Raw genomic sequence first — 72,089 nt, 5'->3', positions numbered from 1 at the left:
TCAAATTTTGACAATTTGAGTCAAATCGGTGCACTTTAAATTTAATGTGATCGTTCTAAATCTTAACTTTAAATAGAAATGCATTGATAGTTGAAGCAATCTCAATCTTTTCGGTCTTTCTTGCAGTAAAATATTCATCCAATGATGTAGTAATGGCAAGATTAATAAATGAAAGAAATATCAATAAAAGAGAGGCGAAGGATACCAAGGGATATTTAAACTCATACATTGAAAATACTTGTGAACTGATAAGGCATTTGACAAAAACGAAAAAGACAAACAGCTTAACAACAGTACACAAAACAACATAGATAACAAAAACTAAGTAACACGAATCCCATCTTAAACTGGGGTGATATCAGGTGCTCCAAAATGGTAATAGGAAATAGGACGAGAATGTAGTTAAGACAATTGGAACAAATCCATGGTCATCTGTTGAACAGATATTATACATAACAGTCAACCAATTCGTGATGGCGTCGGTAAAATTAACGAAGGGATGATTTCAACATAACAATTAAAAATCTTGGTTGTATAGCTTTCTTGTGATCAAGAACCATTTTTCAAGGAAATCATTAGGAAACACAAGCCCTGGAATATCGTATTAACTGGGACACGTATACTATGTGTACAGGCGTTGATCGATTGTTACTCCATAGAATTGGAAAGATCACAATTGGGAAGCTGCAGTCATTTATATTGTCTTACAGATGTTCAAGCGACATTCGTTTAAAATTACATAACAATCAACCACCTCGTGATGGCGCCCGTACAAGTTTTTAAATTTTATTAAAGTTTAGCTTTCAAACGATCCTCAATGTAAATTTACATAAAAGTCGAGATATAAAGCAATACTTATCTGTATTTGTTGTTTCCTTTATACCAAGTTCGATGGGATGGATAGGTTTAACATTTTCATCTAGTTCTATTTATTTAGTGAGATAACATTGGCTTCATAGCGGAAATTAAAGTTTACGGATACTGCTTCTATACACGTTCCTGTATGAGGTTAACCTCCTATGAATGAAAGAACAAGTTGGCAAAAGTAAAATCACACAAATACTGAACTCAGAGGAAATTCTAATCGGAAAGTCCATAATCACATGGAAAAATCAAATGACAAAAGACATCAAAAATGTAGAAAATGGTGAATTTAACCTGGTTTTATAGCGCTAAACCTTTCCCATTGATGACAGTCTCATCAAATTCCGTTATATTTACAATGACGCGTTAACTACACAGACAACAAAAATAAAATAACCAAAATATGAGTACAGCAGTCACCATCGTGTAACAATTTTAAAAGGTACAATTTAACAGAACACAAAAACATCTATCTACGAACACGTTCATTGAATCGCGTGTCTGACGTCAGAAAATTTTATACATCACATATATTTGTCGTTCAATGTATATACAAATAATTTTAAAATTTCACATGGGCAATGTTAGCAAACAGGGTTAAAAAATCAAAAGTATGTAAGAATTAACTTCAGAAATAGACAGAGATTTAAAATAGTCCAAAAGTCATAGAATTTATAAGAATCCAAAAATAGTTCATTCCACTACGCGATTGAATAATGTTGACGTTTTTCATAAGCAGTTGTTGTGTATAAGTATTAAACATGTCGATTGGTTCTGCCACACAATGCTCATTTGTTTGATCAGAAGCCAAAACTGTTACCAGAAGAGAACGATTTGATTTAAATTAAGGTGAACAGTTTAAGTTTAAAATTATATAACTGTTTTGCTATATCTTTAATCTTAACAATGTTTTAATGCAATACGTTAACGACCAAAAAAAAACAAGATTGGTGGTTATAAGAGCTATTGAAATATTAGATAGTGGCAATAAGAACTAGTGAAATTTAAGCTGAAACACTTCCATGAGATGTCAAAACAAAGGACTGCTGTTAAAAGAACGAACCAGTGTTCCGTTTAGATAAATTGTTTTTGTTTTAAAGCTGACAATTACTCATTAACTTCTCTTTTTAATGCGTTATTGATAGGGAATACATTTGTATGTTATCTGCCTTTTTTTTACTCGATCGCTACAGGACAGTCTTTAAAAAATCAGATTAAATATCTAAAAAAGAATTCATTTGCATGAAATAATTGATATTGTCATCATTTAATCCGCTATTTCCATAAAAAACATGAAAGTAATAGCCTTCGTTTGTGATGTTATGCCTATTTTTTATCATTAAACCTGTTGGTCCTCTAGAAGGAAAAATAATCTCTTTACAGATATCAAATTGAACCTAAATGACTAAATGACCTGGCTTTGGTATCCTTTTTTATACGTTTTTGCATTGATTTTTCAGGGTACTGACCTACTATACTACAACATAATCAATACTCATCCTCGTATGTTACAATAATTGGTAATGACAAATGTAAAATGTGTTTATATTAGTTTTTTTGTATAAATAATTCAGACATGTTTTATGTTTTTTTGTTCTATAGTGCGTAAGTACGTTGTTCGGATTAGCAAGTTAATATTTATCTCATTGGAAATTAGCAAGATCAAATAATGACAGTTCATTATCACTGTAATAAATCTTTATTAAAAAGAAGTGTAATAAAGTGTTTGTATATAGCATGATATTGTTAAAGCTATAAAAAAAAATTAGAACTTTTATTTTTAATAACAAGTCATAATGTGTGGTTTTCTGTCTGTTTAAAGATAAGAATTTCAGTATATAATTGAATTGTATTAACAAAAACAAATTTGAGTTTGAGTAAACAAATTTGAGTTTGAGTAAACAAATACTTGAAACTTTACCAACTATAAAAACAAAGGCTTAGATTTTGTAGGAAGTATGGTGCCGCATTTCATGAAGGATTTTGACAAATTAAACCTTTAGTCTCCTATTATGGTTATGAATTTATTGTCGCATACATTAGAATCTAGGGGTGTATCAACAGGTTTATTACTTTGAGCTTACATTAGAATCTAGGGGTGTATCAACAGGTTTATTACTTTGAGCTTACATTAGAATCTAGGGGTGTATCAACAGGTTTATTACTTTGAGCTTGGTTTCACAAACTGAGAGTATTCTTGGATAATTTACTATTGCTATAATAATTGTGTCTGTTTTGCTATTTTTTTATAGTTGTTTTTGGTGTCTAATTTTTTTTATACGGTTATTTCTATATACTTACATTAGATGAATGTCTCATTACGATACGTTATTCTGCATCTCGTCTTATTCCTTAAGCAATAGCATTACACAATTAAATTTATCGTTCAAGATGACACGAAGTCCCACAATAAAGTGCAAAGGTGAATTAAATAAAAACTTGATAAAAATCGTGTTTCCATGGTCATTGCTTAAAAAATGTAATAATAAGTATTGAATACATCTTTTTGTAACTTCAAATTGTGATAAAAGCGTTGACCGTGCGCACATTTTTATAATGAAGCGCTTCCGAGCCTTATACAAAAAGTACTTCGGCTAACGCTTTACTACCCCAATAAAGTTACAAAAAGAAGCATTCAATTCTTAATAGACATAGGAAGATGTGGTGTGAGTGCCAATGAAACAACTCTCCAATCATATAACAATTTAAATTCAGTATATTTTGGTATCTTACTGAGTGATTGTCTGTAATAATGCTTAATGCTTTTGTACTTAATAAATGTTTTTTTTATTCACGGATTGATTTAGTTCTATACTTTTTATAAAAGCTTTAATAAGGGTTGTTGTATTTTTAATTCGTTACTAGATGTCTTTTGATTTATAGTTTATTTTGTTTTCTGCCGCCATGACGTAATATACATCTTTCCAATCTTTATTTATATTATTTGTTTGAATATATATACATGTGTACATGCACTTCGGGTGTCTGTAATGTCTTTTTAGTTAAACCGATCTAATTTGATCTTGATTTGCACGTTTGTGGTGGGTTTTTTTTTTACGGAGTGTCTATTCGTCAGGCTAGCCGGACGAATAGTATAAAAATCTCTTTTCGTCCGGCCATCCGTCTTCGGATTCGCAAATGTTCAATATCAACAAAAGTGACATGTGACACGGAAAATGTCCCGGATGAGGTGACGGATTTTGATATGAGCGTCACTGATGAGTCTTATGTAGACGAAACGCGCGTCTGGCGTACTAAATTATAATCCTGGTACCTTTGATAACTAATAACACCCGCGAGTATGCAATGGACGTTTTTAGAATTGGAGATCGTTACTTATATTTAAAGATGTCATAGAGAAAACCTGAGAGAATGTGACTGCTTTAAACAAATGTAAGAGTGAATCCAGAACAATAGCGTGTACATGTTAACTGTGAGGAATAAGCCTGAAATCGAAGTGAATTTGATGATTTACCTCAATTTACTTTATGAAGGCAAAACGCATTCGGAAAAAATACTATATCAAACTTGCTTGGATGCATTATTTTAAAGTTCTACTAGAACGGAGATATTTGAACATACTGATATGCCTTGACTGTAAATAAGACACCAGGGTTGGGGTGCCCCCATTTTTTTCTGTTGTATCTAATACACATTTTGTTTCTAAAATAATCTTATCGAAAACTAAATCCTACTTTTGGGGAGAGGTTACACGTGCCTGCCCTTTTCTCTAATTTCCTATGAATTAAAAATCGCCGAACAATTTAAATGAAAAGTCGTGCATAATCATATGGGGACCTTCCCTTAAACCAACTTCACAGAAACAATGAATTCAGGATCTTTTGGAATCATAGATAAAGCCAATATGATTGGCCCGACTATTTTTCTTACATGAAATTCATAGGCAGAACTACAAAAGAGAGAATCATCCCCCCTCCTACCCAAATTCCTTTAGAATATTAGAATAAAAAATCTGAATCAAATGTATAGTTTTTTTTTGTTTTTTTTATTAGAATGAGTTCTTTTTCATAAAACGATGTTAGACAAAAAAAATTAAAACAACTCGTGCTTTATTTAAAACCTTCAAAACACAAAGCTATATCTTCATCATTATGTTTTTGGCCGGACAAATAGCGAAAAACCGTAAAAATGCTATTGTCCGGCTTGCCGGATGAACAGACATTTTTGACTATTTGTCCGGCTAGCTGGACGAATTGCCACTGCCTTTTTTTACCCTTTATTTACCAAATATATGTTGCACAGGGGACACATAATACAGCCTATCCAATAGCTCGGAAAATACTTGAATGTATATTATGCAACCTATGAAATTCGCAGTTTTTCTTCACTCAATATTCAAATTGAATTTACGAATTTTGACCATCGGTTATCTGACATTGCCTCTATTCTAAATGCGTCGATCCAAACCAGACTTTCTGGTACTACAAACAAGAGATGAGGAGACGACAGAAAGTCAATGAATATGTTTTTCTTAGCCGAAAAAAAGAAAAGACAGAGGTCATTTCAGGGAGAAAATTTCATGTTTCTTACCAATTTACTGTAAATGGATCACTGTTGACAGCAAGTATTCGTGTAACCTTCAAATGAACTTTAGTGTTTCGTGATTTATTAATTCCCGTGTCCACTCAAATGATTGTCGACGCTGGTTCCATTTCAGATTGTTTTCATTCATTAGCAGCTTTTATCAGTGCTTTCCGTGTAACAGAAAAAAATATTAAGTCAAATTTCAAGATTATTGCTGAGTAATATGTGTTAAAGTCATGTATAATTAAAGATATTTTTTATCGTTTGACACACGACACGTACATCATTTGAATTTGTCATTTAATCGATATTTGAAAGCAATCAAAGTGTGCTTCGTGTGTCCTCTAATTTAGCATTCTTAACGTTCTCTTCTTAAAATTTTCCTTTTATACGAGACAAAAAGATGCGGGTAATTAGGAGACAACAATGCAAGTCTTGTCTTCAATGCGTTTAACCATAAATGAAAAGGTTTCATTGATAATACACACATGTAAATAAAACTTTGACATTGTATAAGAAATGTTGCTGCGGTTTATAACTTAGTATAATTTTAAGGTTTTTTTTATATCCAAATATCCGAATATATAAGGGAGATGTAGTATGGCCTATACTCCTGGGACTACAAATATATGAATAATATGTAAACAATTGAAGATCGGATACGAACTATGAACACTAGCTGGTATAAATCTCTACGATCTTCTATTTAGATCTATGGTGTCCTTCTACTTAATAATTCAAAGTTTGGTGACTATGTTGACTACATCATTACAAGCTTGAAATAAGGGATAGCACAGATACAATTAAGTCTGCTTCATATCTGGACTTGCATATAGAAACTGAAAATAAGGGTCGATCATAAATTAAGCTTAGGTTCGTCAATTCTTCCGTCTGAACTTCCCCTTTCTATGAATCAGTATTAAAGTAGCGGCTCCATTTGAAGTTGTCTCTCTCATTTTCTACGATATTGCCAATTTGCATCTGTGAACACCAATTTTGAATGGAATTTTCACTCTTCGAACACTTTGATATACTTCCAAATAAAATTGTTTTAATGCTTTCTTTGATTTTTTATATCGTTCCATCATCTGTGTTTTTATTGTTATTCTTCACATTGCGAATATGTTTTTGGTATCAGTTTATGTAACCCTGATGCATTCATTGAGTAAATTCCTTAATTTGGTCGCTTTTATATATTACAGTTGTGTTATTTTCAATTGATTATTTTAATATACATGAAATTGCTGCTTCTTTTTTTAATGTTAATCATTTTCAAGACACTTTTTTTTATTTTTGCAATTCAAAACGTAATTAAAGATTTCTAGTCATCAAAGACATGTGTGATGGACAAATTGAAAAAAATAGAACAATATATACCTATAATAATCAATCATTTTCAGTAGCGTTGTATTAAAATAGGTCATTAACTTTTAAAACTCGATAAATCAAGTTACTGAAAAAAAAATGAGCACATTAGCAAATAATTTTTAGCTCACCTAGCCTAAAAGGCATCAAACATCTTCTCCTCTGAAACTACTGAATGGATTTGAATGAAACTTAGCATGATTGTTTCTTAGATTATCCTGCTCAAAGTGTGTGCTTCGATTTTTGATCCGTCAAAAAACATGGCCGCCGTTACTTAAAATAGAACATAGGGGTCAAATGCAGTTTTTGGCTTATATCTCAAAAACGAAAGCATTTAGAGCAAATCTGAGGTGGGGTAAAAATGTTCATTAGGTCAAGATCTATCAACCCTGAAATTTTCAGATGAATCAAACAACCCATTGTTGGGTTGCTGCTACTTAATTGGTAATTTTAAGGAAATGTTGCAGTTTTTGGTCATTATCTTGAATACTATTATAGATAAAGATAAACTGTAAACATCAAAAATGATCAACAAAGTAAGATCTACAAATAAGTTAATATGACCAAAATTGTCAATTGACCCCTTAAGGGGTTATTGTCCTTTTATGACAATTTTTCACAATTTGTTCATCATATTTGCTAACTTTATAAAATCTTCTCCTCTGAAACTAGTGAATGGATTTGAATGAAACTTAGCATGATTGTTCCTTAGATTATCCTGCACAAAGTGTGTGCTTTGATTTTTGATCCGTCAAAAAACATGGCCGCCGTTAATTAAAATAGAACATAGGGGTCAAATGCAGTTTTTGGCTTATATCTCAAAAATGAAAGCATTTAGAGCAAATCTGAGATGGGGTAAAAATGTTTATTAGGTCAATATCTATCAGCCCTGAAATTTTCAGATGAATCAAACAACCCATTGTTGGGTTGCTGCCACTATTTGGTAATTTTAAGGAAATTTTGCAGTTTTTGGTCATTATCTTGAATATTATTATAGATAAAGATAAACTGTAAACAGCAAAAATGATCAGCAAAGTAAGATCTACAAATAAGTTAAATGACCAAAATTGTCAATTGACCCCTTAAGGGGTTATTGTCCTTTAATGACAATTTTTCACAATTTGTTCATCATATTTGCTAACTTTAAAAAATCTTCTCCTCTAAAACTACTCAACCAAATTCAACCAAACTTCAACTGAATGATCAGTAGGGTGTATAAAATAAAGGTTGTGCTTTATTTTTTATTTCGTCAAAAAACATGGCCGTCATGGCTAAAAATGGAACACAGGGTAAAATGCAGTTTTTGGCATATATCTCAAAAACTCCAGCATTTAGAGCAAATAAGACAGAAGTTAAAGTATTTATTAGGTCAAGGTCTACCTGTCCTGAAATTTTCAGCCGAATTGGGTAACTGGTTTTTTCAGGTATAATGCCCCTGAATTGATGATTTTAAAGAAATTTTGCAGTTTTTGGTTATTATCTTGAATATTATTATAGATACAGATAAACTGTTAATAGCAAAAATGTTCAGCAAAGTAAGATCTACAAATAAGTCAATTTGACCAAAATTGTCATTTGGCCCCATAAGGAGTTATTGTCCTTTAAAAACTTTTTTTTACAATTTGTTCATCATGTTGACTTACTTTTAAAAATCTTCTCCTTTGAAACTGCTGTATCAATTTCAGCCAAACTTAGGCTAAATGAGTTTCAGAGTATCTAATATAAATTTTATATTTCATTTCCTTGTATGTCAGAAACATAGCTCCTATGGCTAAAATAGAACATAGGAGAAAATGATTTTTTTTGCCTATGAAGAAAATAGGACGATTCAAAGAACATTTAAATAAATTGAAAAGCCAAAATAATCATTGATGAGAGATTTAACCAAAAAAATAATGGTGAGCGATTCAGGCTCTTGAGAGCCTCTTGTTTATTGATGTGTACGGCAGATTTTTTCATATTTGAATTTTGTACATCCTCAATTATAAAGCTATTACTGAGCGAAAACAATGTGTGTATGAACAAATGTGTTTAGTATTCTAATCATAGCAGACTTTAAATCTGCAGTAACCATTGCTGCACTATGATCAATTTGTGCATGACTATAGTGATATTTTCCTATTGATTGATTGTTGCTTGTTAAATATTAAAGTTGTAGACAATGACGATGAAACTTAGAGGCGTGAAATTAAAATGTTATCACTAAGTATCTTCAACAATTGTAGGTGACATTACTGGACGAGTTCAAACAGTCAACAATAATTGACTTATCCCATTGGAAAGAACCTTTATTCAAAATATGAATAAAACAATTTTGGTATACTGAACTAACAACTAAGAAATGATAATTTACAGTTTCAGTTCCTTTAAGCGATGCCTTGATACAGTCTGTTATGTTTCCTTCCGAGTGTGCTGCTTTCTTCAAAGCCATTAAACATCACGTTATATATGAAGAAGGTAATTAGTCCGTACTCTTTCCTGTTATTTAGTTTAAAGTCTTCAATGTACATATTGAATTTGCCAAATTAAATCACAGTGAATTAGACTTAAGTAAATCATGTCCAATGGCAGTCTTCTCCATAATACAATATGAATACATACAATAATAATCGAATACACAAACATGTAGAGCAAACACTTTATATATAGGGTTTTTTAAAGATATTTCAGCGACTCAAACAAAATACACAGGAGACTCGTCAACCGGGTCCTCTCATCAACCGCTAATGTTGGGTTTAAAAGAGGGCCGAAAGATTCAAAAGGGACAGTCAAACTCATAAATCAAAAATAAAGTTACAACACCATGGCTAAAAATAAATAAAAGACATAGAAAACAAACAATAATACACACGACACAGCATAGAAAAACTTACGAATAAACAACAAGAACCCCACCAAAAACTATTGGTGGTCTCGGGTGCTTCGGAAGAGTAAACAGATATTGCTCCATATGTGGCATCCGTCGTGTGGCTTATGTGATAACCAATCAAGTAAATAGTCTAATTCGGTAGGTCACATGCATGAAAGGGAAGGGGATTGTAGTTACGACGAAAGGAATATATGCGATACCATTTGTGAAACGGTTATTGCGATAAGACGTGTCACGGTACTTGTCGATCCCAAATTCATGTATTTGGTTTTGATGTTATATTTGTTATTCTCGTGGGATTTTGTCTGATGCTTGGTCCGTTTATTACATAACGGTCAGCCAATACGTGATGGCGTCCGTAAAATTTACGACGTGATGATTTCCACATCACCATTTGGAACTCTTGATTTAATAGCTTTCTTGTGAGCTACAACCCTCTATCAAGAAAATCATGATAGGACATGCAAGCACGGGAATATCGTATCAATTGGGAGATATATAAACCGTATGCAGGTGCTGCTGGAATATTTCTACTTAGAAATGGAAGGTTCACAATTGGAAAGCTGAAATCATCTCTTTTGTCGTAAAGTCTTTTTTTTTCATCCGACCCTGTTGTCAATGTCTAGATAAATGTAGTTTGTATTTGTTTTATCAAACATGTAATTCTATATATACTAGAAATGTAACTAGCCTTTTTAAATTATTTTCATAGATTTACTGTTAATTAAATTTCAAATTTGGATTGCAATATATCTGTGTAAAGGATAATTTTTTTTAATCAATAAAATAAACAATTTATGCATAAAGATTCAAATAACAACATTTCTACATTCACCAAACACGAATCGAAATAGTACCCGCTGTTTCAATTGCTATTCGTGTACCGGTTTCGTTTCTATTTTCAATTAGTGTCACTAATATTGACACGTTGAAAGATTATTTTTGTTGTTTAAGTATGCGATCAATATATTGCACATCTGCTGTAGTTTACAATATATGATCTGTACAGAAATCAGATCTCCGTATTTTCTGATTTATCAATTTGTTTAATTTGCCGCTATCTACATCTATTGTCGAAATCAATTTTGCTAATTCGTTTGTTTATCATCGGACAAGATGGTGTCCTTTAATGCTGATGAATTACTGTTGTTTTGTTTATCTTTTGAAAAAGAGAATATTGATCTTTCTCTGGATTTTACCTTGGCTCTCATCAGCTACGTTTCATTCGGCACTTACAGAATCGCATTAGGATGGAGTATTTGCCAATGGAATCAATCATTCTTTCGGAATTCATTGTAATCATTTTGTGAGAACGTTTAGAAATTAAAACAGGTTTTAAATTTTAATGAGATATAACAAAGCAACCAATAACGGAAATCTGTTTTCTTCCATCTACAACAATGGCAAAATATCCAATGAAAGATTTGAGTTTTAATGACTAATGATTTTATCTTTCTAATTATTGTACATGTATAAATGTAACATTAAATAAAAGAAAACACGAATTATATAATGATGAGATAGCGACCCAGAGGTCTGCCATCAATAATAAACAAAAGTTTATATATTTACAAACATGAAGGTAAACCCGCTAACTAATAAATATAACATGATTGATTGAATGTTGTTTGCTTAACGTCGAGTGGCAAATATGCAATGCATTTACATGACAAATAAATATTAACAATACTGCAGTTGGTAAATTCAGCAAAGTATGAAGATCTGGATAAAAAACGGATAATCCGATTAACACCTGAAAAAGAAGTAATTGTTATGAAACTATTACCTTATAAAAGTTCACGTAAATATATCTCAGAGTTATTGTACATGTTTTTAAAATGACAAAAAAAACAACTGTCTTCTCTGACTGCGATTACTCGCAAATTATATTTTCTTGTTAATGTGACCTGTTGATACTGTTTATAATGCTTTTTTGTTATTTTATATTTATATGGATCTTGTCTATATACCAGCTTTGGTTGTTTGGAATATCTTCTAATTTTCACTTACTACATTTGTATAAACATTTGAAAATTTACCTGTATTATTAAAACCGTTTTTTTTCTTCAAAAGTGATAATTTTCGAAGGGTTAAATATTTCGCAGTGGTGTCTTGCCATGGCTTTGTTTGGACTTGTTTGTTTGCTTTTTAGCCTTGAATGTTTATCCCTAATATTTTATTAATTGTGCATTTGCATTTAGATACCTCAGATCAAATTTATTCGTTCATAGTGTATTAATTTACGTTTTTTGATTGAGTTAAGCCTGCCAATAAACTCATCACAGATACCAGGACCAAATTAAGCATATACGCCAGATACACCAGACGTGCGCCTCGTCCACAAAAGACCCACTAGTGACGCTCGATTCCATAAAAGAAAAAAAAAAAAAAAAAAAAAAAAAAAGCCAAACAAAGTACGAAGTCGAAGAGCACCGAGGACCAAAACTCCCAAAAGTCTTGCCAAACACAGCCAAGGTAATCTATGCCTGAGGTAGAAAAACCCCAGTATCTAAAAAAAAACAAAAATTTGTCAACAGTAAATCTATAAATATAACCACATCAATGACAATTTATGTCAGCACACAAAGTGATCAATAGGTCAACAGTGATGAGTAAATTGGTGTGTGTTTAATTATAGACAATTATTTCCTACTTTCTAATACTATGAATAACAAGAGGGGTATGTTTAGCAGAACCCGTGCATTTTAATGTTTTTGCAATTTCCTTATTCTTAAGTTTCCTTTTTGAATATACGAAATACCAGGTGTCATTACATTGATCCTTCTATTACAGAAGCATTTTTGTACCCTAATTGCTGATAAAAATATTGGATTCTACCTTGCATGTTCCAATTGAGCAATTTAAATTTCTAAAATCAAACCAAAAACTCGAGGCTCATCGCGCGTTTACAATATTAGAAATTTTATCTTCGAAAGTTGAAAAACATCCTATTGCACGATATTTGGCGGTAGAATCTGTTTCGTATCTTTTAAAATCATTATAATTCAAAAATGACATTTGATTTAATAGTTTGTTCTGCTTTATATGTATGTCGCATACAACCATTGGAATGAAATCACGATACATTCTATATATTCCTGTCCCAAGTCAGGAGCCCGTTATTGAGTGGTCAAAGGGGTGTTTGTTTGTTGCTCTTTATCAAATTTGTTTATTACTTATTTAGTGTGTTCTTGTTTTGTTTTGTTTGACCACTTTCACAACTTGGAAGAAGGTTTTAGCCATCTTACCAGTATAAATCCGTCTTATCCGTCTGTCTTAAGCCAGGAGCACTTTTTATACATTTTGACATGGATGAAAGATGTCTCACTGACAACTAAGTTACAGACAACAATAAATGTATAATAAATCGCACAGCTATTAACCCGGAATAAGTAAATAGGTAAATTACTTCAACACTCAAGTTGACAACGAGGATAAATAGTTATTCCCAAGAATAATACAAAATACAATCTATTTATAAGTACCGACAAGAGTTATTATCAAGACAATAATGACTTAATTAGGCAAGAATTAATGTATTTCCGTTTTTCTGTAATGCATGCCAATTTCCTTTCATTTGGCATTTCCTTTAATTCAAATGTCCCATGCATTGTACAAAAGAATATTGCTTTGATGGTTGGGAAAGTCCTCGACTTGAGGATTACAATAAAGATAAATAGAAGTTTCTTAACAAGATTATATATCGAGGGTCAGATATGTAAAGAGGAAACGTCGGTAATATATTTGTCTGAAGAAGTCTGAGGAAATGATAGATTTGTTTAGAAAGGTCAATTATAGGTAGATTAACTGATTGCTGTTGACGAGATTTTTTTAATGACCTGGGCTACCCATGCGAGTCTTGCACGGTAAGTAATAGTTGTTCACCTAGTGTCCGGTGACAATTTTACACTTTTTTCATGCATATTAAAATCAGAAATAATAATTCTGTACGTTGAAACGATCAGAATGGAATTTATAACTTTTTTTAATTGGAGCGTCACTGATCAGTCTTCTGAAGACGAAACGCACTTCTGGGGTACAAAATTGCAATCCTGTTTTTTTTATGTTTGATTCATCATTCATCATTGTGTGTTTCTGTTTAACTTGTGAATTTGTGTTTTTTCGAGGATCTATTTTGCTGTATTGTTATAGATTTGAGGGCTTGTGTGGTATATAAACATGTCTTCTATTGGTATGGTACCTTGTGAACTGGCCCGTTAACAAGATGGTTCTACAAATCACCTGTGTCGGTCTTTCCATGATATTCATGTACCATACTCCACTAGACGTTCAACATTCATACATTTACGTTTTAGTTTTTTGAAATTAGAGCATGTTTCGGTTTTCTATAATTTAATGATTTAAACTGAACGTATTATGTTAACCTTTTAGGTATATAGGTTACTAGTATTGACTAGTCGTTGTAACTAGTTAGTAACTCATAGAATAAATGAATTGTATGATTGTCTGGTTTGTTGCCAAATCCGAAAAAGTGTTCTTTCATATATATTGGATGGAGAGTTGTCTCATTGGCACTCATACCACACCTTTTTATATATTTCTATAGTTAGTGTTGCTATATTAAAAAATACATTCACACAGAAAAAATGTTGGCCAATATGTACGTCTACTGGAAGTAAAATATCTCTTACAACATACTAGTTAATTGATTTTGATTTCTTTTAAGCAGAAATACAATAGAATATACTATGTAAACCCTTCACTTATATATTCTCTTGGTCTTTTTTCTCTCTCTGTATTATTTAAGTATGTGTTACTTAAGTAACTCTTATCCCAATTTCTTTACCATCTAAACTTGAAAATTAATAATTATCCTATTAAATTCTCGCTCCCATTTCAAAATAATATTTACATCAATAAATGATTGCAAAAAACAACATTTAGAACTCAGACTACACATTTAGTCCCTAATCTGACCTATAGATTGATAAACGAGATTGTGAAGACTTTATATTCACCTCTTTATGATTTATGAGCAAAAATACAAAACATAACGTTGAAACGGTGAAGAGATATAGCCAGCACCAGTAATTCAATCTGACCAACTAGTGTCCATACAACGATGATTAATGACCAATGTATCGATTGGAAGAATCTTTTAGTATTGTCTTTAGTCAAATAATACATTTCTCAATTACGATCAGACCTTTCATGACCTACTACTTGATAGCATGATGTTTATATACAGATGTGGACGAGGTACAAAAACACTTAACTCTTTCAACCACAAATTGATTTCTCTATTTGTTGGTATAATTGACCATTAAAATAAGTTAACGTATAGAAAATAATCTATTTCTTTTCATTCAGGACTGTAACAGGCTTAATTGAAAGGTCATTTGCCAGCTGTTTTCGCATTGCTTTGTCCAAGTCATTGATTGTCCCATTTATGATGACAGTGCTAATTAGATTGCTGTAGATATTTTGTACTGCAACAGGTGTTCTTCTATGATAGTCAAACAACATTACATAGTCAAATTGTTTTAATCATATCGGTTTAAATGTGGAACTCGAGTTCAATCGAGAAAGTTTTGTTTACTAAGTTGAATTATTGTAGAGATGTAAATCAACACAATAGATGATGTATATTGCCTGTATGCCATTTATGGTGTCTTACATATGATTAAAATAAGTTGTGAAACATCCATCTATTTAATAGACAGAAGCACTGCAATTAATAACCAAAACAAAGACATTATAGGTTAATATGTGTTAAGGTCGTCAACAATAGAAGAGTATACATGTTTATATCACATGTCAATTTAATTCCACGCACGTGTAGACACTTTTTTAATAAATTAAACAAACATGTGAAGAATGAAAATGATGTAGTTGGTCATGGCACACAATCCAAACACGCAGATTATAAAGCTTTTATCGTTGCTTTTTTTCTAGAAGTTATGTAGGAATTCAATCAGGAAAAAAAACCTCACATCTCTCAGCACCTTCAAGACAGTCTTGAGTTTAAAAACAATGGGACTACAGACTAATCTGAGGATAACCCTGAGATCCAGTATGCATAAGTTATTACTAGTCTTACAGTCCCAAACTTAACAGGAAGAGGTCTTTATAAATGTTTTTATAACTTCTGTCCAATCATCCATTTTGTTACTTTTGCAATACAAATATATGTTTAAACTAAACTAGCAGTGTTAAACCCACTTTAAAGAAAATTGTTTGATTAAGGATCAAGACATATGTTAATTGATATATGATTGCTTATCTTCTGAAGGTTTGGATATGTTTTTATTTTTTTTAATAAATACAGCTTGCAAGTTAAACACCAAATTAACGACAAAAGGTTTTGCCACCTTTCAAAATTAGAAAAATTTATATAGTCCGATTCACTTTTCAAAATATTAAATGATTCTTTCTAATGGACAACTGTGTATTCACTACATTAAAACATTTTACTGACACTATTCGTAATATTTATCAAAGGTTATTAGAGGTTAATATTCTAGAAAATCATGCAAAGGTCTTTGCGTCGGAACTAAACACATTTATTCTAAAAACAGTTGTTGGCATGACACGGGTTATGTTCTTCTCATATATGTTATGATGGTATGATACTAAACCCCTTACGGGAAGGATTGTGCCTAATGTTCATATGATGAAATCATAATCTTTCAGTCAGTTTAATTGAAGTCTGGAGCTGGCATGTCAGTTAACTGCTAGTAGTCTGTTGTTATTTATGTATTATTGTCATTTTGTTTATTTTCTTTGGTTACATCTTCTGACATCAGACTCGGACTTCTCTTGAACTGAATTTTGATGTGCGTATTGTTATGCTTTTACTTTTCTACACTGGTTAGAGGTATAGGGGGAGGGTTGAGATCTCACAAACATGTTTAACCCCGCCGCATTTTTGCGCCTGTCCCAAGTCAGGAGCCTCTGACCTTTGTTAGTCTTGTATTATTTTAATTTTAGTTTCTTGTGTACAATTTGGAAATTAGTATGGCGTTCATTATCACTGAACTAGTATATATTTGTTTAGGGACCAGCTGAAGGACGCCTCCGGGTGCGGGAATTTCTCGCTACATTGAAGACCTGTTGGTGACCTTCTGCTGTTGTGTTTTTTTTATTTTGGTCGGGTTGTTGTCTCTTTGACACATTCCCCATTTCCATTCTCAATTTTAATGCTTATAAAAATGATAAAAATAAAAATCAGTTACATATTTAATTTTCTTACAATGTAATTGCTGCTCCTTGAAAATTCATACAACAATTTACGCTAGACAACTATATTATATTTATAATTACTAGTAAATTTGATGTGTTTCCCTCGGTTGTAGTTTGTAACCCAGATTTGTTTTTTTCACAAATGATTTATGACTTTTGGACACCGGTATACCACTGTTGCCTTTTCCTTTCAATGCATTTGCATGCATTATTCTTGAAAGACAGACAGTACTTTTGCCACAATTTTGTTCCCATATATTTATTACCATAAAATGAAAATTTAGTTATATCATTTATTTTATTAATATCCTGCAAGTTGGATTGTACTTATAGAACGTGATAAGATGATACCTTGAATAAATTTTGATTATTGGGAAAACAGAATTCATTAAGACTTTTGATCCTTTTTCCTATATTATGTATTTGAATTTTCTCTTACTTCCGACAACATCAGAATTAGGAAATGAAAATAACAGTCTGTTAAATGTAAACTTGTTAATTGTTATATCATCGGTTATCATTAACATTCCTAGGACAACAATTTCCCTTTGTAATCAATTACACAGAAGACAACATTACTTTAACAGTCCATTGTTCGAGGCTATGACAAACAGGAAAGTTTTAGGGGTGCAGATACAATAATCATTAGGTATATCAAATATTCCAAATTCAATTAAAACTCCTCATTGTAGTATTATTATAATCATCGCAAAAGGATATATCATTACTGATGATTACAATACTGATGATTATGTATTGTATTGATCGTGAATTGTAAGTGATTTTTATTAAACATGGATAAAAACTCAGTATCAATACAGCTATATGTGACCATAACTAAATACTAACAAACACTTATTTGTTTATTGGTTTAGAACACTAACGAGACATGAAAATGTCCTTATCAGTACATGTCTCATACTGTCATCGACATCCAACAGAAAAAATCCAAAAGGGATTAAGTACTTGTACTTGCTGAACCTGCATCATGACAGCGTAAATGTCGTTTGTGGTTTTATAATATCTAATTCTATATATTATTCCATCTTCGTGGAAAAGTAGATCACATGACAACTGACGTTAGAGTGCAAAAGTGTTTTTGTTCCTCACGGGAATGATACAAAATAAAGGAATTTTTTAAACCCCATTGACTTTAACATTCATTAATGGAACACACTACCTTTTTTTTTAATACACTTGATTGAAAACTAAAACTCAGAAACCTCCAAAGTGTTTACCGTCTGGATAACAAGGTTAATCCAGAAATCGTTTCTGACGCATCAAATTGATTAAGTGTTGTTTTTTTCTTCAAAACATTGGAAATGCACAAATGGAGTATAACAGGAGGTAAATAGCATGTGGAACCTCACTCTATTAATTTGAGATTTCCATTTTTCACTGATATGATCCCAGCTCTACTATAGATGATCTAATAATATGTATTTAGTATAACATTTTGGAATTTCGAGTCATCAATGCTCTTAAACTTCGTGCTTTATTTGACCCTTTAAATTTTTATAGATTCACACTTCACTGATCAGTCTTTTGTAGACGAAACTCGCGACTGCCATACAGAATATTGAGCCTGGTACCACTGATGAGTTTATTATTAGATTGTTTCTGTACTTTTAACATTTGAGCTGACATCCATATACTTTATTCATATCTTAATAATTACATTAGATGTTTGTTTCATTATGATACAGTAATTTTGATTGGCTAACAGCAATAGTGCGTCCCTCTGAAATAAACATTCATTACACAATGAAGATGACACGAGGCCTCACAATAAAGTACACAGGTGAATTACTTGATAAACTTGATCGAAATAGTGTTTTCATGACCTTAGATATAAAAAAAAGGAATTATAAGTGTTGAATGCTTATTTTTTAACTTCATAGGGGTGTTAAAGCGTTGACCGTGTGCACATCTTTAGAATGAATCGCTTCCGCGCTTCATACAAAATCAACATTGGTCATCGCTTTTACATCCCAATGAAGTAACAAAAACAAGCATTCAATTCTTAAATGTATTATCTATTTCTGAATATGCATGAACAATTTGCAAGAGTACAAGCACGCAACCGTTAATGACAAAGCCTTTCGTTTAAATTATCTTTCTGTGACAAATTATGATCTTGAGTATCCTTAAAAAAGTTTGTGTTGGCGGGAAAAAATCAAATTCAGACAAGCTCATTCATCATACGTTTATTGTAGTAATCATGCAAGTCATCCATGATACATATCTCATTACACATGTCTTCTGGAAAGTGTACTTACGAGATAGTGTCCAGTACGGGACTACCTCAAATATCTACAGATCTAATTGTATTTGAGTCCGGACAGATTATTAACAATATATTGTACAGGACTTATCCACAAAAACAACTTTCAGCTCCAAACTTAACAAGGAGAGGACGTCGCAATGTACAATCCCTTCTTCTACCTCTACCAAGACAATTATGTTTAAACGTATACATAAACTAAAAGGTGTTCTATTTAAAATTCAAACACGCTGTTTATTTTGTTTCTAAGTTACATAATTTGTAGTCATGACAGGCGCATTTGCCTAGTTTCAACCTTAAAATAATACATGTAGTCTGAATCAGTTTTTAAAACATTCGAATTGAATCTATTACCAATCTTAATTTTAAAAATATTTCACTCTCACTTTTTTTTTTTAAATGTGTAAAGGGCTCTCAAAGGTTATTTACATGAAAAACATGCATTAAAATTGAGAATGGACATGGGGAATGTGTCAAAGAGACAACAACCCGACCGTAGAAAAAACTACAGCAGAAGTTCAACAACAGGTCTTCAATGTAGCGAGAAGTTCTCGCACCCGGAGGCGATCTTCAGCTGGCCCCTAAACAAATATATACTAGTTCAGTGATAATGAACGCCATACTAATTTCAAAACTGTACACAAGAATGCTTGTTCGTCCCTCTATATTATTTTCATTAATAATTTGTTACTCATCTTTAGTAACCGTTTTAAACAGAGCCAGTCTTTAAAAGCAATATTATTATATTTCATTTTCTAACAATGAAATTGCTGCTTCACCATTTACAGCAATCAAATCCACAACAATGGGAAAGTCCCTTGGCACATTTTATTTAGAGACAGTCTATTAGATATATACTGCATCTAACTAGTACATTGAACCAATAACAATTAAACAGACATTGAAGCATACCTTCAAGTCCTGGATTTTTATTGTTTTAATATATTTCTCACAAAACTTAATGAAAAACTGCACATGAGAATATGCGTAAAACTCTTTTGATAAATCTAAATTCAACTTAAGGAAATCATTAAGAACCAGAAAAACAAAATCGGCATTGATTCCGTTGAAAAAATGTACAAATATGTGTTAATATTGATCAATTAAATTTTGATGTTTAATGCTATTTTAAATGTAGCACCTTTGGTTATAACATGGCAACCAGTCTTTATTGTGGAGGAGAATTGACGGAACCACCAAGCTGTGGTTTAAATAGTAGCGTTATGTTATTTAAGATCGGAATCGAAAGAATCTTGCCACGAAACCCTATGCACGTTAACCTTCTTTTAAACAACAAACTATATTATTTATTTGATACACCTGATTAACAAAAACTCATTTTCTTTGTTCTACCAATGTAATTTTTAATTCTTCAACAGTAACAGCAATCAAATCCACAACCATATGAAAGTCCCCGGGCACCTAGTATTCAGAGCCAGGAAATGAGATGTAAATATCTAACTTGTACACAAAATAATAACAGAATAATCCGACAATGAAACATACCTATAAGTTCTGGATTGTTATTGTTTAAATTCCTATCATTTTCTAAAATATGATTATTTTGATAAATCTTTATTCAACCTCAACAAATTATTTTCAACCAGAATGACCAAAACATTATCGATTCCGTTGCAGAATGTACAAATTTATTAATATGAATTAAGAAAATGATTAAATTTTGGTTTTTACAGCTATTGTTAGAATGTAGTATCCTTGGTCATATCACGGCGACCATTTTTTTTTTATTGTAGAGGAATCGGAAGAGAACAACCGACCCTCGGTTAGATTACTGGCGTAAAGTCATTTAAGATCGGGATCGATCGCATTCTGCCATGAGCAGGGTTTTAACTCACAAGCTCAGTAATGTTCAGAATCAATTAGCATTTACACCATGGGACCGTTGAGGCTAACTCAGTTCAGATAGAGAAAGTCACATTGTATACTTCGTCTGAATATGATAGATATAGGAAGATGTGGTGTGAGTGCCAATGAGACAACTCTCCATCCAAATAACAATTTAAAAAGTAAACCATTATAGGTTAAAGTACGGCCTTCAACACGGAGCCTTGGTTCACACCGAACAACAAACTATAAAGGGCCCCAAAATTACTAGTGTAAAACCATTCAAACTGGAAAACCAACGGTCTTATCTATATAAACAAAACGAGAAACGAGAAACACGTATATATTACATAAACAAACGACAACTACTGTACATCAGATTCCTGACTTAGGACAGGTGCAAACATTTGCAGCGGGATTAAACGTTTTAATGGATCCAAACCTTCTCTCTTTTTCTGAAACAATAGCATAACATCACAACATAGAAAAACATACGATAAAATATCAATTGGTAGACTTAACTCAATCAAAAAACGTATGATTACACAATGAACGAATAAATTTGATCTGCGATATCTGAATACAAATGCACAGTTAATTAAATATTAGAGACAAACATTCATGACCAAAAAGCTAACAAACAAATTCAAACACAGGACATCACTGAGAAAAATTTAACCAATCAATGTTCACTTTAGAAAAAAACCGTTTTTTTATAATCTTGAAGTTTATACAAATGTTGTAAGAATAAGTGAAAAATTGAAGATATTACAAATTATCAAAGCTGGTGTACAGACAAGATCCATATAAATAAAAAATAACAAAAAAGCATTATAAACAGTATCAAAAGGTCGAATTAACAAGAAAATACGATTTGAGAGTACTCGCATTTACTGACAGCTAGTTAAAAGCCAAAACAAATTAATAGTAAAAAATCATGCATCAGAGACTAAAATCGACTAAAACAAATCACAGGGATTTAGTATTTTAACGTCATTAATAGTCAAAGAAGACATGACTTGTGCAATGCCAAAAATAAATGTATCGACAGGTAGTAGTATAGTGAAGAGCGACTTCTATAGAAATAGAAGTTAGCGTGTCTGTGTCTCTATACATCTCGCCTCAAAAGATAATGAAATTTAGTTATGTTTTAATTTGCTAATGACAAAATCAATATTAGTGCCAATGTGAACTAAGTACAATATTACCATAAAATTTAGGATGTGAAATACCATTTTTAATAAGCTTTCTACAGGTATAGCCAAATTTACTAATCAAATCTTTGTATCTATGAAAGAATTTAGTAAAAGTTTAAGTAATTTATGGTATCGAAATCCCTGACACAACAATTTACCAGTGATGCATTGATTACGTTCGTTAAAATTTATGACATCAGAACACACACGGGCAAACCGAACGAGTTGCGATATATAAACACCGTATGATGGAGCCAAAGTCACATCGCCGTCTAAAAAAGGAAAATTAACAATAGGAAATGAAAAATCGTCTCTTTTGTCGTAAATTTTAGTGTGAAGTTTCCCGTTTGAAATTGAAATGTCTAAATCTAGAAAAGGACAACTGCTGCTGTTTATGTTAGATTTAGTTAAAGTAAGTTCGTTTGGGTAAATTTCTGAAGTATATTTAGAGAACTCTGGATTATTCAACGAAAAAATATCATCCAGATAACGGTAGGTATTTTTGAATGTATCAACCAAATGTAACAATGATGGGTCTTTACTGAGTTGGGTCATAAACTGAGATTCATAGCAATATAGAAATAAATCTGCTATTAAAGGGGCACAGTTACATGTTTTAAATAAATTCAGTCTATTAGATATATACTGTATTTAACTAGTACATTGAAACAATAACAGAATAATCAGTCATTGAAGCATACCTTTAAGTCCTGGATTGTTATTGTTTTAATATATTTCTTACAAAACTTAACGGAAAACGGAACATGAGAATATGCGTAAAACTCTTTTGATAAATCTTAATTCAACTTCACGAAATCATTAAGAACCAGAAAAACAAAATTTGCATTGATTCCGTTGACGAATGTACAAATATATGTTAATATTGATAGATTAACTTTTGGTGTTTAATGCTACTTTTTAAATGCAGCACCTTTGGTTATATCGTGGCAACCAGTCTATATAGTGGAGGAGAATTGAGAGAACCACCAAGCGGTGGTTTAAATAGTGGCGTTATGTTATATAAGATCGGAACCGAAAGAATATTGCCACGAATAGGGTTTGAACTCACATGTTCAGTAGTGGCCACAATAGATAAGCACTGAGATCACTAGACCACCGAGTGACAATGAATTCAGATAGAGGAGGAAACATTTGAGTTTCGTCTGAATTGGATACATAAAGTACATTACACGTTAGACAAATTTATTCTTGACTTTTGTCAATGCATCTTTATCTTTATGCATTATGCTAAAAAGAAAGACAAGACTTTTCAACAATTTTTCCTTATTTTATAACCATCAAATGAAAATTTAGTTATATCATTTCTTTTTCATCAATATCCTGCTAGTTAGATTTACTTCTAGAATATGATAGCATAAAAGCTTGTATAAATTTGTATTATTAAGAAACTAAACGCAGTAGATTTTTTATTCATTTTTCCTATATTATGTATATGATTTTGTTTTACTTCCGACATCATAAAAAAAAATTGTAATCAATTACACAGAAGAAAACATTAATTCCACAATCCATTGTTGAGGTTTAAGGAATAGATTACCTTAGCCGTATTTGGCCCAACTTTTTGGAATTTTGGATCCTCAATGCTCTTCAACTTCGTACTTTTGTGGCTTTATAAATATTTTGATATGAGCATCACTGATGAGTCTTATGTAGACGAAACGCTCGTCTGACGTGCTAAATTATAACCCTGGTACCTTGATAACTATAATATGACAGGTAGTAACTCATAGGTGTGCAGATTCAATAATCATTAGATATATCCAATATTCATAATTACAATAAAACCCATCATCATGGTATCATAATAATCAGCGCAATATGATGTATATCAGCAATACTAATAATCACGTATTGCATTGACTGAATACCGTTAGTGATTTTTAATAAACATAAATACAAACACAGCTGTTGCTAAATAAATAAAAACAAACACTTATTCAGAAACGCTAACAAGACATGATAATGTCCCTTATCAATATATGTCTCAAACTGTCATCGACATTCAAAGGACAAATCATCCTTAGGGGATTAGGTACTTATACTTGGTGAACCAGTTTCTTGACAAAATAAATCGTTTCTGTCGTTTGCGGTTTTAATCCTATATAAAATTCCATCTTGGTGGAAAAGTAGAACACATAACAACTGACATTTAAGTACAAAGGTGCTTTATGTTACTCACTGGAATGATTCAAAACTAAGAAAATGTTTTCAAACCCTATGGACGTTAACCTTCTTTAAAGCAACAAACTATATTTTTGTTAATACACCTGATTAACAAAAACTCATTTTCATTGTTCTACCAATGTAATTTTTGCTTCAACAGTAACAACAATCAAATCAACAACAATATGAAAGTCCCCGGGCACCTAGTATTCAGAGCCAGGAAATGAGATGTATATATCTATAACTTGTACAAAAAATAATAACAAAATAATCCGACAATGAAACATACCTATAAGTTCTGGATTGTTATTGTTTAAATTCCTATCAGTTTCTAAAATATGATTATTTTGATAAATCTTTATTCAACCTCAACAAACTATTTTCAACCAGAATGACCAAATCAGTATTGATTCCGTTGCACAATGTACACATTTATTAACATGAATTGAGAAAATGTTTTTTGGTTTTTACAGCTATTGTTAGAATGTAGTATCCTTGGTCATATCACGGCGACCAGTTTTTTTTGTTGTAGAAGAATCAGAAGAGAACCACCGACCCTTGGTTAGATTACTGGAGTAAAGTCATTTAAGATCGAGATCGATCGCATTTTGCCATGAGCAGGGTTTGAACTCACAAGCTCAGTAATGTTCAGTATCAATATGCATTTACACCATGGGACCGTTGAGGCTAAATCAGTTCAGATAGAGAAAGTCACGGTGTATACTTCGTCTGAATATGATACATAAAAGTGTTTAAAATATTCATCTTTTATCAATGTATTCACATGCATTAGTTATAAAAGATAGAAAAGACATTTGCCAAAAAATATGTTTCTTTATTTATATTACCGTAAAAAGAAAATGCTGAAATGTCATTTCATTTTTGTCAAGGTTCAATTGTACATATAGAATGTGATAACAAAAAAGCTTGTTTAATGTTTCAATTATTGAGAAACAGAACTCAACAGGAGTCTTATTCCTTTTACTTATATTACGTATTTGGATATCTTTTTTCACTTCCGATATCATTATAATTAGGAGATGAAAATAACAGTTCATAAAAGTAAACTTGTTTATTGTTTTTATTCGTATATACCTAGGACAACACTTTTATTTTGTAATCAATTACTCAGAAGAAAACATAACTGAAACAGACCATTGACAGGTAGAAAAATCTTAGGGGTGCAGATTCAATAATCATTAGATATATCCAATATTCCAAATTCTAATAAAACGCCTAACTATGTTATTAAAATTATCAGCGCTAAATGATATATCAGCGATAATCATTAAAATATTAATAATCATATATGTGTTAATTGTAAATCTTTAGTGATCTTTAATAATCATGAATAAAAACAGATTGTTGTATGCGACCATAAATAAATACAAACAAACACACATTCAGTTTAGAATCATTAACGAGACATGATAATGTTCCTTATCAATCTGCCATTGACATCCAATGAAGGGAACTGAGTACTTGTACTTGCTGATCCTGTATCATGACAAAGTAAATCGTTACTGCTGTTTGTTATTTTTTATTCTATTTAAAGTTCCATACTGGTGGAAAGGTAAACACTTAATCCTGACATTAAAGTACAAACCTGTACTATACAGTTACTTACCGAGATAATAAAAAAGTAAGAAAATGTGTTTTAAAACCCCATGGACTTTAACATTCCATAAAGCAACAGAATACCTAATATGGTATTAAATTTTACTTAAAAGTAACATAGTATGACTTACTTCAAAATATTAGAAATCATCTATGGCATAAAGTAGGAGGTACATATTATGTGGAACATCCGTCCGTTTATTTTGAAATTTCTATTTTGATTACTGTCAAGATCCCAGGAATGACTATAGATAATCTTGCCTGTACTTGATAAAACCTTTTGGAATTTCGAGTCCTCAACGCCATTTAACGTTAAACTTTATTTTACCCTTTAAATATATGTTGATAAGTAGTTTTTCATTAACAGATTTCTGTATAACACAATTATAAACCTGTTATATATATATGATGATTTCAATATGTGTGTGTGTCTGTACTTTCAACTTTGAGCTGACATCTGTATACTTTCTCCATATCTTATTATATTATCTATATCTGAATATAGATATACGAAGATGTGGTATGAGTATAAATGACATAACTCTCTATCCAACACACAATTTACAAAAGAAAAACCATTATAGGTCAAAGTACAGTCTTTAACAGGGAGCCTTTGCTCACACCTAACAGTAAACTAGTAAGGGCCCTAAAATTCCTAGAGTAAAACCATTCAAACATGATTAATTTGCTACAGAATACAAGCACCCAACCATTAATGATCAAGCCTTTCTTTGACGTTAATTGTCTGTGGCAAATAATGATCTTAAGTATCCTCAGATATGTTAGTATTGGCGGAAACAATTTTAATGATATCAAATTCAAACAAGCTAAATCATCGTACGTTCATAACCGTCATACTTTATATCACTCATGGTGAAGATTTCAGTGCATATGGCCCCTGGTTAGTCTAGTAACGAAATAGTGTACGAAAGATACAGATCGCGGTGCATATGGCCTCCGGATAGTCTACTAACAAGATGGTGTACGAGACTACTTCAAAAAATGAAGATAATAGTACTAATGGACTCTTGACCGAATACGAAAAAAATAGTGTACTTTACCACTACAAAGCTACAGATATTAGTGTTAATTGAGTCTGAACATACTACTTACACGATAGTGTACACAACTGCTCAAAAACTATACAATTTCGTGCATATCGGATTGCAACAGACTTTAAACAAGAGAGTGTACTGAACTGCAAAAGCTGCAGATCTTAATGCTTATTGAGTCTGGACAGACTTCTAACAAGATAATGTACTGGACTATTCAAAAAAGACTTACAGCCCAAAACACAAATATAGTTAAATTTACAACTCAACTAACAACTTTAACAGACATTTCTTGCTTAATGAAAAAGACATATGCCATATGATATACTAGTAAATAAACTCATCATAGATACCAGGACTAAAATTTGTTTAAACGCCAGACGCGCGTTTCGTCTACAAAAGACTCGTCAGTGACGCTCGAATCCAAAAAAGTTATGACTGCTAATCTTCAAAGTTCAGGTATGCTAGGTAAAATGCTTTAGTTAACATAACTTCTAGTAATATACCAAAATCATGACAGAGGGTTCTGATTTCAACATTAAAATTATATATGTAGTCCGAATCAGTTTCTTAAACTATTAAATAAACTATTTTCTACTCTACATCTCGAGCTGTGTAAGCACTTCATTCAAATATTCTCACTCATCGTAATATTTGTTAAAGGTTATCAGAGGTTATTTACTAGATAAACATGAAATGCTTTTTTCATCTCCGAATAAGTATTATCGCATATTTTGAAACAATTCTTAACAGAGTAACTACATGATGAAAATAAAAAATCTTTACATATACATTTCTAACAATGTAATTGATGATTCAACATTTACGGCAATCAAATTCGCATCAAAGGGAAAGTTCCTTAGCACATTGTATTAAGAGACAGTCTATTGGAAATATACTGTATATAACTTGTACAATGAAACAATAATTATAGAATAATCAGACATTGAAACATACGTTTAAGTCATGGATTGTTATTGTGTCAATGACTATCTTCTTTTTTTAACAAAACTTAATGTTCATGCAAAACTGAACATGAAAATACGAGCAAAATAATGTTGATAAATCTTAATTCACCTTTAACAAATTATTTAGAACAATGAAGAATAATCCTTATTGATTTCGTTGAAAAATGTACAAAAAATAGTTTAAATCAAATGATAACATTTTGGTGTTTAATGCTGATTTTAAGAATGTAACACTCTTTGTTATATCGTAGTTAACATTGGAGGAATCAGTAAAGGAACACCGCACCATGGATTGAATACTAGCATTAAGTCATTTAAGATCTGAACCCAACACATGTTGTTACTAGTTGGGTTTGAACTCAACAGTTTATTAAGGGTCACTGTAGATAAGCACTTCGACCACCATGCCCAATGAGTTCAGATAGAGAAAGTTAACAAAATGTATTGTATGTATACAATGTGATAAGTTAAAAGCCTATATGAAATTTTGATAAATATAACTCATAAAATTGAGAATGGAAATGGGGAATGTGTCAAAGAGACAACAACCCGACCAAAATAAAAAAAAAAAAAAAAAAAAAAAAAAAAAACACAACAGCAGAAGGTCACCAACAGGTCTTCAATGTAGCGAGAAAGCGTCCTTCAGCTTCAGTATGAGTCTTATTTCTTTTCCCTATATCATGTTTTGATTTTGTTTTTACTTCCGACAGCATCAGAATTAGGAAATGAAACAGTCTATAAATGTAAACTTGTTTGTTGATGATCAATTGTTATCATTTACATCCCTAGGACAACATTTTTCTTTTGTAATCAAGTACACAGAAGAAAACGTCAATTTAATTTACTTTAACAGTCCATTGTTCGAGGTTATGACAGGTAAGAAACTCTTACGAGTACAAATGTAATAATCATTAGTTATCGCTATTTTTTGCATTTTTCCTTTGATCTTTTTTTGTGATAATTTTCATATCATGCTTCTCGCTTGAGATAGAAAAATTATCGCTAGAAACTAAAGGAGGCCACGTGGTGTTGCTTACGAAATTAACATTGAAATTGACAACGTCGTCATAGGTAAAATAGTGATAAACAGATTATCATTGGTCATCTCAACTCGATTGATTTTCTCACTTTCGCTATACCAGCTCAAGCGAGAAAATCAATCTCGTTGAGATAATCAACGATAATCTATAAATATATATCCACTATTCCGCATAATAAAACCCCTCATCATGATATTATGATAATCATCTCAAAATGATATATTATGAATGATAATTGCTTTACTAATAATTATAGATGTATTGTTGTAAGTCTTTAGTGATTTGCAATAAACATGATTAAAAATATTTTGTTGGTACAGCTGTATGCGCCCATAAATATATCGATAAAACACTTATTCACTTTAGAAACACTATCAAGACATGATAATGATGTCCCTCTGATATCTTTCGCCCCTCTTTTATCCATATATGTCATATACTACCATCGACATCCAAAGGAAAAATCATCCAAAGGGGATTAAGTTCTTGTACTTGCTGAACCTGTATCTTGACAAAGTAAATCGTTTCTGTCGTCTGTGGTTTTTATTCTATTTAAAGTTCTATCCAGGTGCACAAGTAAACACTTGAAACTGATATTAAAGTACAAAAGTGTTTTTGTTTACCATGGATAAAGCAAAATTAAGAAAGGTTGCTTAAACTTCATGGACTTAAGCATTCCATAAAGCAAAACACTACCCTATTTGTTTCATTAAAAACCAAAACATAAACAATAACTAAAACTCAAAATATTCAAAAGTGTTTCCCTCCAGGAATTGCTATAGATTACCTTACCTGCACTTAGTAAAACCTTTTGCAATTTTAGTTTAATGATCTTCCACTTCGTACATAGTTTGAACCTAAAACATTTTGTTGATTTGAACTTCTCTGGTCAGTCTTTTGTTGACGAAACTCGCGCCTGGAGTACACAATTTTAAGCCTGGTATCACCGATGAGTTCATTATAAGATTGTGTCTGACTGTACTTTTAACATTTGAGCTGACCAGCGAATACTTTCTTCATATATTTTCATATTATCTACTTCTTTATATGCATGAACAATTTTTAACAGACCATAGTAAGCACCAAACAATCAATGATAACGCCTTCCGTTAACGTCAACTTTCTGTGACAAATTATGATATTGAGTATCCTTAAATAAGTTAGTATTGGCAGTAAGAATTTAATGATGTGAAATTCAGACAAGCACATTCGGCGGTCGTTTATTGTAGTAATCACATAAGTCACCCAAGCTGCAGATCTCAGTTCACATTGCCTCTGGGTAGTCTACTAAAAATGTACGGAACTACCCTAAAAAGCTGCAGATATCGGTGTGGTATAGCCTATGGATAGTCTAATAACGAGAAAGTGTACTTGACCACCTCATTAGTTGTGTCTTGTGTACTATTATTTGTCTGTTTGTCATTTTCTTTTATAGCCATGGCGTTGTCAGTTTATTTTCGATCGATAAGTTTGACTGTTCCTCTGGTATCTTTCGCCCCTCTTTCACAAAACTGCAGATATCATTCCTAATGGACTCTGGAAACACTACTAACAAGATAGTGTACAGAACTTCTCAAAAAGCTGACAAAAAGTTTCGTGCTCATGGAATTTTGACAAACGTTTAACAAGATAGTGTTCTGACGAGAGAAGGCTGTATGGCTATCTATAGTCTTTAATTTCTGTGTCATTCAGTCTGTTGTGAAGAGTTGGCTCATTGGCATTCATACGATATCTTTCGTTCATATGATGTACCCTAAAAGCTGCAGATCGTAGTGCACATTTACTGTGGACAGACTACTACCGAGACAGTGTGAAAAACTACTAGACAAAAGTAGATCTCAGTACACATGGATTATGGACAAACAACTATCAGTTTAGCGAACTGAACTACCATAAACATCAATGGGCATGGACCCTGGACACACTAGAAACGAGATACTAGTAGTGTACATAACTACCTAAAACGATATAAATTTCAGTGCAGATACCGAACTACTCAAACAGGAAGTTGGATGCCTTTCGTGTTGTACCAAGCATCGCTTATGGTGCTGTTTTGTAAAAGCTTATTCATAGCCTTGCTTCTGACTTATGAAATACCCAATCATCCTTTTCTTATAGTACATAAAAACTGTTTTAGTGTACGTGTTCAGTTCTGTTCAAACTAACGATAAAGTGTATACTAGTAAATAAACTCATCATAGACACCAGGATTAAACTTCGTATTTACGCCAGACGCGAGTTTCATCTACAGAAGACTCATCAGTGACGCTCGAATACAAAAACGTTAAAAAGGACAAATAAAGTCCGAAGTAAAAGAGTATTGAGGACTAAAAATCCTAAAAGTTTTGCCAAGTACAGCTAAGTTTATCTATTCCTGAGGTAGAAAATCCTTAGTATTTCAAAAATTCAAAAGTTTTGTAATTTTGATTTATAAATATGACCATATCAATAATTCAGTGCTGACTACTTGGCTGGTGATACCCTCGGGGAGTTTTAAAACTCCAACAATAGTGTCATCGACCCAGTTATAAAGTGTTATTAAACGCCTCATGCAATGCGTCGGTATGAGATGTTGCCCCAATATGGCTTCCGTCGACAATAAGTTATTTGTGTTCAAGTCCCCCTTAACCTGGGGCACAACATAAGAATGGTAAAGACATCAAATAATATAAGGCATATTTTAGAAGTTCTTGCATTGAAGATATAGGCATTTTATGCATTTCTTGCATTAAAGATATAGGCATTTTCGGCGGTTCCTGCATTCAAGATTTAGACATATTTAACATTTCTTGCAAAGAAGATTTATACATATTGTGGGTTTTTTTAAATTTTAGTTCATGTATATTACCTATTCATTAAACTTCGATTTTTTCGAAAAACTAAGGATTTTCTTATCCCAGGCATAGATTACCTTTAAGTCAGCCGTATTTGGCACAACTTTTTGGAATTTGGATTCTCAATATTCTTAACAATGTACTTGTTTGGCTTTATAAATATTTTGATATGAGCGTCACTGAATAGTCTTATGAAGACGAAACGCGCGTCTGACATGCTACATTATAATCCTGGTACCTTTGATAACTATTATATGTTTTGAGATTTGTATGACGTCTATTACCACTGAACTAGTACACATTTTTTGTAAAGTCCGCCTCCTAGTGTAGGGTATTATGCTTTGTTGAAGACCAATTAGTGGTCTTCGGATGTTTTTCTACTCATTGGTCGGATTGTTTTCTCTTTGATATGTTCCCTATTTCCATTCTCAATTTAATTGTACGTATGACAGATTATTATATTGTAAACATCTGATGAATGTTGTTTGATACTTTCTGCACACTTTTTGATGTTCATATTCGAGGGACAAAACCTATCTTTTATTATATTAGAAAGAAGAAAAGTTATTGCAATTTAGAACTGTCAGAAATCCGTCAGTTTATCCCCGTAGTTTGTATGGAGGTAGTTACTTATACCTTAAATAGAATATTTTCCCCAAAGAAATGTTTTTATTTTAAAAAATTTATTCTATAACTGAAATTTGTATTCGTGTTCTGCTTTGGCGTGTATTGTCGGACACATACTCATATAGCTTAGCATTCATGCATTATTAGCCTAGGTTTATATTATTATTTATGATCGCTAGCTGATGACATTGCTTTATTTAAAAGTGCACATTTATTTGTGTTTCATTAAAAAGGAAGTTTATGGAGCCTGTCCTAAACATTTTTGATTCGAATAAATATTTTGAAAAAAACAATACACACAGTATATTCGTTATTCAATATAACACCACATGTATTCCAATTAGAATAAAACATGGATTTGATTATGATAATTATATTATAAAACGTAAATTCAAAAACGGGAAATAGAAATTATTCTTTTTTAAAATCGATTATCAATCGAAAAGACAATCATTTCAGTGCTCGATAATCTGAAAAGTGACCATTAAAGTGTCATTTAATGTATTAAATAGGATTTAAATTTGTGGAAAACCCAAAACATAATATTTATTATGCGAGTTCAACTATCAGCTGACGATAGTTATTGAGGTTCAAAGGGCTTTCCAATCGACTATAAATAAACTTTAAATTATCTCAGCTGCACTGCTATGTACCTCAAATTATAGAGAAAATCTTTTCTCCTCGGTCACAAAAAATTACAAAAAATCCATAAATGGAAGAAAACCAACCCTATCTTCAAATATAGTTTTGTTTATATTTTATAACATGCCAGTATTAGATATCCCTCGGCCACACTCTACTTAGCATGTGTACGATCGATAGGCAGAGTACAGGTTTCCGCAAAATGGTAATGAAATGCCTTTTGAAAAATGAAATTTTAATGAAACTGGACCTATAGCCAAAATATGGATTGTATGATACCGTTTCAAAGGACTATTTTCTAAATGGATATCGTTTAAATGGACTTAAATACTTCTGCGTTTTCCGTTGTTCTGTATCATCTATTTTTAAAATTGTAGGTCAACCACAGTACTCGATAAAATGTAAACATATAGTATTCTCCGTAAGGTAAGTGAAATTAAAAGGTAGAATGGGACACTAAGCTAGACATTTTATATGACTGTATTGTTATATATTAAGTATATTTGTTAGTTTCAATGGTAAAAACATTAACCCTAATTTGTCAACAAATTGTAATGTTGATGCAGTTGTGAATTATAAAAAGCATATTGGAACAATCCGTATTATTGATCTCGTGATACGAACAATAATATTTGTATATAGCTTTATTTATATTTTTAAAATGATGATGTGTTTTGGTTTTGCGTAAGTGTGGTTTGTTTAATTAAAAGGTCAGTGTCAGATTTATCAAGGGACATAATTCAAGCTCTGTGGTGCTCGGATCGTCAACAATGGAATGACGTCATTAATTAATTAATGCGGCAATGTTGCACAAACAGAGGTTCTACCAAGGAACTGTCCTTCAAAAGATCGATTTTCAATTTAAAGAAAAATAGTGATAATATTTTTGATATTTTGTTGTAATCATCTTTTTTAATCATTAATATTTTATGCAAATTTTCTAATGATGAGATTAATCAATTAAAAGCTCGGGAGCATCATGGAAAACCCATGTTTACCAATAACTTATCGCAGCCTCGTAACAGAACATGCGTTCTCAGTTCGAATTGTTATTAAATTCTGAAGAAAAACATCAAAATATGGCGAAAATCAATAGCAGTGGAAATACAACTGAAAATAGTAATAGTGGTTGGATTTATTTGCATTTTTTCAACTGGAAAGTAATAAAATGTGAGAGACTAAGTGGAAGAAAAGCTGTATTCCATATATTATGACGATAGTGAAACATGGAAAGTCCTAAAATATGTGGAATGAGGATTGAATTTGATTTTACTATTGTTTTGTTTACTTGTGTAGTCTCTATTCATCGTAGTTTTTATCACATTATGGAAGAATCAGGGTGAGAGTTTTCAATTTAAGTTTTTAAGCCCGTATAAAATAAATACTGCCGTACTTCTGGACTGTTGAAACAAAGACCTTCGTATAGTATCTCAATTGTCTTGAATTTGAGTCGCCTATTATTGTGTTAGGCAGGTATATTGTCTTACTAGTAAATAACGTTTTTGCAATAGTTTATTATCATTTCTAAACATTGTTTAAAATATTTTCAAATGAAGACATCAGAATATTTGGAAAATACGTTCATTGAAATGGTTTCTTTAGCCATTTTCCGGGTTTTCCAAATATTTCCAGCATACTTTCATATCTGAAAATCCAGAGCTTCATCGGATACATTGATCGAGGAGCAAGCAATAACGAAAGACAATATTTTTTTTAATGAGGCGGTTTCCATTTTTTTATTATACAAAACTCTTACGACTTGCAATAACTGTTTTTGTCGAGGTTAATTTTAGTATATTTAAATTTAACAGTTTCTAAAGGAGACATTAATTTTATGGCATATAGTTGCTTACATACACGTAATGTTTGAACTCTGGTTGTCTCATTTGCAATCATTTCTCATATCCTTACCTTCATGAAAGATTTGATTTCACAAAGTGATACTTTGGTTTTGTCATAGGCTTTCAAAGATAAGCATAGCCTGTAAATATTTGAAAATAAAATTAAAATGCACTTTTTTTTACCTTTTTTTTAATTATTATTTATCCATTGTTTTCTTCATAGTATACATCGTACTGAAATTGATACCCTTTCAAAAAGTGCTAGACCTAGCTGTAAAACTTCTTTTGTAATCCGGTTGCCATAGAAATACTGATTTTTACCTGACGAATAGTTGCTTTTTTTTTTATTTATTTGTACTTTTATATTAGACATACAATCGTATCAAAACAGTTCCTTAAGGATTAAGTGTTCTGAATTTCAGAGTAAGATATTTTAACTTTCAGTTTACGTAACTTTTAAAAATTCTAAGACTTTATCAGGTAACAAAGCATACGTTACAGTTAGATAATTGGAATCGAGAATAGTAATAAGGACGAAAATCGAAATCGAATTCATTGTTTTGAATATAAATAAACATGATCTTTTGTAACAAATTAAATAAGGGACGTAACCGGAATTTAAAAAAAAAGGGGACGTAATTGCATAAAAGTAAAGAAATATCACTAAAAGTAGAGAGGGGAAAACAATTTTGGATGATTTATGGTAAAAAAAAAAGATCGATTTAAAAAAAAAGCTTGAGGGGACTACGACCTCTACGCACCTCCTGAATCCGCCACTGCAAATGATATATTTTTCTTCAAATTTTACTATACAAATTACCATGGGTTAGACTTATGCATATGAAGGATATAGCTCGCTTTCTCTCTGAAACCGTTAAACTGCCATAGTACATGATAAAATTAAGTGGGTGAACCCTTTTTTTTCGGGAGTCAACGGCAAATAAACCAGCATAAACTAGTGGTTGTTTCTGTTCCACTAGTGATATCCATCATGTTTCGCTTGCTTAAATCAGTTGATGAATAATAACCGCTCGAAAGGTATCAATCATGTAGAAAGAAATGGTAGTATAAAAATAAGGTGATATGGTATGATGGTCAATAGGACAACTATCCACAAGTTGAAATAATGTGACAGTAAGTCTGTATATTATTTGACCATAATGCATTGCAATATTAACAGTGGTTCAATCAGTTGAACAGCGACAACCCTCAATTGACAAATCTTCCGTGCACTTTGTTAAAATCATATATGAGCTGCAATGGAAGTGATCGATATAGCTGTTTACTCTTACGTCATATTTTTAATAACGGTGGTATATACCTGTATAAAATTGAATCCATTTGGAAAGATTCCAGATTATAAATTTTCTTTTGAAAATGATCCGTTGATGACTTTACAAATTAGTAAGTTACTGAAATCCCTTAGACAAACTATACAACTTTGGACAATTGGTTTACTATTCGATTAATGTCCCTTCGGTCGTACAGATCCTTGAGTATTCGGGTATTTATACATATAAGTATTTCAAAATATGATATGATAAAGCTATGTTTGACAGTGAAAGTCGCAATGAATATCTGGCGGGGTCATAATTATATGTAAATAAGTATATACTTATTAAATTATTAACCTCGGATAATAAGAATGCAAATAACATCCTTTCGACTCACATTTGTTGTTTTACATTTTTTTTTAAATAATGATAAATGTATATACAATGTTTATATTATAGGTTACTACAGCCAAACTTGCGGTGTATGTTAACAAATAACAACTGATACATTCATTAAAAGATTTTAAAGAGACTTTGTTTTTGTTAATGTTGTGTCTGGTTGGCTGACATGATAAGAACAAGGGTAAAGTGAGTTGGGAAATAAGAGAAACTAAAGCTTTACACTAGAAGACACTTTGTGCAAGTTATTTCATTTCTAAGACTTGTCAATGTTTCGAGGACTTTAGACCTAAGTCATCGGGAACAAAATGTTAACAAATTAAAGAATCTATTTGTAATGAGATAAAATAAACCCCTGTGTAAATTTCTCAATTTTACGGTCGCGAAAAAGTCGTTTTCTATAAAGTCTGAGGTAGTTAAGTCCACGACAAACGTCCTCAATGCTACTAGCAAAGGAAGCCATATCCCAATTTCTTTTTTTTTCTTTTTATGTGTTAGCTATTTAATTCTGTAATAAATACTCTATACTTTACAGTGAAAAAGCTTCATGCGAGAAAGGAGCTGAAGATGCATTACACCATTTGCATGAAAGCAGACAAATGAATGATCTTACACGTTCTTCATCGTCATCATCAAGCGATAATTGCAACTACTGTGTTAACAACTGTTCCTGTTTAGAAACAGGATACGTGAGTCAAATAGGAGAAAAAATATCAACTTGTGCAAATGGGAAACGAGAAGAAGTTATCTGGGCCTTTGGGATTAATATATCAACAGCGGCAAAACCCACACCAAGAACTACACCAACAAGACGTGAATTCATAACCATTTTCTTTCGAAATCTCATCGGACAAAAACATTTATTTGTGAAATCAACTGTTTCGTTAGTTTTGAATTTTTTTCTAGCAATAAGTATTTTATGCACACTATTTTTATACGGTAATAGAGATTCGCCTAGAATTTTATCGACTTTGAACGAAACACAAGTATGTATTGCTTGCAATGGTCTTGGACTACATAGAAGTGCATTATCCGCTTATAAACAATTGTATAATATTGACAGAGTGAAAACAGATGAAGGTAGCCTTCTTTGTTGTTATGAAAATCAGCGTCACGTGTACTGGTTACTCCACATGGTAAGTAAAAATAATCATAGTAGCTTCCCTCTTCCAATTTTCTTTGTTAAGGTTAACTTACTTTAATAAATGATAGATGCATGCTTCAGCCTAAAGCTCTATGATTCTTGACCATAAGTTCGTACAAGTACACATTGAAACAATAAAATTCGATATATTTTAATGCTCAAGTATCATCTTAATAAAGTCTGATAAAACTGGTGAATGAAACGAGTAGTCACGCTTGCAAATTAACTATACATGTACTTATTCGGATTATTGCACAGTAAGAACAAAGAGATTTTACCCATGCCATGTGTTCACAATTTATAACTGAAAGTATTTATAAAGTAATTCGTGCAAACTGCTTAATTTGGTTGCTGAATGAATATGATTGCAGTGTGGTTTTCTTGATAGTAAACATGATTTTTTTTATACTTTGATACAATGTACTATTATCTTCAAGAGAGGCGAAAGATACCAGAGGGACAACTATACACATATTTTACGATGACTTTTCAGTTTAAATTCAAAGAACTACTGGACTACATTACCATCTACATTATCATATAAGTTTGCACTCATGTTGAAGTTTTCGTCTCCTATAATGATGTTCAAATATTTACTTTCATTTTTGATATTTTGATATGTGCTTACAATATATTCAAACATATGTCACAGACTATCCTTCTTTTAAAAACAACATGTGACATCTTGCTAATTTAAATATGTGATAATGTTTTTACTTTTTAAATGATTAATTTTATCGTAGTCGGAATGTTTTATTTTTAACAGTAGCCATTCATCTATTCATCTTTTCAATGTCAACATAACAAACAAACTTAAGAAACAAAGATACACAAAATTGGACGTCCGTCGCTGTCGGTGATGTTTCAAATAAGCAACTCATACATGATTGGACCGTAGTGTAATTATAATGACAAGCTCGTTGTAGGAAAAAGTCCTTTTTTAGACCGTTGTCAAGGCTAAATTGATTCACTCGACATATCTTCTATTGCAAACAATTTGTCACATCCCCTTTCTACTCGTAACTCATTTATATCTGTTCTAATTTACTTAAACTTACGTTTTGACCTTTCTGAACCACCTGCATATCTGCTAGGCTGAAATTTAATTGAGAAAAACAAATGTTTTTACTTATTTTTATAATGTCATAACAATGAAAAATACTAACTTGAATTATGTTAAGCTGTTATAAGGTGAAAAGCAGCTCCACAAGAGAAACCGCATTCTCGCCACGATATTGCATTTTGAGCTCATCTGAAGTCACAACCATAGGGACGACATCAAACGATCAATGAAGGATAAAAAAAAAAACTTAAATCAAACAGTTGGGAGTGGAAAAAACTATGCGAATTTAGTTTTTTTAACCTACATAGAACTTCTGATGTCTTCTCTAATGCGAATATAATATTAATAATCTCTGATTATTATTTATTTATATTAGCTCGCTCGTTTCATCTTTACTGTGGGTTGTCAATTAAGGAGAAAACTGGTATGATCATGATAATTTGCTGCAATCAGTTCAAATGAAGCCGAATCAGTTCAAAAGTGCTACGGAAGGCTGAAAGTTGAATTTTTAAGGACTTAACATCAAACTCAATTTCATAAACATTTTTGAATAATAGATCGTCACCATGTTTGATGTATACCTGACATTGAATTTTCAAATCTTGAAATTCGAACATTGCTGAAAATCGAGCTCAAAACATTCCCTTTTTTGCAGATTTTTTTAATCTATTATTTTTCCCTAATATAGGTGAACGACTTTTTTCACCGAGGGTCATCTGACATTTGTCTAAAACGACAGTTTTCTTGCAAAGTAATCATCAAGGAGACATTTAAGATTTTTCACCCTAGAATAATTACCGTATTAAAGAAAAAAAGCAGATTGACTAATTTCATACATTGCAAGAAGCAATGTCCTGAAATGTAAATCATGTTATTTTATATCTTTAGTTTTTCTTTTATAACTCCTCGTCTCTGAATGATCGAGTAAAATGTAATGGCTTTATTATTAGACGAAAATCATGAATGTAAAAGAAAAGATAATTAAAGAATAACTAATCAAAGATTTCGTGACCGAACAACACATTGATTCAGGAACGCGTAGCCCATGAGTGAATTACCAATGTTGCTCGATAATTACTTGGATATTTTTCTATATTTGAATTCTTGGATTAATTTTAAAACGGGTTTTCCGATGGGAAAATCCGGTCATGAATCTGGGGTAGTACGTTGGTCCAAGCTGTTTTCGTCCAATAACTTAATAACCGTGCAACCAACAGTTTCAAATTTTAACAAGATACAACACGGCTGGTCCCACATGTCGAGCAAGATATGCTTACCCTTCCTCAGCACAATATATCACCCTGGTTTATGATGGGGTTCGTGTTGCTCAGTCTTTAGTTATTCTTTGTATTTGTCTTTTGATTATTTTGTTTTTTTTATTTTTGTCATGTATTGTTGGTTAGTTTTGGATATTCTGTTAAATGGAAAATTTGTCGACAACCGTGACAACGTATTGACACAATTTGTGTTGTATATAAATGTATGTCGTCAGAGTAAACATGAAAGATCTATTTTTACACGTGAAATATCGAGTTGCATTGACTGAGAAATCTTCACCACTGTAGCATACTGCTATTCGAACTGATAAACACATCAAATACTGAGTTTTACAAGGTTTATTTTACATTTTCATTTGTTACAATATCGTTTTTTATATTATATATCATAGAACATACGAATAGAATGTTATTTTATACCATGTAAACAAGATTATTAATGCATGCGTATATATGATATTACATGGTATGTATAACATAATACCATATATCGACCTCATTTTCTAGCTTACAATATTGTGTCTTTATATCAACATACATGACTTGTATATTTCATTACTGTTTTTTTAAACTGTTTGCTCCCTTCCAGGTCACTGTGACAAGGAAGTTTAAAATAATACTTTAAGATATATTCTGACGGACTTTTGAAAATATTATATCATCAGATTATTCTGTTAAAATTTCATTAGACAACTATGCAATATTTGTCTAATACAAATATATATAAACATGACTTCATTGTTTAAAACCAGCGTAAAGTCAGGAATATTACATTTATTGTCCATTCGTTTGATGTGTTTTGTCATTTGATTTTGTCATGTGATAAGGGACTTCCGATTGAATTTTCCTCGGAGCTCAGTATTTTTGTGATTTTGCTTTTTTTTGTCTGTTATTTTTGAGTTGACGTTAAAGTCGAAAATCACGTTGCGTCATAAAATTCTATTGACATGGCGTGGCGTTGTCATTTTGGGTTGATCTGGTCATTGGTGGTCATTTCCCTGTCTCGTCTACCCTTACTGAACTGTTTCTTACTTGAAATTGTCTACACCAACATCAAGTTGGCGTATTTCGGTCTGCAACATTCAAACGGTGTCATTCAGGTTTAATTGTTCAGTTTTCGCAATATGATGATGCAACATGTTTCGCTGATTCAAATGTGGGTACGAAATTAAAAAAAAAAAATTTATGAAGAAGAAAAAAAAGCACTTTAAAATGATTCATGAGTTGCAAATCACAGTATAAGAGTTTTTGGCGACGTCAATAATTTGGTATATTCAATTGCATGCCTCATGCAAGTCAGGTATTGAATTTTTCTGAATAGAAAAAATAAAAATCAAGTAAAAAACATTTACTAATCATGATTTGGTAAAAACAAATCAGCGAAAATGTGTGTTAAGCTTTTTAATGACCGTCATATACTTAAAAAAAACATTCTGAAAAGTAGTTTACAAATTCTTTACATGTTGAGCACTTTTTGGGGTTTCATATATGCATCCGGAAAAAATTACAGAATGCCTTACCATAATGACCATGCGAAGGGGTCTTATTTCAATTTTGCATGAGAAACATCAACTACTGTGAAAATTGTGAATGCTATTAATCAATTTAGAATGTTTTTAATTGAGTCCTATATTTATTTATTATATAAATTATAAATTATGGTTGCATCTTTCAGTTTCTCAGGTCGTTTGAAATTGTCTGCCTTTTGTTAAGAACACGGTTTGAAAACGGTACGTGAAATTAAGTTTGAGTTTATCTTGGGACTTTTGTGCATCGTCTTGACAAGCCTCCGATTTCTTCAACATATAAACAGAATGACGAGTTGATCTTATTATATGTTCAAATCTATGTAACTATTTATATTCAAATATTCAAAAATTGATCACAAAATTATGTCCGTCATAAATCTGTTGACCTTATGAAAGATCCACTGACGGCATGATTACTAAATGCCTACTGTTGTTCACTTTATAGTATGAAGTACATTGCATTTCAAGGCAATATGATACGGGAGTATTCTGTGTGAAAGGAATCGATAATGGAATTATTATATAAACCGAAAAAAAAATCTGACGGAATTTTTTTTACGCAAAAGTATAGTTTTAACCTCTCTTGTCAATTATTGAAAAAAACTAGTCGTGTAACAGACGATTGAATAGAACCAATCATGAAATGTCCACATGAAAAGTGAGGAATTATCACTGTTGTGATTCATCAGATTCTGGAAAAACCCGATCGTACAAATATCGACAGAATCAATTTATTTCTGAAACAAACATTTCTTGTTGTCGATTTTTAATAAACCTAGAAACAACGACAACACATCTGACATAAAAATCAGTTTTTTTTTGGTTTTATCAGATTTTCCTGTATATCAGATTCGACCTAGTATATTGAATTTTATATAGATACTGATTAAAGACTATATACTTTGCTGGTATTTATATATATTTGACACATTGATTATAGTATCCTTTGTATAATATCAGTTTTGTTTTATCTCTCTAAGAGATCCCGAAACAGTGTGTAATTTATTCATTTAACAGATTATGTGGAAGCATGTGCAGAATATTTTAATGCGTGTTTGAATAATTGGGTTTTGTCTTTGTAACAATATACGATATAAACCTTGGCGCTTTCAATCCATCTGTAGATTAACAATAATAGTGATAATGGTAATAATAATATTAATTAAAAAAAAGCCTTATTAATATTTTTTTTTAATTTTTGACACATATAATTGCACATAAACATAATGACTGGTTCCATTAATTTAACGTGTTGCAGCTTTAAACTAAAAGAGGAGCGAAAAATACCAGAGTGACAGTCAATCTCATAAATCGAAAATAAACTGACAACGCCATGGCTAGAAAATAAAATGACACACACAAATGATAGTACACAAGACACAACAAGACTCTTTTAGATGGCCATCTATATTTAAAGAACTTAAATAGTGTGTGAATATATTATTTTGGTGGAAATTTGCAAGCCCATAAATAATAAACCAAAATGAATAACAGGAATGATCTTTTTAAAAAAGACAGACAACATTTTAGGTGGAACATAACCTAAGTTGAGTTCATTGGGGTGAAACTTGCTACTTCATGTACACTTTTATCCAGTCATTAGTGGTTCTTTATAACGAACAAGACAAATTTCAAAACAATGACATACTGGCAACGAAATTGTACATAGTATGAACAACAGCCATATTTTGTTTTCCGTCTATTATTTATAGTTACGTCTTTGTTATAACTATAACCAAGGATCCGTGCTTATGTATTCCGGTTGCTGTAAAAATATACAAAACATGCATCCGAATATTCACCAACAAGGAAGACGACGACCAACCTTCACCTTACATTAGAAATGATCCTAAAAAAAAATGGGTTTTTTTCTTTTGAATTATAATTCCTCCATTTTTTTAAACATTGAGCTTGTGAGTAGTTAATTAGTTGGAAAACACTCAAATGATCGATTACCAGTTTTCTATATTTCAGTATTTGTCCTTACTTTGCGAAAAAGGTGATTACCATCGTTCTTATCCTATGAAAAATACGTATTAAAAGGATGAAAATAAGGGTAATAATTTATCAACTAAGATACTCATTCGCAGAACAATAGGCCTATAATACTTCTTAAAATCCGGTCATTTTAATTCAATTATCAAGTTAACACTTAAACATGTGATGGATAAATAACGTTGAAGGAGAGGCGAACAATAAAAATCACAAGTCGAAAATAAACAGACAACAGTGTGGCTAAAACAGAAAAAGACCAACACACAATAGTACACACAACACTACATAAAACAACTAAAGACTGAGCGACACGAACCCCTCCAAAAACTGGGGATCGATCGCAGGTGCTCCGGAGGGGTAAGCAGTTACTGCTCAACACGTGACATCCGTCGTGTTGCTCATGTTTAATATAAACAGATTACTGCCTAACTGACTTTTTCATGATTAAACAATTACAAGATTGAAATGTTTGATGTTACATTGCAGTAACCGATATTTTGAAAAGGTCATGTTCGTACTTTAATCTTGCTTTAATTGACTGTTTTCCTACCTAAATGGTAGATTATTTAGTATTGACACATATTTTAAATATAAAGACCATGTTGACCCCAAAAATAAATACGTCTCCTGCGTAGATCTAGTTTTTAATCGTATCTTTATTTTAATTCTTTCTGTCACGTAGCTTTTTTAATCTTAACGACCATGACACATACGTTATTTTTTTTTAAGAAATATATTTGTTTTTCACAATTGCTATTACAAAATTTTGCTGTTGGCTTTCCGTGCCTTTTCTGTTTAAATGTATGTAAAATAACAGAAGCGTAAGGAGGGGTTAAGTACCAGGTATCATAATATATGATTTAACAATAAAATGCTTCACGGGGCGCAGCTATATACGACCGCTAATATCAAACCATGAATAGTAAGGGCAAGTATGGACATTAAAGCCAAGATTGGTAAAGCTCTGCATTTGGATTGTGATTGAATATTTGAAACAGCATGTTTGTGACACAGAATGACTGTTGTCAAAGAACGGAAAAATCATTTAAATGCATGTTTTAAATCTTACTTGTGTCATAGAACAATTTCTTAGTAACAAATATTCAGCATTACAAACCACCCTACTGAAATGTTCAGTGAAGTCAAATAATGTTGAATTTCGTATACTTTGGACCCTGATGTGGACATTTTGAAAAATTGGCCTAAAATAAGAAAAAAAAGCTATGAATACATTATTACATTCACGATATTGAAATCAATCAAAGTTTTTAATTTTGAACACACTTGAAAATACGACCCAAATTAAACATTCTCCATACACATATCAAAGAACCACAATATTTTAAAATCCCATTGAAATTTGTCAGAAATAAGCAATTCAACACTGTTGTCTGTTCTATGGTTGGATTGTTTTCTCTTTGACATATTCCCAATTCCAATCCTGTAATTCAGTGGTTGTCGTTTGTTTATGTGTAACATATTTGTTTTTCGTTCAATTTTTGTTCATAAATTAGGCCGTTAGTTTTCTCGTTTGAATTGTTTTACATAGTCATTTCGGGGCCTTTTATAGCTGACTATGCTGTATGGGCTTTGCTCATTCTTGAAGGCCGTACGGTGACCTATAGTCGTTAGTTTCTGTTTTATGTTGGTGTCTTGTGGAGAGTTGTCTCATTGGCAATCATACCACAAATTCTTTTGATTATATTTTCCGCTGTTTGGCCCCAAATGCCTAAGTGGATACGACCATTACATTCAAATTCAATTCAACTTTCCTTTTGCGGTAGTGAACCGTGTTGTACAATTTCAAGTTATTGACCTGAAACCAGATAAATGTTTGCTTTTAGCACCTTTTCGGCCCATTTTTTTAAAACCGTTGGTTCCTAGCAGTAAGATTTCGTAGAGGTCAAACCAAAATTTGTAGGACGACATCGCCATCCCATTATAGAATACAGTTTTATGGTTTTTCTTGGAACATGCGTATACAGAATATGGCCGGTTTACTTGTTTGTGAGCGTTCCTCTTCCCCTAGATATTTGTATAGCAGTACAATACTAGAACACTTGTTACTTCTTAATGTAATTAAAGCATGTTAGTACTACAACAAAGAGAAAATAACACAGGTTTATTACAAATATGATTAAAATAATCGCGTATTAATACATACCTTCAATATACAATGTATAATAAGGAAGTGTTCCTCTGCAAACCTTTTCATTTATCCCATAGAAAAAAAGTCTTAATATCTAGTTTTCTGAGAATTAAGTTTGTTCCGTTCATTGCAATGGTTATCCTACATTTCACATACATGTATAAATCTTTAGCACTTTTATTAAATCATAAGTTTGTGTAACTTAGTATAGCAGACACAACAAGATATGAATAAGGCAAAATAACCAGTCTCGTTAACTGAATGCTCTTATGATAATGATTGCTTTATTGGGACTACTATATGAAATAACAAAAATATTTCATCAGCTTTAAAAATAATTTCCCGGTAAAAATTCTAGAAGATCTGATGAGTCATATATAGCATCGATCTCAATAAAATGATGTGGTTGCATTTTTGGTTAGTTTAAATGAAATGAAAGCCAAGTATTATGCATTTACGGGTATTATGGTGGTGTTTTTCTTTAGTTTTTTAAAATTCCATGAAATTGCTTATTAACATTTGACATTTGTTATAAAATAGTCAATTATGCAATGCTATTTATATTAATACTTTATAGTAATGAAACATTTTAATTGATAGCAAATAGAAAGTTTATATAAACTTTATGAACAACATAAATGTCTATGACTGAACAAAGTGAGTAGTACAACAAATGGAAGTTTGTAATGACCTTGACTGGCTATACAGCCCTTGCACGGTCGGCAAGTGAGTTGTGAATCCCATTTTTCCTTTTAAAGCGACAATAGTTTATAATCGCTTATCAAATCTCTTAAATAGGAAGAGACAAATCAAACACAGGCACTTGTCTCAAAAAAATTTTTCCTATATACCTTATTATAATAAGGTATATATATAGGAGGTTTTTTTTCTGAGACAAGTGCCTGTGAAATCAAAGTAAACAAATATAAAGGAATCGAAAAAAAAAAACTCCAAAGAAATTGATGCCGTCGGAGCTTGAAATGCAATATTTTTATCTCCATTCTAATGCAATTGACAGAAAACAACGTCAAATCAGACATATAAAGTATTGGCATTAGTTGTCTGCACTTGTGCGTTAGTTTTCAAACAAGCATCAATTGTGAATAGATGCCATGACAATTGGTGACGTAATCCAATCAAAATGGACGTTACATACGATGTTGCATTAGAATGTTGTATCAAGTACCTGTCATGCGATTGACAGTTAGCCAGGAAAAGAATACCTTTGGTAATTTTGTAGATCAGACGACTATAGAGATAAAACATGTCGCGAGACGAGACACCGATATATCTTATCGGTCAACCAAATTCGTAATGGTGATCGTGGTGCTGAAATGTATTCTCAGCTGTTGTCCCTTGTCCAGCTTAAGTGCTGACTATGTCGAATTGATTATGACTAAAATTTCAATATAAAAAGTAATCAAGAATAGATTCATTATCCATTCTTTTGAAATATAATTTGATGATAATACATTGAACATAAGCACTAGAATATGTTTCTTAAGTTAACGTTTCCGTTTAATATGTTTTCATATCAAACATTAAGAAAACAAAAATCTCATTTCAGTTACATGTATCCTTGGTTTTTATTGTTTTATAAAACTCTCCGGTGAGACTGAATATGTCAATTTCCTATTGACGTAAAGCATCACGTAGCAGTTAAATGATGTTTCAGTTCTAGTAACCAATACTTGACATTGAACAAATGTCAGAAAACCCGTACCGGCGAAATGTACTTCTGTATAGTGGATGGAACTAGACCGAGGAATTGAACTTTGAATAAAATCTTTTGCACTGAAACATGTATCAAATATTCATTAATATCATATAAGGTCACGCATTGGTATATTGATCTAGGTATAATATATATATGGAAGTATCAGGCTTCCTTTAAGCCAAGCTTCACCAAGAAAACGTATGCACGCGCTCGTCTTGTGTTCACGATATTTAAGTTACTATTGTAGTTAAAAAAAAAAAAAATCTGCTGAGTTTTCAATTGTAACTGTATACGGACAAAGGAGTAGGTTCAGTAAGACCCCTTTTTGGACCCATAATAAAGCAGATTTACAAAATTGTTTAAATGTAAACTTTTTGTTATTTTTTGGAAGGTATAATGCCTCTGCTACATAAATAAGGGTTGTTTTTTGGCATTACAATAAACATATATCGGGTACTTGCATCATTTAGTCATGCTAAATTACTGAAATCTTCACAATTTCAGCATTTTAGTTAAATTTAAGACGGTTTCCTTCTAAAATGAAAGTGGCCGCATTCGTGTTTATTCTTGATATTGAAATGTAAGTTGTGTTTAATGATAATTCATAACATATATAATGGTCAAGGATGAACAAGGATGCGGCCACTTTCAAAACACATGTGAAAAGTGTCAGTTTTTGGCATATTTGATAGATTTTTTTATATTAAATCTATAATCGGAGCGTTTTTAATGACTCCTTTCGAAGCAGTGTATGCACTAAATATATATATATATATATATATATTATTATTGTGTGCTTTTGATATTTATATTTTTTAATTTGTATACCTGTTGCAATCATAAAATTTAGTTGACTATTTTATACAGTCGCTTTAATTTGAAATTGTTTTGGGTGAGTAATGGGACTTTAACCATATTTTGACAATCGTACTGCAATGACAGATTGTCACTTACAATTTATTCCTCATATACATCGCAAAAGGGGGAGGCATTTTGCTACGGCGATGCAATATTTTTTTTTATACTTATACTTTCCTATGATACAATAATGCATGTTTTACTTCTAAAAAATACAAAAAAAAACAAATGTTAAACAATGTAGGTAATACATTACTTTTTGAAAACGATAGCATAGCACGGTGCATTTCAATAAAACAAAAATACATTGGAACAAATATTAACTATTTTGATATAAATTTATTGATATTCAATTAAGTATTTCAGTATTACTTTTGTTGTTGGATTGGTATACACAATAGAGTACATCCATAGCTATTGATTTGTGATAGAAAAGTTAAATTAAATTGAAATGGGGAATATTGCATGAGGATATTGACATTTTACGTAAATAACAAAATATTGTGAAATAAAATTTCTGTAACGTACATGCAGCTTCTAATGAGGTTCACATCGGTGCGTTTATGTAACTTTAGAAAGAAAGTAGATATTTACATTGGAAATGTGTCAAATAATCAATACCCGCACGAACTGCGTCAGAATTATGTGGTTACTTTATAAAATTAAGAATTATCTAAAAATAGCAATTTTCTAATTACATCCGAAAATGTCATTTTCCCTTACATTGTTTTTTCAGTGTGTTTGTAATAAGTTTATCAAAATAATAACAATACAACAGATTGTTTTCTTTCCTTCCACGATGTTTGCTTTGATTTAGTCAGGAAATAACATATTAAATAGGTTTTGCTAATACATCTGTGCGCATATTATGGATCTTTTACATTGATGTTTTATTTCAAGTTTGAAGGAAAACTTATTGAAAAATATTTGGTAAAAGGAAGAGTACATGCACATTCTGAATTTAATTGTGTGCATATCTAGACATTTTTTTATTTTGATCAAGTTATGCTTTATCATGATAACTTTTGTATTGATAACCCGTAAAAATGTATTTGGAAAGAGTAAGTGGGGTTATTAGAGATGTCATTTTAAAACGGGTTTTATTCTTAAAATAATTCCTTAAGGTCATACATAATTTGGGTTACTTCACTGTTTGATTTCTTTTTATTTGGAGGGGGACTTTTGGTTTCTAGTGTTCATAAAGGTTGTAGAAAACAAGGAGAGAAGTATATAGAATTGACTACGGTACTATATAGCACAACCATCTTTGATAACAAATCAAGTGGACATCATGTTGAATGTTATTTGTAACCTTGTTAATCCAATGTGTTTATTTCACTCTGTCATATGATGTTAAACAGTGAACGAATTCCTGATGTGCACGAAAGCGAAAACGCAACATACATAAGGAGTTAAATGTGTTAGTTTTCTTTTTAGTAATCTTTTAGGAAAAACTGTGCTACATGCCTTGTATGTTCTTACTTTTGTATTGTGGTAAAATCTCTCATTTTTATGTTGCCTTATATTTCATTGTGACACTTACACAGTCATTTTTACTGTTCTGTGGATAAAAAGAGATGCTGGTCATGTCATTGAAACAGCAACCCGATGAAAAAAAATATCAAGTAATCTATAGTACAACATTAGGACTTCAACAATAAAGTGTGTATTCGTTACGTGTAGCGAGTTTAAAAAGGATTGGAGTTAAAACAATAAACAAGGAGCGTGGGATATACGCACGTGAGACAGCATCCGACAAAGCACACAGATAATCAAACATAAAGAGAACAACACATAACTGTCATCATAATGTTGCTGTATATCTTTTTTTTTCTTGTATTGTACATAATTTATGTCGTCAGTTTTCTTCTGTATGGGTACATCGTAGTTACCATGTATACAACGGGGTGAAGGCGCCGTCGATTAACTGACGTTTCGTGAGAGGATATTTAAAGCTTCTTGATCGATTTGTTTTACATTTTTCATTACGGGTCTTTTTATAGTTGTCTATGCTGTATTGGTTTTGCTCTTTGTTGATGACTTATAGTTGTCAACTTCTATTACATTAGATCTCTGACTGTGAATTGTTACATCGGCAATCATATCACATCTTCTTATATTCAACAATAGACGGGCATCTTGACAATATGTCACCTACCACCCTCCGTAAATCTGTTCAAAAATTCGTTAACAAAACCAAGTTGTCTGTGTAACATTAGATTTGACGTAACACTGTAGTCTACCATTGGTGAGACTCTTGAATAGACGGAGTTATACTTATTTTAGGATTTCGATCCTTCCTTTTCAATCTCGATCAACGATTGCAAACAGACATACAATAACATTTGATAGAATTTCTGATTATAAATGACACTCTACTCAGTATATGCACAAGTAAAACAACGATATATAATACTCAATGAGAACTCTTGAAGCTACTGAAAGTAACCTAAAAGTACTTTACCTGCTTTTATAAAATCAATATGATATCCTCGGCCTTAGGCTGTTCAGCGAACAAATACGAATATAGATTTAAAACAGCATATTTATCTTAAACAATGCGGCTCATATAAAAAAAAAGCTTTACATTATAAACATTCAATACAGAAAATTTAAAAAAAAAACCATGTAGGTATAAATGAGTTATACGCTATTATAATCGAACAACAACATTAAACTTTTTATCAATAAGTCTATTGACCCAAACAGAACAATTTAGTAGGAAATGAATATAAAAAGGATATATGGTATTATTGCAAATGAATCAAAAGGACAAGGAAGTTGAAACTACAGAATACTTTACGATCTTCAACCATGAACAAAACCATACAATATAGTAAGATATAAAATGCACTGAGATGACAAATGCGCAAGAAAAAAACAAATAAAAGAGAAATACTAACGGCCGGGATTATGGCATTCTGTTTTCAGTCTGTAGTTCTACCGTTGCACTATGATATCGTGCTAGATTCCTAATTAGATCAATGTATGAAGAAATCGACAGAAAAAAACACTGTCCTGCGTCCTACTCTTTCTTTTTCTTCAACATATTCATGTACAATATCGTAATTACTAATGGTGTTCATCAAGGCGTTATCCCCTATGATTTGAGTATAAATTCTTATAAGGCTTCTAAAACATGTTGCACACTTAATATGGGAATAATATAAATTATGGTACGATACGTTAAATGTTAATCAGGCTCGCAAATCAAAATGAACAAAGTTACTGTGTCTGTGATGTAAACGGATTAGAAACAACATAGAATATTAAAAGGATAAATACTGAGATGAGTTCATATTCAGACTAATATATATATTTCATCTATAAACACTGTTATTTAACGGTATCCGTCGTCTTTTATCGGGACATTGCAATACTTTTGTGGATTTTAATAACAATTTTTTATATATTAAAAACCGTGAGTAACCATCTGAAAACCTTTGTTCAGATGGAATTTTAATAAGGCAATATTTGAATCTTTATTCTCTTCATTGGTTTTATAATAACTAAAGTAAAAAAAATAATGTTTATGTGATAGTTTGTGATGTCAAATAAGATAAGGTCTGTAAATTTTGTACCAATAAACTTTACTGCACAAATTGCTATGCTTTGATACATAGACATTGAAATTTATTTTTAGAAAATTTTAAAATCATGCATTCAGGCATGGCTAATGGGAACAACACAACAGAAACTTTTGATCTTCGGGGTCAGCGTTGCATATAGGACAATAATACCAAATATTCATTTCTAGGGCTCCAAGGAATTTACTTTTCATAATACTACAAACATATAAGTATTAACAATAACCCTAACTTCAAGGTCAATTAAAAAAAGGAACAGTCTTATGAAACCTGAAAAAAATAAATAAAACGTTAATCTATATCAACCAACGGAACAAATAGCAAAGAACTGTCATTTTCCTGGTACAGGCATTTTCAGTAATGTAGGTTGTGTTTTTTACCACTATGTTGTTTGTATTTCGTCGAGACATTGTTTGACTGCCTTTTTAGTTACCCATGAACTGGTTCCACTTTTGACAAGAGAGTATACCGGGAAGACTATGATCATTCTCTCATTAAACATCATGACACAGAGTGGTGTTTTTCTTTTATTATTTGAAATAATTCTTTATGGTTATTTTTTTTTATATAAAAATGCAATAAAAGATCAAATTACAAATGAAAATGCATGCTTTCTCGTTAATGGATATACCTGTTCCAATTTACGAGGTTTTGTCTTGGATTATTTTGCATAAATATAAAATATATAATACTAACGTTGATTTTCTTTGATAAAAACACAAAATTGCAGCCTCCTAAAAAAATCCCCAAAATGGTACTTTAGAATCACGGGGAATGAGTCATATATTTTCCATTTTTTAACTATTGTTTATAAGGTTTTACATGATTCTTTTCTGTTCTATTTTGTATCTATTTATTCAATAACATGCATACTAGCTACACTAATCTATTCTAAGTACATATGCATTTATATTTGTTGTTGTTATGTAGTAATTGCAATGTATTGATGGTGTTATGCCCCATTCGTGATTCGATCAGTTCTATGATGCAACACAATTAAAATGAAACATAAATGTCTTATTTGACCTTGCCATTCTGTCAACACTGATTATTCCGGGAATTGATATTGTAACCATTACCACAAAAATGCATAATATATATGTATGTTTCCATTGGGACGACACATGAAAACACGGTATTAATCACTTCACAATGTTTTTCTGTTTACATTGCCATTACTGATGAAGAAGTTTAAATAATACATCTTTCCATCATTGTGGTTTAAATGTTTGTTAAATGGTTGTTATGGAGGAATATTCAGGTAACTTGCTGTTATTCCAATCTCAATGATGTAACACAAGTATTGACTTAGATAAATTGATAAATGACATTACGAAAATCACTGGTTAAATGGATATCTAAAAAAAGGAATAAAGTGATGACACTTTTTTAACAATCTATAGTCTCGGCGGATGCTTTACTGAGCCATTCTTTTTTAATAATTGCATTGTGTAAAGCAATACCATGTTATTTTATTGGCGAAATGCAGATCCGCACATATACTTTATCTTGCATTTCAAAACAGGAAAATGGGAAATGTGGACACCAATTAGTTTCATGTAAATGAAGTTTTTTGGAATTTCTATCTTGCAATCAATTTTCCTTGTGTATCGTAAATACAATAAAATCGATCCATCAACAATACTCTGTCCTTGTTTAAAATCAACTGTAAACACTTTAAAGCCATATGTGTTGGAACACATTCATTTGAGTGAAGGTCGACATGTCGGATATTTTCTTCATAGTTTGAAGGAAATATGTTGAAAATTGATTTGCGCACAACGAATTATGTAAAGGTTATATGCATATTTTTTGTTGGACAGGAATAAGCATTTGATGTTGCCAAAGTCCCCTAAATAGATTTTGACAACACTACGATATATTTCAATTATGTTATACCCTAGCAAGCATCTTCAAGATGCTCTCTCTCTATTTTCACCATTTTTTGTATTATTATATATATTCAACCATCATAAGTTTATAACTTGTTTTGACCATAAAATTATATAATTCTCTCACTTGGAACACTGTTGAGACATCAATTGCTTTCTCCCTTTTTTTCATTTTATGTTTTATTTTTTATATTCAACCTCACAAGGTTATAACGTATTTTGTCCGTAGAAATTATATATTTCTCTCAGCTACATCAATCACAACGCTATCCAAACTGTCGTAGAAGATTGGTCTAACAAGGCATTAAAATCATATTAATAATACTTATCTCTCATTACAGGTTTTCTTGAGGTCCCAGTATCTCGAGGGTGGAGATAACAGAGACCCGTTATATAGACATGCTGCATTGACGTACCTGCATGCAGTTCAAGTCCCTCAACCCGGTAGGTTAACCACAATAATCATCACTTTCGTGCAAAATATAGGAAAACGGAACCTATATGGTTCATATTATCAACTACACTTGCATTTGAAAATTTTTTTTTGAAAGGATCATTCAATTTCAATCTTGTCAGATTAAAGAAAAAACTCTACTTTAGTTCAAAACGATTATTTCAGCTAGCAAACAATTTGTAGCAATAAACCCATCATAGATATCAGATTTAAATTTTGTATTTACGCGTTTCGTCTACAAAAGACTCATCAGTGACGCTCGAATCCTATAAAGTTAAAAAGGCCAAATACAGTACGAAGTTGAAGAGCATTGAGGACATTGAGGACCAAATTTACTAAAGTATTGCCTAATACAGCTAAGGTATGATTGCCAAATACAGTCAAGGTATTGCCAAATACATCTAATGTATTGCCAAATACAGCTTAGATATTTTTTATAAATTATCCTGAACTTGATTTACAAACCAAAATCTACAAACAGGAGATAGCACAAATGTATGTAAATGTATTTCACTTTGACTGTAAACGATAGCTGATATAGCATTATACCAGGCCATAAGAGCATGCCTACTCAAAATCTTTTATTTCTTTGATTAGATATTTTTTAAACAGATCTGCATGACAAAAATTAACATCCGACACTTCTATTTCTCTTTTTCAAAATAAAAAAAAGAAATTGTCTACCTATCTACCCACTGTCTATACCTTTAGGTAGGGTTTAGGCAACCAAAATATTTTTAAATGTGACCACATATATCATGAAGCTAAAAACTACACATTTACCATAGTGTTATCAGTACACCAGTAAAAATCTCTCTTGTGTCATACACCAAATATATATTTTATTGGGAAGTTCACCATTCAAATGCTGTAAATACAACAAGCCGAGCCTGTATCATGCATGTTTATCTGTAAGATCGATCTACTCTACTTTCTTAGAAAATACCGTTTTTACTTGTGAATTTCTAATTACTTTGTCATTGAAACTAAATGAGACTGAAGTTTTCTTGATTCTAAAGCATCAAACTTTAAACTGGAAATGACACACGCATACAATTGTAAAACAATTCCAATACTACTACTTTATGCATACAAAGATCTTTTTAAATGGAACTGTAATTATATAAATCTTCATCTGATCAAATAATACATTGAAGCGAGGGCATGGATTTCAATTACTGAAGTAGTTTTCCATTCCAATTCTATACCTCTGTTCTGTGAGATAAGCTTTGGACAATCGTACATTTCCTGTTAGGTTTCAAAGGATGTTCAAGTTAATGTGAGATAGCTTAGAAAAAATCAATACGGTTGAACTCTTAACCATATTGATTTTTGTATTGATGCAGAATTATTAAAAGTAATAAGTATGCCTTAGGTCGTAAATACGAGCAATGCTGGCTTCAACAACAAAATAATTACGTGGCCTATAAAAAATATACAAATCTAGGTTATATTGGATTTAAAACTTGAATCTTATGGTAATTTTTATAAGCAGATTTGTCTTGTACGAGCTGGAGAGCATTGCTGCATTTAATATGTTTTTATTCTTATATATTATGATTAAAATCTTAAGAGGATTATATGACAAAGTAAGAATTTCAACCTTAAAAGCAAAAGATTAACCTTTGTACAAAAATAGCCAAATCCGTTAGGGATTCGGATCCTTTTTCTTCCGGAGAGAAAAGATGAAAAAAAACAATCAGCATTGGGAAGTACAGAAGGTCGTTGACCTAGATATAGAAAAAAAATATTTCCCTTTCAGTATAAGATTTACTTTTATGGGCTGGTATAAATCTTTTAAAAAGCAAGCTTACTTCGCTGTGTGAGCTTTGTTAATACACATCCAAGTCCCATCGGTATATGGACTTTAAAAATATCTTGAAGTTATGATCTGATATATAATAATCGTCCTAAATATTCACGAAATGTTCACCACTAGATGTTCACCTTAACATGAGTGTAATCGAGAGTTTAAGTTTTGTCTCATTAAAAAAATATTTTGAAAAAAAATAATTCTTTTTAAATTATCAAATTAGATAAATATTAATCATTACTCATTTCTATATAGGAATCTCGCATTGGAACACACCAAAAATTAAAGATGGTAGGTTTGATGTTGTTTTATTCAGTGTTGTTTAGATCCTTTTTATGTTTCTTTTATTTGATTAGATTCCTGGTGAATTTATGTAATTTAACGTTATTAGTAGTGTGAGATGAGTTTTGTTTACGTATCACCAATAAAAAATATATATTAAGTCCAAGCTTTCTATAGGGAATTTACCCAATTATACTACTAGAAATGAAACCGACATTTATAATGAAATTCATGTTATGTGGCAGTAATAAGATAAAGTTTATCAGCAAGAAGAAAAAACAACGCAAACATGATCATCAACTTCTCTCCATAAAATTATCATATCTATTAGATATAAGTTCAATGCATGCACAGTTTATATTTAATACGAGTTAAGTGCAAGTACACTTTATACTAGAATGAAGTTATTACAGAACAGTTTACACTAGATATGAGGTTACTTCAAGTACATGTTTTACTAGATATGAGGTTACTTTAAGTACATTTTCTACTAGATATGAGGTTACTTTAAGTACATTCTCTACTAGATATGAGGTTACTACAAAAAACAGTTTATCTAAACATGGTTCAATGAGATGAACAGCTTATACTATGAATAAGAACGCAATGCAAGAACAGTTTACAAAGGCAATACAATCATTTTTAAGAAAGTTCAATGGTCTACAAGTCGAAATCGTGTTGAACCTTGAACAAACTCACCAGATCACATTGCTGTTGAAGTATGCAACTATAGATCACCGTTCGGCCTTCAAAAATGACTATCAGCTGCAAGATACAACAGTTCGAATTTAAACGAGAAAACAAACGACTTGATGTATATACACAACAAAGAACCAATGCACAAAACAACAGGCTCCTGACTTATGAAAAGCTTATAGAGAACATATTAAAACATTTTTGCTGACGCCCAATGCAATCCATTAACCTGGGACACTGGTGAGACAAGAACACAAAAGAACGAACTGGTAACAAGCCATTAACTCATCACATCGATACAAAACAACAATAACTTAACAAAAACACTAAATACAGAAATAAGGGTAATCGCAGTTATTGACAGCTAGTTCAGAGACGATAAAGTAATAAAGAAAAGTCTAGTACCTTAGACTAACTACAGTAAACAGTACACATCCTAAAGAGAATGAATCTAGTGTTAAGACAATCAATTAACTTGAAGTGAGTAACACGACGAATGCAACTAGTGCAATAGGTACTGCTTACACCTTTGAGCGTATGTGTTCAACCTCAGTTTAATGCTGATGTTTGTATGTTAAATCTTTAGTTTTCAGTGCAGTGATTTATGAACCTTTTTTTCCTTTAATAGTTCATTTTTCTTCTGACCAAAATGTTATCTTTTATTTGTCCTTTTATTTTTTTAATCGAGACATTAGTATATTAACTGTTTTCAAATGTAATCTGTATGTATTTCCTTTTTACAACTCTGCCCTGAATAGCACACACTTTCAGACTGACGTAGCATCTGTTGTGAATTAACGAGTTTATACGAGACCTGAACATTCCTTATACTCAAACTAGTATTATCTCAGATAACTAAATGTAAAGAGAAATACGCATATCGAAAATCATTGAGGAAACACATGAATAAAACTATATAAATTTTGGTGCAACCGAAACTCTGTTTTGGGTTAAACTTCATCAGGAACATTCCCGAACAAATTTCAACACCAACTATTTCACTTGGTGTCAAATACTATCAAGGTTAACGAATACAACTTGACACCAGTAAAAACGTACTTAATTGGGTATTATAATGATTATGTCTGTTGTTAAAATTATACTTATATTTTGTAATGCATCTGTCAAAACATTATCAGTTTATTTCCGAATTATCCGTTTGAATATCCTTTTGGTATCTTTCGTCCCTCTTTCACATGGACAGCACAGTTAAACTCTCAGTGCATTATAGAAAAGAAGCAATAGTAGTTCATCGATGTTAAAACTAGTACATTTATTTGGAATATACAAAGGGAAAACCACATTAATCGTACAAATTCTAAACGCAACCAGACCTTATGCTTCCACAAGAAAAGGATCTACTGCTATGTATTCATGACCCAGTCAAAAAACGTCGTCACGAAAAGCAAAAAGTTTAATTCGAAATATTTTGGATGCGACAACCTTTTCTGGTGTCATAGAAATATCAAACAAAAAGTACCAAAAAATACCAAACTCCGAGGAAAATTCTACATAGAAAGTTCCAACGCAAATGACAAATCAAAAGCTCAAACTCGTCAAACGAACGGTAAACAACTGTAATATTCCTGACTTGGTACAGGCATTTTTTTAAACCTGGTTTTATATCTGTCTTAACCTCACACTTTACACCGTGAAAATACGTCTAAAGTGGTTTGAGACACTTGCATATCATATCGACCAACCAATGCGTGATCGGTTCCGCTAAAGTTATACCGAAAAACCAGCTAGAGGAGGTTTTGAGGTTGAGAGACTTTATAAATCAATGCAATATCATTATAATGTGCACGTATTTATATGTGAATACGTAATTAATTGCTAAAGATAAACATCTTAGATAATCCAATATGTTTTCTGTGAGCACAATAATCATTGTGCAAATTCTTTTTTGTCCAAAGTTTCACAATTAAGGTCTTACATTATTTCTTTTCCATCTTTGCAAATTCCAAATGAAAACTATATTTATAGTCTCACCATTTATGCAAAATGTCGAATGTGAGGAAATTATTCCTGTTTAGCTGTAGTAAATATATGTTATTCACAATTTTCTATTAAATAATTTATGCAAAAAGTTAGAAGCCTTAACAGCAAGTATGTAAATAGCATTAAAGAATACACATAATGACATAATACAAATAATGGCATTAGTCAGAATATATCTTGTCCACATCTAAAATTCAAAATACATTATTTTTAAATTGAAACGACCACACGTATAATTTTCTCAACGATTATACAAAAACAGCAGATTCATTAAAACAGTATATAACTTCTTAAATGATTATATGACATAGAATTATAATACATTGAATCGATACAAGGATGTTAAACTTAACTATTTGGTATTCAAGTTATCCAACTATTGTATTCACATAGCCAATTCCGTAGATGCATTCTTTTGATTGTTATAAATCAAAAAACACACAAAGACGGAGATTAAGTTGATATTAGTTTGATTATAAAATTAACAGTTTTAGTATTATTGATATACTTTCTATGCTGAATTTACACAGTTCAATACATATGCAGGAAATTGTTACATAGTCAATTCATTATTTTGAACTCCTTTCAAAAATAACCTTGAATACTGTATATTTCTCTTGTTATATTACAAGTATAAAAAAGAATCTATACTTTTGTTTCAGTTGGAAGACAACAACCATGCCCAAATCCCACTTACAATTTAAGTTTCATCAGCGATCTTGTTGGTGAGCATACAGAAATGCGTGTGGATAACAACGGACTTCACATTGATGACAGTGGGATGTACTTCGTGTTTATGACACAATGTTTAAGAACAGAGGACAGATGTATTTCAAATCCTACACCTAATTTTAAAATGCAAATGCAGTTGAAAAGCACTGAAAAAGTTTTAATACAATCAGACGTAGTTAGAGCAGCGGGAAGCTTGGTTTTCCAACCATACGCATATTGTTTATTTACAAGACTTCACCAAAGAGATTCTTTGGGAATGAACATATCAGAGCACAAATATTTGAATTTAATGCTTGGCAGCAACGTTTTTGTCGCCTTTAAGTTACATGATCCTAGTAAGAAAGGTTAAAACATAGTTGTTATAAATTATTTCTATTAGGACATTGATTGTGAATTATGGCAATATTATGTTTATTATGAACGAGGCAGGTCCCGAAGTACACTTTTCTTCTCTACTTTTGAAATATTGTTCATTCGACACTGAATTAGTTCTTATAACATTTTAATAATAGTATTTTTGTATGTATTATTCAGAAAGTTTTTGTTTTTGTTTCATTATTTTTTCGCCCATAAAAAAGCTACTAATTATTAAAAGCTATAAGATTTGTAGTAAGTTGAATGGCTAAATGAAATGATATGTCACACTCCATGAGTAGCAAAACTTTCTTGAATTTTGGTGAAAAGTTACATTTTGCAAAACGAACAATATTTCAAATTGAAGTGACTGTATGTAAATTCAGAATGGTATATCTTTGACAGAAATTTGCTGGTACAGATATGAACGATACTATGTCTTAGAGTTATTTTAAAACATTTGCTCATTGATCATATATTATCAGGCATTTGATAAAATCAGTCATTATGTATTTACTATATACTTGGTCCATTCAAAATGGCGTTGTTTGTTTATACCATAACTCATTTGCATCCATTGATCAAGCATGGTTATGATTTGCAGATATTGTTGTAAGCAGCTACAAAACACCAGTTGGAACACACAATTGTTATTAATATAAATTGATTATAAAACTGTTTAGGACATTTTGCAAAAACATTGTAATTCTAATTTGGGAAAAGGATTATTCACGTATAGCCGTCTATGGAGTGAAATGAAATTAAACAACTGATAAGTGACCAGGGGATATCAAACATTCCACTTCTTAAGGGCAGTGAACATTTCCAAGCAGCAATTTGTACTTTCATGAAAAATCTTATTATGGATAACAAGTGTATACATTTATTAAACAGCAAAACACAGTGCAAGAAGAGGCAGCATTCTCCGATACGAAATATCTCCTGTGCCTTTCTGTTCCTTGGGTCACTTATCAGCACGTAATGTTATACAATGACAATAAGATATATCGGAAAGGTTGAAAATAAAACGGTTAAATTGACTAACAACTTTTTACTTCTCAATTTTTACTTGAAACTGATTTTGCTGTAGATGGCATTTCTTAAAGGTTGCCATTCTTTTACAGCACTGTTTGGTATCCGATCCTGTAATGAAATACACAAAAATTAATGCAAAGAACATCTATATTCTTCAGGTTGATAATACGATATTATAATTCTTAAGGGTTTGAGATTTCCTTTCAATGTCATTCAACATTTTGAATGATATCTAAATGAGAGTGTACTCAAATGTAATCATTTATTCAAACTTCAGACAATGATAACTAAAGTATAAAGTTGTTAGTCTTTGACGTTTGATTATTATGATTGTTATAATCCATATGTTAATACTGGACACCGATTTACTTTTGCGGCTCAATAGGTTGACGTATTTTTATTTAATATAGTAATTGTATAGAATAATTCCTCTTAGTGTTTCATCAAATCTTTCAAATTAAAATTCATAACTTTAAGCACGCAAAAATAAATGGTCTGCAGTATTTTACCAACTTTCAATGTGTTGTCCTCACTGGTCCATGCAATGTATAAGGATATCAAATATCCTCTACTGGCAGCATTTTTAAACCCTAAATTTTGTAATAAGTAATTGGTGTTTTCTTATTCCAAATTATGCATTAATATGTATTATTTCTCAAAATACACAGGAATGTAACATATTTAATTTCCAGAAATGTTCTGGGTGTTAATGTGGGCAGCTACGTGTACATTTTCTATACAATGATAGTATACTAAACTGTGTTCTTTAAAAGAATAGTTGACAGTTTATTAAAAATGCCCTTATTTCAATATAACATACATTCCTTAAAACTTTTAGGCAGCATGTTTAAATAAATTAGAAATACAAACATAAAATACTTGAAAAGTGTTGCAGTATGGAAACATATAGTAAAACTGTAAACATAAATTCAATAAAAACAGAGCAAAATACACATTCATAATTGTTTTCGATTTTCACTTTCAACTTGACTAATAGTTAACAACTTTTCGTTGATTCCAATATTTTAAAGGTAAGCTAATGACATACGTATCACTTGTTTCTTCTTTTAAGGCATTTGTTTTATTTACTTGTAATATATTTGTATATTGTTTCTTATCGCTCACTTCTCCCTTTCAAATGATGTTGAATATTATAGTTGTTTAAGTTATAATGTGGCACTATGTGCCTTTTTATCATTTTTAGAATATTTCAGTACTAAAGGAATTTTACATGTTTAATTTATTCTTAAAATACATGTTGTTGTTAATATTTGTTACATTATTTATTTTGATAATTTTGTTAACTTTTTCTCTAAATGATTTTATTTGTAAGTAATATTCGCTTTTGGATCTCTCACTTGTAACCGTTTCTATTGCTATAAGCTTTTCCAATTTTTATAAATATTTTTTTCCTTCTGAATACATTAATGGTTTTAAGAAGTTTTTATTATAAAAACTTTTTTTATTTATATCAAAAAGCTTCAACAAGTTTCAAATGAATTTATGAAACATTTAAAAATTGGATCACAATTATAAATTATTTAATATTTCATTTTGATTTTCATATTTTCTGTTATGTGCCTTAGCAGTGTCACGGTAGGACAAATACTAAATTATATATTAACTGAGTGTCAAATGTATAAATGGTAATGTGTCAAATATAAGGAAGAGTTACTACATCTCCAGGAATATTCATTTGCAGACATGGACGGTGTTTAGTGCTATTTTGGATTATTTAAAAATCTGGAGTGATATAACATCTTTCCATCCGTCCCTTACATTTCATTTCTGTCACTGACTTAACTTATAATCAATGCAGATGAAATGCATTTAATCTGCACCATGTTTAAAATCCTATTTTTGCCAGAAATTCCACAATTAAGAAAATATAATAACCACTCCTTTTTAAGTTTTCTAAATCACTTTCATTGTTATGAGGTCCATCGCTGGCATCTTGCTTCAGATCATCAAATTGTCACATTGATAGCGGCTGTAAAATTGTATATATGTGTTACTTGTTTTTTGGATTATTATTTTCTTCCTATCTCCGTAAGTTTCTGTACATTTTATATCACAATGTCCCACCAAATGCTTCGACAATATATGTTATGATGGTATATTTTAACTTGTCAGTTCTCAGAATATGATGTAATTGCATGAAAGCCAAGATAACGTACAGTATTGTTAATTATCATTCATCTTAGCTTCTAAATACATGCATGATATGTCATTAACATCTTACGACTGATTTTATTTTGTGAGTAGTAGGATAATTTCTTGAACACAAATGCATCTATAAATGAATATTTTTTTAATATGGAACTTGATAAAATAATACATTATTGCTAGCATTAACAGTAACAGTCTACATTATGTTAAATTAGTTTTTTATCTATGTTTTTTAACATTTGATTTCAGGTTTTATTTAAAATTGCAAGAAAAATATTTCTGAAAATAAGTTACACATTTAACTACTCACAAAACACGATGCACTTTTTTTGAATAAAATACGACCAAATTATCTTATGTTTTGATTGATAATAAACTTTGAATATACATAATTAAATGTTTTGAAGAAGTGACAACATTAGACATTTATTTATATAAATATATGATTATTTTATAACTGTTAAATTTGATAATGTTCATTTGTTTATTAAGTTATAAGGTAAGTGGTCACGCTATTATTGTAATACACTAAATATTGCCCAACAAAGAAAGGTTCAAGGCAATTAAGTAAAACTGTAAAATTTTATTGTAGTCTGATAAACATTTTTGCACTAGAAATGTCATCAGATGAGTGCCATAATTTTGCTGCTTGTTGCAGCTTCTTCAATTTATGACCGTGATTTCTATGTATTTTATTTATATTTTTGTCCGTTTTAAGATTATAAAATGTACAATGTGTTGTTGAATGGTATTGTGGAAAATGTTTCTGCAGAAAAGAGTAATGATATTACCTTGAATAAATATTTTTCTGTTTAAAAACCAGGTACACACTTTATAGATATCTTATTTCGTCTTTTTTGCTGGTGACACTATATTGTATTATTTTATAAGGGGTTATCTCCCGTTTTTTAATGATATGAAGCATTTAGAGAAAATTGTTGGAGTCATTTATCCTTCACGTTTCATAAAGCTTCAAAGATTTTCAATATAAACAACCATACATTAAGTCTTTTACTATGAAATTAAAATTTGTACGGTTATAAAATCCTCTGACAGGATGTTTTTCATGGACATTACTGTTTACTGCGCATTTTAACCAATTTAGCAATAAAATGACCTTTTAGATGTAAAATTTTTCAGCAATTAGCACAGAGTTGCAGATAGAATGTCATTGTATTTGATGCAGATTTAATAGAAGCTCACTCGAAAGTAAATACATTTAATGTTTAAAAATGTTGTTTAGGAGATGTTTATAATTCCATGTCAATACACATGTTCTTAGACAAACGTATTGGAGAATTCTCATGAAAATTCATAGAATAAACCTTTCCTTTTCGAAATTCCTGAATATCCTTATTATTGATAACCAATGAATATACATTCCATAGTTAAAAAAAATCTAATTTTCTATATCTTTTTTTTATTTACTATGACAGATTTCTGTCAATGCGTGTATTTCTATACTCGCATTAAATCTTTTTGAATCGAGTAACATTAGCGAGTAACATTTTCAACATTTGTGCTATTTCGTGCCAAAATTTAGTTAGATGCTTATCAATACTTTACAATAGTTTCCTTTTTAGTAGATATTTGCACCTATTAATGTTTGTCGTTGAAAAAAAGATAGTTATCAAAAATCTTTCTCAAAATAATTGCGTGAGTTTTACTTATTTTAGAAGCACTATTTTTGACTACATACTTCCAATATAATCGCTTGGTTTATCAAAGACCATGTGCAACTTACTTTTAACTCAACTCGAACTAGGATACGAAGGGGAACGATTGACAAGTTTTGGCAATATATTAAACAAATAAATAAAACCGATGGTTAATTATTTTAACTGTAAAATTCACTTTTTGGGTAAAGATTGCATGAAATACAATCAACACCCTTTAGAACTAGATTGATATCTAAATCTTCTAAGGTTTACCACTACTTATGTTATACACAAAATATAGTGCATTGATCATAAATTCTTTACATCTTATCCATGTACATTTCCGGAAATTTATCAATGAAATGTATGCTCACATAATGTTGTTATATTTGTCAAGACAATTACATAACTATTTTAAGGTGCAGGAATATAGCATCTGTCCTAACAATATCAAAAAGTCATCTTGAAAATTAGAGTTATCTTCCTTTGTCCATAATTGTAATTGAATCAACTTCAACCGATGCTTTAAACAATGACATATTTAATTTGACTTCAAACTGATATTATAAAGCTATGATTACCTTCCAGTGCTTACAAGCACTTTGATTACAAAATGAGATCAGCATATTCTTAATATAACTGCGATATCAACAGTATGTTAATTCAACTTACATTATCAACATAAATGAAAGTAAATGATTCTTATTTCGTCAATTGTGTATTCATGTTCATGTTTCCTCATATTATAGATTATGTTCAAAGTATCATTTAGATAATTACATCATTACATTAAAATACAATAATACATTTACAGAAACAAGAAAGTTATATCCTATTCAAATGTATCGGCGATTTATTATTTTAAAGTTTCTTTTCTTTCTTCGGAAGACATTATTAGGTGTTATTCTGTTTAGCTAAACGTGTTGTGTATGTCTTGTGCTTATAAAATATTGTTACTTATATAAATGATAAATAAAGCAGCTAATGAAAGACAGTTGTTATTTATATAAGTAATTAAACCAAGATGATTTGTGGTCGTTATATTTGAGAACTGTTCTTTTGTTGAGTAAAATAAGACACTCCGTGTAAGGCGATTTAACAAAAATACTATGCAGTGAAGGCTTACGACATAAATCACAAGCATTAATGGATTCTTAACAGATCACAAACCATCAATGGTGACAAGAGCAAAAATCACATACTATAAATGATGACAATAAAAACATCACATACCATAAATACAACAACAACGAAAACGAAAACATCACATACCATGAATTATGACAATAAAAACATGACATACCATAAATACAACAACAACGAAAACATCACATACCATGAATGATGACAATAAAAATATCACATACCATAAATACAGCAACAGCGAAAACATCAAATTCCATGAATGATGACAATAAAAAAATCACATACCATAAATACAACAAAAAAACAGCGAAAACATCACATACCATAAATACAACAACAACGAAACAACACATACAATAAATACAACAACGAAAACATAACATACCATGAATACAACAACAACGAAAACATCACATACCATTAATATAACAACAACAACAAGATCACAAGAAGTGATACTTCATCACATATCATATATCATGAGTAGAGATAACATAAAAGGAATACCATAAATGGCGACAACACAAATCATTTATAACGAAAGAATAGCATACGTTTAATGGTTGTTTTCTGGTAAACATTATTATATTAAGTTAACGTTAAGGTTTTTTTACGGCTAATTCCAATCTTTACAATTATGCAGTAATACAAAAAAAGGATAAATATTCACCAGTCTACCCTTTTTTCTAATTTCAATTAACAGATCGACTTCATCTTCTAATTTGACAGAGCCTTTTCTTTACAAATTGGAATCGAAGATACAAATACCTTAACGAATGTTATAATAAAAATGCTTGATTTTTTTATCAACAGTATTTTGTTGGAATTATTGTATTAAAACTTCAATATCAGATCAGTTGGTTATTCAAGCCGTTATAACTATGTTCTCCTACTTGCCGACTTGCTTTGTATTTTAATGGAGAAGAATGCATACGAAATTTCTCAAAGACAAAAAACGAGAAAAAAAAGCATTTTACAAAATTTCAAAATTTCTCTATGAAATACAATGATGTCGTGTCACTCTAGGCACCACATTGCAGAGAGTGCTTGTAACCTGTCCAACAAATTAACACTCATAAATCACCAATCGAGATAAACTAATAAAGCAATGTCAAGAAGCTAATGAATTGGAATAGACGTATTAATAAGATCACCCCAACAAGGTAAATCCAAAAATGGAATGTCACTAAAAGATGACAAAATAAAATATCAAAGATTGCAACGAATGGAAAAAAAATGTCATATTCCCGACTTGTTATTGTGAATTTACCGAAGAAAAATATACATTAAGCTTGCGAAACACTTAAGAAGTATCAAAACTGTCCCTGTAAATAACGTCTGTAAGATGGAAACATGCACGAGCGAAACGTATTTGTTAAAATATGTATACTGTATACAACCTCACTGGAGAACTAAACTAATTATGTATACGATTAAAAATTATCAAACGGAATTTATTTCACATATTTACCACTGTGTTTTCAGAGCTTTAAATACTCGCAGTGTTTCGCAGCAATATTTTAAAATCACAAACCACTGTTATTTTTTTTAACAGAAGTTGCCATATATAACAGATAATTGAAGATAAGCAAACACAGTTATTGAGGGTTTTTTTATTATTCATTTCATCAATCGGAAATAGATGATAAAAAAATATATATTTGTAACTACATCATGGTCATATGGAATAAAAACATTATCAAGCCATTATCATATCAAACACTAACGACAAATGTACCTTTTTATAGGCATATACGTGAACACGTATGACATAAAAGCACATATAATGATGTCAATTAATTGCAGGTTGTCCATAAGCTATTACGTAAAGGCCGTCTTGTATTATTATGCAAGTCATCTTGTAGCTGCAATTAGAAACACATCGATGCTCTTGTTTAGTGAGGAAGTTATTTTTTCTGCAATTTATATCAGCACTTTAGCGAACAAAACAAAACAAAATCGTTAGCACAAGAAGCCATTAAAAGCTGAAGAAAATTACCGGATATGAGCCCAAGAAACATTCTATATCGATTTCAATACAATTATATAGTCACTCACATTTGACATAATAAGAATAATAAATGCATATATTTTAAGATATGGATTTGATTTGATTAATTGAACAATTAGCGTAAATCATATTTATGCACTTTTTACAGTTTTGTATGGATGTTTTTTTCTAAAGTCTAAGAGAGAAGTATCTGTGGAAAAACTTCAATGAAATAGCAACTGTTTAGTGTTTTGTTTTATAAATAAGGATATTTATGGTAATTTATAGACCAAAACGAAACGATTTTCATCTGATCGTCACTGGTAAGTCTTGTGCGGATAAAATACACGTCTGGCGTATTAAATTTTAAACCTCGTATCATTTGTTAGCTATTATTCATGTATTTCTCTGTCCTATATGTTTCCCATTTATTCATATTGTAGTCCTGTCATTTAATGTTGTCATTTTGTTATTATATTTAACATTGCCATAAAGGCGGGAGATTTTGGCATGTCCCAAAACCAGGTTCAACCCACCATTTTGTTCTTAAAATGTCCTGTATCAAGTCAGGAAAATTGCCATTGTCATATTATAGTTCGTTTCTGTGTGTGTTACATTTTAAAGTTGTGTTTCTGTTGTGTTGTTGTTCTCCTCTTATATTTGATGTGTTTCTCTAAGTTTTAGTTTGTAACCCGGATTTGTGTTTTTTAATCGATTCGAGCGTAGAACAGCGGTATATTACTGTTGCATTTATTTCTTTGGTCTTATTTGTGAATTTTGTCGATTTGACGAGTAAAACCTCTTCCAGCTGATTTTGTCAGTTTTATTATGTTGCGCTGTGATACCACTTTCCACGGTTGACTTGGTTGTTGAGCGCTCGTAACATTTTTGTGTGGTTTTTTTTATCTGATATTGTAGAAGATAAAGAGTGTTAATAGCAAAATTGTAGAAAAAATCCAGAACCAAGTCTATTCAGTTGCCTCCATACAGTATTTATTGCACTTGAATAACCATTTTTACCATTTGTCTGGCTTTTATGCAGAAAACTACCGTAAAAAAAATCAGAAGAAAAAGAAATAAAAAAAGAGACATGGCTGAAATCGTTAGTGGAAACCATATAGGAGTTTGTGTTATTGGATGACTATTTTCACCAGTTGTTGTCGAACTTGAATAGATAAAGTTATCAAAGGAACCAGGATTATAATTTAGTACGCCAGACGCGCGTTTCGTCTACATAAGACTCATCAGTGACGCTCATATCAAAATATTTACAAAGCCAAAAAAGTAAAAAGTTGAAGAGCATTGAGGATCCAAAATTCTAAAAAGTTGTGCTAAATACGGCTAAGGTAATCTTTGCCTGGGATAAGAAAATCCTTAGTGTTTCGAAAAATTCAAAGTTTTGTAAACAGGAAATTTAGAAAAATGACCACATTATAACTGTTATTAACCAAAATATACAGAACATAATATCTACAATTTAATCAAGACGACTGGAATCATTAGCTAAATCCTTGGTGAAGTTGCGAGTTCTTAACTAGAACTTTTCATTTTTTACATGTGTTACTAGTAAGTTTTGTTTTACATTGAAATTAAACAAAACTTAACATTATTATCATACATTTAATTCTTATTGTATTTTAGCCCCCTTCATTATCCCTTCACAACATTGACCTTTCTTAACGTACAAGAAGTCTGTCCATACAAAAAGAAATTTTAAAACATCATGCCAACACATCAAAACCCAGGCATATCTGGCACTAGTTCGTCCTAAACTTAAATATTTATGTCCAGTATGGGACCCTCACACAGATGAACAAACCTCTAAAATTGAGATAGTCCAAAGACGAGCTGCCAGATATGTATGAAACAGGTACCATAACATCAGCAGTCATGATAAATTCACTAAACTGACCCACATTACAGGAATGAAGATTGATAATGTTGTACGAAATAGTGCACCGAATCGTAGAAATCCTATCCTCATACCATCAGACAGTAGAACCCGCAAAAATCATAGTTTCACTTTCAGACGCATTTCTACCAAAAAAGATACATATATTTTTTCCGTACACCATTACTTAGTGGAATTTACTACCAGCCCACATAGTCAGTCGCTGTAACCATAGTTGACACATTCAGAGAACAGCTTACACAAAGTATTCTCCACAAATTCATTTAACTCATTATATGCCTATGTATAAAGTTGTAATCACAATTTTAAAATTATTTTTTTTTACGCACTCCAAACTCAATTATTTTTTGTGTTTTTGTAAATATATATGTATAGGCCACGCATCGCAAAACAGTATATAATCTTCAGATAATGAAGGACTACTAAAAACATAATGAAGAAAGAAGAAGAAGAATTATGGCCAATGTACGGCCTCAGGTAAGTGATGCTAAAACCAAACATGAAACTATGATAGGTCTCAACATTACAAATGTGAACTATTACAAAAGAAAAAAAACGAATGGTCTGATTTATGTACCAAAACAAAACAACAAATATCATAATCAGCAAAAAACTTCAAGGGGAGATTTAAACATGGACGTCTGACAATTTTTGTCACATGTCCAATTAATGCTATGGTGATTTTTTGTATTCTTGCCTTTTTTTGTTTTACGTATGTGCCTTGTGTATATAATTTCTACGTTTAGTTTTGCATTTCTTTATTGACATAGTTCATTGTTTGTTGTAGTGGTGGAGATAATAACACAATGTTGACTGCTGTACCCAAAATTTTGATATTTTAAAATTTTTTGATCACACATTGTTGTCAATATAATGGAATTTTTGGCTACTGTCATACACATGAGATGTTAAACTATGATTTAACCCCTGATTTAATCCACCATTTTCTACATAAAGAAAGTCATTTATCAAGTCAGTTTGGAATATGACAGTTATTTGCCATTCGTTTTATGTGTTTGGGCTTTTTTTTTTTCAATTTGTATAGACTTTCCGATTTAAATTTTCTTTGGAGTTTGGTACTTTTCTCTGATAACGAGATGAGAGACAACACTTGCATTAAATCCTTCTGTTCTGTTTTTGCTTTGGTAGCAATTGTAGTTGTTAGTAGATACCACTGAATAAATATGTAAACAATAAATCCAAGAAAACTATGGTCAAGACTATTTTTTGTAAATGCACCGAAGACATTCGACTGGAGACCGACGAAAATATTGAAAAAGGTCACCTAACTATTCCTCGGTAACTATAAAATCAGGCTAATAAATTTATTTATCAAAAACAGCTGACAGTAGAATAATTCTGTTAAAATCCTTTTAATAATTTGTTTTACATTTTACGTTGACAAACATTTTATCGACGACGAAAGGTTAAAAAGACGAAATATTGCAATTATCATTAAATCTTTTGTCCTGCGGCTTATTAGAAAAATAGCAACCAGATATTCGTCTATGTTAAAACAATTTTTTAAAGTATGCTCTTACGTGTATATATATATATTTAAGGAGATGATTGTGAATGATTTTTACAACTGTTCACCAGATTTTGAAAGAAATGTATACATTACCCTACGACTTTTAACAATGACGTGAAAATTCTGTATAGTCAGCTATAAGCGTCTCTGGTAAAAACAAATGTCAAAAATTCAAACTAGAAAATTAACGGCCTATTTTAAAATAAAGTTTACGAAAAACAACAATGACAGACATGGTTGGAGAGTTGTCTCATTGGCACTCACACCACATCTTCCTATATCTATGAACTATTGATAACGACTTAAATACAGACTAATGACTTTGCACAGGTATAAAAAAAATATGTGGCGGCATTAAACATGTTTGTGAGCGCTTGATGTATTCGGCTGTATTAAAAATTAGCAAATCGCATTCAAAAGAAGCCAGAACTAGTGAGCTGATAGGGTGAGCATGAA

General features: G+C 31.2%; 1 protein-coding gene across 3 annotated transcripts; it reads left to right on the top strand.

The window, feature by feature from the left end:
* Positions 1–33,253: 33,253 nt before the first annotated feature.
* On the top strand, positions 33,254–66,048 carry LOC134712255 (uncharacterized). Of its 3 annotated transcripts, XM_063573626.1 has the most exons (6): positions 33,254–33,340; positions 33,513–33,561; positions 37,185–37,785; positions 54,202–54,304; positions 56,383–56,418; positions 59,769–66,048. In XM_063573626.1, exons 3-6 carry the CDS (start codon positions 37,249–37,251, stop codon positions 60,185–60,187), a joined length of 1,095 nt encoding a protein of 364 aa, XP_063429696.1. In that variant the 5' UTR covers positions 33,254–33,340; positions 33,513–33,561; positions 37,185–37,248; the 3' UTR covers positions 60,188–66,048. The 3 variants fall into 3 exon arrangements, with proteins under 3 accessions (XP_063429696.1, XP_063429693.1, XP_063429694.1); XM_063573623.1 differs by lacking the exons at positions 33,254–33,340; positions 33,513–33,561 and adding an exon at positions 33,951–34,474; XM_063573624.1 differs by lacking the exons at positions 33,254–33,340; positions 33,513–33,561; positions 56,383–56,418 and adding an exon at positions 33,952–34,474.
* Positions 66,049–72,089: the final 6,041 nt, after the last annotated feature.

The sequence above is a fragment of the Mytilus trossulus genome, chromosome 3 (assembly GCF_036588685.1).
Source record: "Mytilus trossulus isolate FHL-02 chromosome 3, PNRI_Mtr1.1.1.hap1, whole genome shotgun sequence".
In the NCBI taxonomy this organism is placed as follows: Eukaryota; Metazoa; Mollusca; class Bivalvia; order Mytilida; family Mytilidae; genus Mytilus; species Mytilus trossulus.
This window is presented reverse-complemented; position numbering and strand designations above follow the sequence as displayed.

Bases quoted from the DNA above. Each gene is read 5' to 3' on its own strand.
- LOC134712255 (XM_063573623.1), top strand. From the start codon at position 34,362: ATGGAAAGTCCTAAAATATGTGGAATGAGGATTGAATTTGATTTTACT. The intron at 37,786-54,201 runs GTAAGTAAAAAT...CTCTCATTACAG, and splicing joins TGTACTGGTTACTCCACATG to GTTTTCTTGAGGTCCCAGTA. The intron at 56,419-59,768 runs GTAGGTTTGATG...CTTTTGTTTCAG, and splicing joins CACACCAAAAATTAAAGATG to TTGGAAGACAACAACCATGC.